At 36.6% G+C, this 72,089-nt stretch overlaps 1 protein-coding gene across 1 annotated transcript; it reads right to left on the reverse strand.

Moving 5' to 3' along the window:
• Positions 1 to 19,345: 19,345 nt before the first annotated feature.
• On the reverse strand, positions 19,346 to 21,289 carry LOC129249978 (uncharacterized). Its single transcript, XM_054889629.1, has 2 exons — positions 21,213 to 21,289; positions 19,346 to 21,152 (listed from the first exon to the last, which is right to left on the reverse strand). Exon 2 carries the CDS (start codon positions 20,726 to 20,728, stop codon positions 19,745 to 19,747), a length of 984 nt encoding a protein of 327 aa, XP_054745604.1. The 5' UTR covers positions 20,729 to 21,152; positions 21,213 to 21,289; the 3' UTR covers positions 19,346 to 19,744.
• Between the last annotated feature and the right edge of the window lie 50,800 nt (positions 21,290 to 72,089).

Genomic DNA, 72,089 nt, shown 5'->3' on the forward strand with positions numbered 1-72,089 from the left:
TAGCTAGTGATACATATATTTTTTAACATTTTGCGAAAAGTTATGATACTTGAAAACGACAGTGAAAAAAAAAAAAATTTTTTTTTTTGTTTGTGAAAAATTGTTAATGTAAAGAGAAAATATGAAACATAGAAGAAATACGAAGTAAAAGGAAAAGAAAAAAAAAATATATATATAGAAAATGTGTCGAATTTAAAGAGGTTTATAATTAATTAAAAAAAAAAAAAAAAAAAAATGACGTACAGTAATTTACGCCAAGATAAGAATATGATTGAATATCCAACCCTCACGGAGGTAGATCCTAGTGCCACAAGATTCAGGAGGATGGTTAATCGATTTGCGGGCAATAATCTTCGTACAAATAGAAACAGGTTTAATATGTTTAATATTGTGGAAAGAGCCCCAGTGCAGAAAAAAAAACAGAGCAAGTGTACTTAATGCTTGGGCACACTAAATATGTTTAAGAAATTTTCTCGAAGCAAGTAAGCAAAAACTAATAATCAGGCATGTGACGTATGCCAGTTCGGTAAAAGCAAATCGCTAATAATAAAAAATTGAATTATAAAATATATATTTTTTCTACTCCTTTGTTGATTCGAAAAGAAAATGGCCCAAAATATGGAGGCTTGTTTAGTAGCGATAACGCAACTATTGCAGCAAAATGCTATATATCAAAGAACCACCTTAAGACAAAAGGTGGAGAAAGACTTAAAATATCTACATCCTTTTGAAGGCAACACAAAGAAGTTGCCCTATTCAAAGAATAAAATAATTCAGGCAGGTACGTTTGCTTGCACCATAAGAAACATAACTGGCTCAGACGTTACTGACCCAAACATAACTGGCTCAGACGTTACTGGCCCGAACATAACTGGCTCAGACGTAACTGACCCAAACATAACTGGCTCAGACGTAACTGACCCAAACATAACTGGCTCAGACGTAACTGTCCCACACATAACTGGCAAATTAAAGAATTGGAAAAACAAGGTATAATAAAAAAAAAAAAAAAAGCAGGAGTAGGTATAGCTCTGCTATTATAACAGTGTAAAAAAAGAAGATAAATATAGAAAAGGAGGAAATTGAACTCCTTAATGGTGTAAAAATACCATTCCTCTCAAAGACGATCCAAGAGCAGGTTTATGCATTGGAGTCTGGGAAATTGCAAAATATTCAACTCGATCATCTAAAAATCAGATGATCGTAAAGGAGTTGAAAAATTGCTAAAAAAAAATATGAAAAATTAATTTTATAGAAAAGGAGGAAATTGAACTCCTTAATGGTGTAAAAATACCCTTCCTCTCAAAGACGATCCAAGAGCAGGTTTATGCATTGGAGTCTGGGAAATTGCAAAATATTCAACTCGATCATCTAAAAATCAGATAATCGTAAAGGAGTTGAAAAATTGCTAAAAAAAAAACAATATGAAAAAATAATTTTTTTAAAGATGGGGACACACTGAGTAATACAAAATCAGTGGTCCATGAAATAATTCAAAAAAAGTAGGAGTAGGTATAGCTCTCCTATTATAACAGTGTTAAAAAAAAGAAGATAAATCAAGAAATAAAAAGTTTCGTTTAGTGGTTGATTATCGTAGGCTTAATCAAATAACCATTGACGATAAGTATCCCTTGCCAAATATTCATGGAATCTTAGACAAGTTGGGCAAAGCACAGTACTTTAGCCCTATTGATCTTGCAAAAGGTTACCAAATTCTAATGGCATCTAAGGATATAAACGAAAATAATGATAAAAAAATCGAATTTTGAAATTTCCGATACGATACATTCCGCAGAGGAAGAGTTATTGGAACATTTGGCTATAAAAGAAGAGATTGTCAATAAATATAAGACACAAATTATTAGAAGTACAAAAAGAAAATGACCATAATACTATTGAAACTGTTAATAAGCATATAGCAATAAATAATCATTTTAATAATATTATAGAAATGATTGAAGAGAAAAATATGGAAAACATTAAAGAAATTACAGAATTAAAATACCATAAAAATGTTTCATATGGTATGAATGTAACAGTAGCAATATGTTTATTGCTCTTATTGATTATAATAATTGTATATTGGAAAAGGAAGAATATAAAAGTAAAAGTTGTTAATAAAAAGAATTATAATGAAGGGGGAATTATGTTAATGGAAACTAACCCCAAACAAAATGTACTTATTAATGAAAGAACTCAGGAGAGTTCTAACTCTAACGGTGGGGGAGTTATGTGGAATGGCCCCGCTCCCACACATAAAATTATAAAAAAGAAAACAACCATACTTTAATAGAATTTATGATTGCAAAATGAGTATTACTAAAAAAGAAAACAATCATATTCCAATAGAAATTTATGATTGTAAAATGAGTATTAATGAAAAAGAAAACAATCATATTCCAATAGAAATTTATGATTGTAAAATGAACCTTAGGAATGCCACTCAGCACTTTAGAGTTAGAAATATAAATATACATATGTATGTATATGCTTAAGTATAATCCGTTCATTGCATATACGAATGACGTGAAGTCATACGTATGCAGATAACAAACATACTGGTGTCAACACTCAAGTATGCAAAACATACTTGAGTGAAATAAGAGGACACAGTAAAACAATTGCAACTATGCTGCAAGTCTAAACAAAAAGTAGACTATTGGATGGTGCTGAGTAGCATCACAAACACACATATTTACAATCTAAATATGTATATTCTGAGGCTATATTTAAGACCTAAAGATTTAAGAAAAGCCAGTTGTGGCTGAACCGCGAGGGCGACTGGCAAAAGTCGCAGGAACTCCCGTACTCTAAAATTATAATAAAAGTTTCTTTAAACATCATCAAGAGAATTATTCATTAGAGGAAGGATTTAAAAGGGGTTATGGGCGCAACTCAAGGTTTCTCAAATAGCTAGAAACCATAACTGGCGCAGTCGGTAACTGGCGCAGAAACCATAACTCGCGTTTGGCTTTCTGGATGCATCCATGGATATTAGAATATTTTCTCATCAATATGTGTATGTAGGTAAGTATTTCAGATTTGACTGAAGAGATTAAATACAGGAATGCATATTCATATGATTGCCTTTGTGGCTGTTTTACATATAAATCAATTCAAAAGAAGTATGAATAATGTTATATAGAAAATAAATTTCTAAATAACAGGTATTAGAAAAACCTGAATACACTATTTTAAATCAATTCTAATTAAACCAAATACAAAAAAAAATTAAATAAAAATATCGAACAAAGAAAAGTGTGTACAGGACTTGAACCTGAGTCAAATATGGGACGATGTACTCCATACAAGACACGCCTTTCACGATTGCGCCAAACTATAATTACTAATGAAATTTTCTAAATCACTCATTTATTCGATTCGCAGTTTTATATGCACATATTCTGCGTTAGTTGAAAGTTTGTATGCGTAATTATATGCATATGTATGTATGTGTGTATGCGCGTTTGGCTTTCTGGACGGATATTAGAATGATATTTTCTCATCAATATAATTTGGATTTGATAAAAGAGATTAAAGACATACATATGTACATATTTTCTGTTTTGATTGATTTATATAAAAATCAGGTCATATCCAGTATGAACTATTTTATACCGAAAAGAAATTTCCATTTATGAAATACAAAAAAAAAAGTATTTTAAAGAAATTTTTGATTAAAATAAACTCAAAAATTTTACCAAACTTTCCTGGTTTGAATTGTAAAAAAAAATGTGCACGAAAAAAAAATATGACTTCAGGACTTAAACCTGAATTAAATACGTGCCAAAAAACAAAACGAATAATTCCGCCGACTTTAGTTTCTGCACCACAAATTAACTGCCGCGTGGCCTTCTTAATCGCAAATTTATTCGCTTCGCTGTGGGCATGAAATAAGTCGATTTCCTTAGTAGTGTGCCGAAAAATCTTATGAACTACCTCAGTAGTTTGGTAAACGCAGAAAAAATATGAATTCCTGTCCTAGCGTGGTAAGTAAATATAGAAACCCTTCACTCGCGTGGTAAATATCTGCAATTCCCCACTATTGTGAAAAGTTGAATTTGAAATTACCTTAGTATGAATCTACAAATTAGTACTCGAAAAAAGCTCATTTAACAAATGTTACTGTGAGCTTTGTTTAGTACAATTGAGATTTGAAAGATTTGTAATAAGGAAATTTAGCACACCGAGTTTATAGACACCACACTGAATTTTGCCCACACAAAAATTGAAAACACCACACATCTTTACGTAAAATTTATTACACAAAATTTTTTTTCAATTACATTAAAAAAAAACTAATAAAAAAAAGAATATTATAAAAAAAAAGTTGGCGCCGGGAATTGATATCGAGTCTAACATGTGGCGAGGAAAAATAGGCGGTGCGTTTATTTCTTCGACTGCTTATTTTTTACCATTTTGTTACTTTTGAAATGAGAAGCGGATACATAAAATTTATTACAAATTTTTTTACGATTACATTAAAAAAAAAAAATTTAAAAAAGAAAAAAAAAAAAAAAATTGGCGCCGAGAATTGATGCCGAGTCACATGGGGGAGATAAATACGCAGTGCGTTTATTTCTGCGCCTGCGTTGTGAACCAAGGTTTTGTGCATGTGCGCGACGCGAATTAATTTTAATAAAGTTCTGAAAGTAATTCATGAAGTTTTTCATTACATACATACATACATAAATGAACGTATACTCTATATGTACATAAATGATGGTATATGACAATATACATAATATGTATGTACATGTCAATAGGAGGTATTTGCATTCAGAAAAAAAGAACGGTTTAAGATAAATCAACACTTATTTTATATTGTATGTCAATTTATAGTTTATGTATTCGACAGCATTTACATATGTACATATGTATGTATGTACATTTGTATATGAAAAACAATAATGCACAAGCGCAAGAACCTCATCTTCCTTTCATACATATATACATATGCATGTATGCCCAATAACCTTCACTTATGTATATATGTAAGGGAGAATGGGGAGTTGTGAGACGGGTTTTGTTTTTGGACCCGTATTACTCAAAATCTTAATATTCTGCATATGTCAACGATGGAGTCTTTAGTCAATGAATACTGGAAGCTATTGGTATGGCCTATTTAACAAAACTACAATTTTCCTTAAAATTAAAATTGTATATCTTACTAGCAAACCCGGTCCCCTTCGCTGGGCACACTAAAATAGAATAGATATGGTTTAGAACAGAAAATATATGATTTTCATATTATTTATTTCTTTATTCTTTATTCAAGCGCTTTGGCATAAACAATATTTTTTGTTTTTCTATTTGTTTTTGAGTAAATATAAAATATAAATTGAAAATCAGGAAAAAAGAAGATTGTTTTTAAATTTCAAATCAACGCATATGAATAACTAAGAAACAATCGTCTTTTTTCCTGATCATCCATGAATTTTTCGTTTCAATTTATATGTTTTATTAAGCATTGGAGCTTTTTTAACCATTATCCATTTATATTTTTCAAAAAAAAAAACGAAAAAAATTGTTTTTTCCACGAACACATAATTTCATTCGGATTTCACATTAAATTCTCAAATTTCGTAAGAAATTATTCACTGTTTCAAAATCCACTCCAAAAAAATTCACAAACAATTTTTACATGTTGCACTTACGTTTTTTCCTTATGGCATCCAAATCAGAAAGAAATATTGACACATTGTATTGTAACTCACACTGTCAATTTGACAGTTCAGTTCCGCCCCAAGCGTTAAAAAAGTAAGCGACATTATGGCTGGCTCAAAAGAACGCTGTACCCGTTGCCACTGCTCCGAATTACAACCAAACTTTACGAAACCCATTTTCAATACTTACTTAACAATGTGCATAAGTTTGGTTTAATTCGGTGCAAAGACACGGTGGGTCCACGTTTTGGCATATATTTCGAGACCCTAGTCATCAATAGGTATGAAAGTTACCCCGTATTAAAGCACTTATCAACAGCTTTCATTTGATACCCATATTGTACATACACAACCAAAGGTTACCCGGGTCCACGTTTTGACCTATATCTCGAGACCCCAGTCACGGAGCGGCATGAAAAATACTCTGATCTAAAGCATTCACCAACAGCTTCCATTTGATACCCATATTGTACATACACATCCGAAGGTTACCCGGGTCCACGTTTTGACCTATATCTCGAGACCCTATCTACCAATAGGTATTCAAACTATACGGAAATCATCTTCAATACCTACTTAACAATGTGTGTAATTCGGTGCAAAGACACGGCGGGTCCACGTTTTGGCATATATTTCCAGTCCCTAGTCTGTAGTCAATAGGTATGAAAATTACCCCGTATTAAATCACTTATCAACAGCTTTCATTTGATACCCATATTGTACATACACAGCCAAAGGTTACCCGGGTCCACGTTTTGACCTATATCTTGAGACCCTATCTACCAATAGGTATCCAAACTATACGGAAACCATCTTCAATACCTCCTTAACAATGTGTGTAAGTTTGGTTTAATTCGGTGCAAAGACACGGCGGGTCCACGTTTTGGCATATATTTCGAGACCCTAGTCATCAATAGGTATGAAAATTACCCCGTATTAAAGCACTTATCAACAGCTTTCATTTGATACCCATATTGTACATACACAACCAAAGGTTATCCGGGTCCACGTTTTGACCTATATCTCGAGCCCTATCGACCAATAGGTATCCAAACTATACGGAAACCATCTTCAATACCTCCTTAACAATGTGTGTAAGTTTGGTTTAATTCGGTGCAAAGACACGGCGGGTCCACGTTTTGGCATATATTTCCAGACCCTAGTCTGTAGTCAATAGGTATGAAAATTACCCCGTATTAAAGCACTTATCAACAGCTTTCATTTGATACCCATATTGTACATACACAGCCAAAGGTTACCCGGGTCCACGTTTTGACCTATATCTTGAGACCCTATCTACCAATAGGTATCCAAACTATACGGAAACCATCTTCAATACCTCCTTAACAATGTGTGTAAGTTTGGTTTAATTCGGTGCAAAGACACGGCGGGTCCACGTTTTGGCATATATTAGGAGACCCTAGTCATCAATAGGTATGAAAATTACCCCGTATTAAAGCACTTATCAACAGCTTTCATTTGATATCCATATTGTACAAACACATTCTAGGGTCCACGTTTTGGTCTCTATCTCGAGACCCTAGCCACGGAGCGGATGGAAATACTCTGAACCAAAGCATTCACCAACAGCTTCCATTTGATACCCATATTGTACATACACATCCGAAGGTTACACGGGTCCACGTTTTGACCTATATCTCGAGACCCTGTCTACCAATAGGTATCCAAACTATACGGAAACCATCTTCAATACCTCCTTAACAATGTGTGTAAGTTTGGTTTAATTCGGTGCAAAGACACGGCGGGTCCACGTTTTGGCATATATTTCCAGACCCTAGTCTGTAGTCAATAGGTATGAAAATTACCCCGTATTAAAGCACTTATCAACAGCTTTCATTTGATACCCATATTGTACATACACAGCCAAAGGTTACCCGGGTCCACGTTTTGACCTATATCTTGAGACCCTATCTACCAATAGGTATCCAAACTATACGGAAACCATCTTCAATACCTCCTTAACAATGTGTGTAAGTTTGGTTTAATTCGGTGCAAAGACACGGCGGGTCCACGTTTTGGCATATATTTCGAGACCCTAGTCATCAATAGGTATGAAAATTACCCCGTATTAAAGCACTTATCAACAGCTTTCATTGGATACCCATATTGTACATACACAACCAAAGGTTATCCGGGTCCACGTTTTGACCTATATCTCGAGCCCTATCCACCAATAGGTATCCAAACTATACGGAAACCATCTTCAATACCTTCTTAACAATGTGTGTAAGTTTGGTTTAATTCGGTGCAGACACGGCCGGTTAGCGAACACACACAAAAAGTTGACTTTATTTTATATATATGATTTTTTTCAGTTTGTGTCCGAAAAATCCAAATACCTTACGGAACCCTTTTTTTTTCCAAAATAAAATGTAATCCATGTTACTCGTGGATAATGTAGTTTTCGAATGGTGAAAGAATTTTTAAAATCGGTCCAGTAGTTTTTGAGCCTATTCGTTACAAACAAACAAACAAACAAACAAACAAACAAAGTTTTCCTTTTTATAATATTAGTATAGATATATAAAAATGGAGACGTTTTTTTGTGTTCGTTAGTCGCCGATTCACGCCTAAACGCATTCACCGATTTCAATCAAATTTTCACAGATCATTGGTATTGGTCCATAGATGGTTTATGTGAAGTTTTAAAGAAATCGGTAAAAGTATGCGTGCGTTGTGTAAGTGTGAAAAATACAATATTTGCGTGTTTCCCTTATGCGGACATTACGTATACGGAATGAGAATACACGCAAATGAATAGAATATACACAGTCATGAATAACATTGTTTCGATGTCGGGTGCCGTATGCGACTGTATTATTCGTAACGCAATAGTTGTCCTCTCTTTCCTTTCCTTTTTATGCATGCATGACACGGCATCAAAGCACATTGCTTTTTTTTTAACTGGAAAAATATTTTGAGCTTCATTTGAACGTTTTATGATTTAGATAAAATAAAAATTCGTTAAATATATTTGATTCCATTAATAACCATAAGCCTGTATTTTTCGAAGCTCAAAGTTTTTGGACAAATATTGAAACGTTTACTTAAATTAAATGTTAAATACATATATGTATATAAATGCTCAAATGTAAAAGTTTAGATGGATTTAAAATATACGAAATTATTCAGCGGTTGAATCCATACACTTTTTGAAATCCATCATATGGATCGACAGTCGCCATAAATGTTTTGTTTCAAAAATAAAATGTGTTAATTTGATGGTAGCTCGAGTATTAAGATCAGGTTTCTATTAGTATAACTTTGTTCATGGGTTTGCGAAATTTTTCTGTGATGAAAGTCTAAAGCCAAGAAAAGAAAACGCGAAAGCCGACGAGCAAAATGTAAAAAATAAATCCTCGTGCATGTATACACATATACTCGAAAAAGTTATGCTAACACTTTTTTCATGCATTTACGTAGACAATTTTATATGGGCAAACGTACGTTTACGAGATAAATGCCTAAAAGCAGGTATAACTAAAATAGCGCTCTCAGGCATTTCTGTTACAATTCTTCTGTAAATTTCATGCTCCAAGTGTTCGAGCATTGGTATAGCGCTGAAGACAAATGCTCAGGATATAATACAAAAATGCATATTTACTTGATTTCACATAGTAATATTATCATTGTTAAAAGAGAACAAGTTTGTATTAGGTAATAATTAAATAATGCAACCTTATGTGCTGCTTTGACGAGTGGGAAACCCAAAATAAATAATTATATTTGTATGTGTGTTTAAAAGAGTTGGATTATTTTGTGAGTGTAAGCAGTTTCAAAGTCAAAGAGTAGTTGCAACAGTAAAAAGTACCTGAAACACATTTTCATTTAACAACTAAAATAGCAAATATGAGTGTGTTTTTCATTGTTGTTTTTTTTTTTCGGGAAAAAATTTATAAAAATAAAATATATTGTGCGTAAAATTTTAATAATCAGTGAAAATAAAAAAACGGTGGTTTCGTTGTTGTTGTTAGCGATTGTAATGCACATTGTAAGTTTTTCATGTTTTTTTGATTAAATTCATTACTTTTCAATTATTTTGTTTTAACTTATTGGAAATCAACTTATGCGGCCAAAAGAATTAGAAATTTAATTTCAACAATAGAAAAAAGAAAATTATATTACTTACTGGAATGGGAAGAGTTTTGCAACAATGCAAATTAAATGTGTGGGATAAATGTGCAATGGCACATAAAAAATCAGTGGAAGCATTGGATAGAACTTTGAAAGATTTACGTAATAATCAAGAAATATTTGGTGGTGCTTTAATATTATTGTCTGGTGATTTTCGTCAAACTTTGCCAGTAATTCCCCGTTCAACACCAGCAGGTGAATTAAAAGCATGTTTAAAGACATCCCATTTATGGAGGCACGTAAAAACTTTGACTTTGAAAACAAATCTGCGAGTTTATTTGCAAAATTATGCATCGGCTGACGAATTTTCAAGACAACTTCTGAAGATAGGAAATGGACAAATTCCTATTGATGCTGCTATTGGCTTAATGACTTTGCCAGATAATTTTTGTAATTTTGCACACACGAAACAAGAATTAGTTTCAAGTGTTTTTCCAAATATTGCGCAAAATTATCAGAATCACAATTGGTTAGCTGAAAGAGCAATACTGGCTGCGAAAAATAAGGATGTTCGTCAATTGAATGCGAATATTTTAAATGATATGCCTGGTGAGATTCTAACATTTAAATCAATTGATACAGTTATAAATCAAGATGACGCTGTAAATTATTCAACAGAATTTGTAAATTCCTTGGATTTACCTGGACTGCCGACTCATCGCTTACAATTTAAAGTTGGTGCACCAATTATTTTACTTAGCAGATTAGCAGAAGCAAAAAGGTCATTAATAATCTTATTGAAGCAACAATTTTAAAAGGAAAATTCAAAGGTGAAGACGTATTGATTCCGCGTATTCCGCCGATTCCACCAGATTTAGCTTTTGACTTCAAAAGATTGCAATTTCCAATACGTCTTGCATTTGCAATGACAATAAACAAAGCACAAGGACAATCGCTGGAATTATGCGGAATTGACTTAGAACATCCATGTTTCTCCCACGGACAATTATATGTATCATGTTCACGTGTAGGAAAGCCATCAGTTCTGTTTATTTATACCACAACTCAGGGCAAAACAAAAAATGTAGTTTACGAAAAGGGCTTGCGTTAGTTTAAGTTTAAAATTAACATTAATTTTATATTGTAAAAAAAGAATAAATACACATAGAGTGAATCTAAATCGAGTGTTCATTATTTATTTATAATTTTGATATGCCTAGCGAAGCAGGCAGAGGGTCCGCTAGTAATAATATAAAATATAATACAAAATACAAAAATGTGGGGAGTTGTGAGACACCATGGTTTAAATTAATAAAAATGACTTATTTTAGTTGTTAGTTCTTTATTAAGATGAAAAATAAAAAAGAAAAGACAATTTTTATAAAAAAGTGTATAAAAAATGCAATGCCATCAATCTGATGATTCGCAGTGAGAACATGTATAATAACCAGTTCGTAAATTGGCACACTTTAGGTGCACAGCTCGATCGCATACATTGCAATGAATGGAGTTGTTTCTGCTTAACTTAAAACAATAAAAACTCAAATTTAACCAAAACTTTCATGATATATATATAAACAATGCATGAATATTGCGAGGTACTTATGAAAGATGCGTTAAAACGTCGAAAAAACGGTGTCTCACAACTCCCCACATTTGTTGTCTTACAACTCCCCAAATCGCTTTTTTTATAAATGGCCGCGTAGTCATAAACACATCGAACGTTCATGCCCAAGTGAATGTGTAAATTCAAAGCTAATAGGACAATTAATAATTTGTATATATTAACATTTGCAATTTGCTTCAACAACTGATCGAATGTATCGCAAAACAAATGATGAAAAAAACTTACCGAGAAATTCCAAAACACAGTAACTGGAGAGACGCGTCGAATGCGTGTAAATATGACCAATGCTAGCTGAAAAGTGAGATCGCATCGAGAACACTTGTTGACACTTAAAATCGAATGTAAACAAATGAATAATGCCGAAAGGTAACAATGTCTCACAACTCCCAATTTTCCCCTACACATGTCACAGCACATCACATTCTTTTCACTGAGTGAACGAGTTTCTTCCTAACAAGTGCAAAAACAATTCTGCTCTATGTATGTATATATACCCACTTTATGTCCTAGCATATATACATACATATACGAGTATACCTACTTTCCTTCTAAACTTCCTACAAAATAATTGTATTCATATGTTACAACATCCATGCACGTTCATACATTCATGCATACATATATGCGCGAGCACAGCGCTCCCATCTTGCTTCCGTGTACTTTTGTCTTTCACCAGTCGATATTCCTAATATTATACTTACAAAAACACAATACTTTGATAGACGCAAAAGCAACAGCAAGCGCAACGCGATGACCGCTTTGCCACCACACATTCCAAAATGTTCTAGAATACAACAAAAACACATACCTCACATGCGCAGCCTAGCGACTACAAAAACAAAATACATTCGTAGGCGCAGTCGCAGCGGCCATGATTCTATCAGCGACGGCGCTGAACAATTTAGAACAAAAACAAAAAGTTCATTCATAAGTTCGAGCTCATATTTCAATTTCATTCATAAACCGAGCCGCCCATATGCCAATTTTCGCGACCATTCGAAAATAGTCAATATTGGAATATTTCGCGTGGAATTATTTGCCAATATTTGATAAATCTTAAATTTTTGTCATATCGAGTGGCCGCGGCTCCGTATGTATGTATGTATGCACCCTTATATGTATGTAAATATGTCTTCTAACTGTTCGACAGTCGCGAGTAAATGCGACTGAGATTCCTTGAACAATTCCAGCGAATCACATATTTCTGTCCGCAAAGCCGCATATATGTACCCTATGGTCAAAAAGTACCGGGAATGTTTAAATAAAATATAACAGCGTTAAATTTCAGGCAAATTTATATTATCTCCTTCAAAATATGACCCGTCTGAAGCAACACACATGTGCCAACGTTTAACCCAGTCCTCCAAACAGCCCCGGTCGGCCGACGTGGCCTTCAGCTCCTTCGTCGTATTCTCTTTGATCAGTGCGATGGCGCGTTACCATCATGCCAAATCCAAGAATTGTTTGCTCACACTTCCGGCCGTTTGCAACATACAGCATTTCTCAAAGGCTTCAAAACGGATAAATAATATCCTTTATTGACTGTCTGGCCCGATGGAAGGTACTCATGGTGGACTATGCCTTGGCAATCGAAGGAAACAGTCAACATCACCTTCCCGGTTCTTTTTGCTCATAGGGTATACATATCCCATCTTTTCACTGACGGACAAGAAGGCGGTGCAGTTGTTGTTTTTTATATGCATACATTTTGCGTTCGTTGAAGGCTTGTATATATGTTTATTGACTATCTGGCCCGATGGAAGGTACTCATGGTGGACTATGCCTTGGCAATCGAAGGAAACAGTCAACATCACCTTCCCGGTTCTTTTTGCTCATAGGGTATACATATCCCATCTTTTCACTGACGGACAAGAAGGCGGTGCAGTTGTTGTTTTTTATATGCATACATTTTGCGTTCGTTGAAGGCTTTTATATATGTATTTATATATATTTATATCCATATGCGTGTATGCGCGTTTGGCTTTCTGGATGCATCCATGGATATTAGAACATTTTCTCATCAATATGTGTATGTAAGTAGTTCAGATTTCACTAAGAGATTAAATACAGGAATGCATATTCATATGATTGCCTTTGTGGCTGTTTTACATATAAATCAATTCAAAAGAAGTATGAATAATGTTATATAGAAAATAGATTTTTAAATAACAAGTATTAGAAAAACCTGAATACACTATTTTAAATCAATTCTAATTAGACCAAATACAAAAAAAAATTAAATAAAAATATCGAACAAAGAAAAGTGTGTACAGGACTTGAACCTGAGTCAAATATGGGACGATGTACTCCATACAAGACACGTCTTTCACGATTGCGCTAAACTATAATTACTAATGAAATTTTCTAAATCACTCATTTATTCGATTCGCAGTTTTATATGCACATATTCTGCGTTAGTTGAAAGTTTGTATGCGTAATTATATGCATATGTATCTGTGTATGCGCGCTTGGCTTTCTGGACGGATATTAGAGTGATATTTTCTCATCAATATAATTTGGATTTGATGAAGGAGATTAAAGACATACATATGTACATATTTTCTGTTTTGATTGATTTATATAAAAATCAGGTCATATCCAGTATGAACTATTTTATACCGAAAAGAAATTTCCATTTATGAAATACAAAAAAAACAGTAATTTAAAGAAATTTTATTTAAAATAAACTCAAAAATTTTTCCAAGCTTTCCTGGTTTGAATTGCAAAAAAAACATGTGCAAGAAAAAAAGTATGACTTCAGGACTTGAACCTGAATTAAAGACGTGCCAAAAAACAAAACGAATAATTCCGCCGACTTTAGTTTCTGCACCACAAATTAACTGCCGCGTGGCTGTGGGCATGAAATAAGTCGATTTCCTTAGTAGTGTGCCGAAAAATCTTATGAACTTCCTCAGTAGTTTGGTAAACGCAGAAAATATCTGAATTTCTGTCCTAGCGTGGTAAGTAAATATAGAAACCCTCCACTCGCGTCACTCGCGTGGTAAATATCTGCAATTCCCCACTATTGAGAAAAGTTGAATTTGAAATTACCTTAGTATGAATCTACAAATTAGTACTCGAAAAAAGCTCATTTAACAAATGTTACTGTAAGCTTTGTTTAGTACAATTGAGATTTGAAAGATTTGTAATAAGGAAATTTAGCACACCGAGTTTATAGACACCACACTGAGTTTTGCCCACACAAAAATTGAAAACACCACACATCTTTACGTAAAATTTATTACACAAAATTCTTTTTCAATTACATTAAAAAAAAAAAACTAATAAAAAAAAGAATATTATAAAAAAAAAGTTGGCGCCGGGAATTGATATCGAGTCTAACATGTGGCGAGGAAAAATAGGCGGTGCGTTTATTTCTTCGACTGCTTATTTTTTTACCATTTTGTTACTTTTGAAATGAGAAGCGGATACATAAAATTTATTACAAATTTTTTTACGATTACATTAAAAAAAAAAAAATTTAAAAAAGAAAAAAAAAAACAATTGGCGCCGAGAATTGATGCCGAGTCACATGGGGAAGATAAATACGCAGTGCGTTTATTTCTGCGCCTGCGTTGTGAACCAATGCGAATAAATTTTATTAAAGTTATGAAAGTAATTCATGAAGTTTTTCATTACACACATACATACATAAATGAACGTATACTCTATATGTACATAAATGATGGTATATGACAATATACATAATATGTATGTACATGTCAATAGGAGGTATTTGCATTCAGAAAAAAAGAACGGTTTAAGATAAATCAACACTTATTTTATATTGTATGTCAATTTATAGTTTATGTATTCGAACGCATTTACATATGCACATATGTATGTATGTACATTTGTATATGAAAAACAATAATGCACAAGCGCAAGAACCTCATCTTCCTTTCATACATATATACATATGCATGTATGCCCAATAACCTTCACTTATTTATACATATATGTAAGGGAGAATGGGGTGATGTGAGACGGGTTTTGTTTTTGGGCCCGTATTACTCAAAATCTTAATATTCTGCATATGTCAACGATGGAATCTTTAGTCAATGAATACTGGAAGCTATTGGTATGGCCTATTTAACAAAACTACAATTTTCCTTAAAATTAAAATTGTATATAATAATATAAAATATAATACAAAATACAAAAATGTGGGGAGTTGTGAGACACCATGGTTTAAATCAATAAAAATGACTTATTTTAGTTGTTAGTTCTTTATTAAGATGAAAAATAAAAAAGAAAAGACAATTGTTATAAAAAAGTGTATAAAAAATGCAATGCCATCAATCTGATGATTCGCAGTGAGAACATGTACATATAATAACCAGTTCGTAAATTGGCACACTTTAGGTGCACAGCTCGATCGCATACATTGCAATGAATGGAGTTGTTTCTGCTTAACTTAAAACAATAAAAACTCAAATTTAACCAAAACTTTCATGATATATATATAAACAATGCATGAATATTGCGAGGTACTTATGAAAGATGCGTTAAAACGTCGAAAAAACGGTGTCTCACAACTCCCCACATTTGTTGTCTTACAACTCCCCAAATCGCTTTTTTTATAAATGGCCGCGTAGTCATAAACACATCGAACGTTCATGCCCAAGTGAATGTGTAAATTCAAAGCTAATAGGACAATTAATAATTTGTATATATTAACATTTGCAATTTGCTTCAACAACTGATCGAATGTATCGCAAAACAAATGATGAAAAAAACTTACCGAGAAATTCCAAAACACAGTAACTGGAGAGACGCGTCGAATGCGTGTAAATATGACCAATGCTAGCTGAAAAGTGAGATCGCATCGAGAACACTTGTTGACACTTAAAATCGAATGTAAACAAATGAATAATGCCGAAAGGTAACAATGTTTCACAACTCCCCATTTTCCCCTACACATGTCACAGCACATCACATTCTTTTCACTGAGTGAACGAGTTTCTTCCTAACAAGTGCAAAAACAATTCTGCTCTATGTATGTATATATACCCACTTTATGTCCTAGCATATATACATACATATATACCTACTTTCCTTCTATATTAAACTTCCTACAAAATAATTGTATTCATATGTTACTACATCCATGCACGTTCATACATTCATGCATACATATATGCGCGAGCACAGCGCTCCCTTCTTGCTTCCGTGTACTTTTGTCTTTCACCAGTCGATATTCCTAATATTATACTTACAAAAACACAATACTTTGATAGACGCAAAAGCAACAGCAAGCGTAACGCGATGACCGCTTTGCCACCACACAATCCAAAATGTTCTAGAACACAACAAAAACACATACCTCACATGCGCAGCCTAGCGACTACAAAAAGAAAATACATTCGTAGGCGCAGTCGCAGCGGCCATGATTCTATCAGCGACGGCGCTGAACAATTTAGAACAAAAACAAAAAGTTCATTCATAAGTTCGAGCTCATATTTCAATTTCATTCATAAACCGAGCCGCCCATATGCCAATTTTCGCGACCATTCGAAAATAGTCAATATTGGAATATTTCGCGTGGAATTATTTGCCAATATTTGATAAATCTTGAATTTTTGTCATATCGCGTGGCCGCGGCTCCGTATGTATGGATGTATGCCCCCTTATATGTATGTAAATATGTCTTCTAACTGTTCGACAGTCGCGAGTTAATGCGACTGAGATTCCTTGAACAATTCCAGCGAATCACATATTTCTGTCCGCAAAGCCGCATATATGTACCCTATGATCAAAAAGTACCGGGAATGTTTAAATAAAACATAACAGAGTTAAATTTCAGGCAAATTTATATTATCTCCTTCAAAATATGACCCGTCTGAAGCAACACACATGTGCCAACGTTTAACCCAGTCCTCCAAACAGCCCCGGTAGGCCGACATGGCCTTCAGCTCCTTCGTAGTATTCTCTTTGATCTCTTTGATCGGTGCGATGGCGCGTTATCATCACGCAAAATCCAAGAATTGTTTGCTCACATTTCCGGCGGTTTGCAACACACAGCATCTCTATAAGGTTTCAAAACGGATAAATAATATTCTTTATTGACTGCCTGGCCCGATGGAAGGTACTCATGGTGGACTATGCCTTGGCAATCGAAGGAAACAGTCAACATCACCTTCCCGGTTCTTTTTGCTCATAGGGTATACATATCCCATCTTTTCACTGACGGACAAGAAGACGGTCGCAGTTGTTGTTTTTTATATGCATACATTTTATGTTAGTTGAAGGTTTGTATATATTTATATATATTTACTTATATACATATGCATGTATGCGCGTTTGGCTTTCTGGATGCATCCATGTATATTAGAATATTTTCTCATCAATATGTGTATATAGGTAAGTATTTCAGATTTGACTGAAGAGATTAAATACAGGAATGCATATTCATATGATTGCCTTTGTGGCTGTTTTACATATAAATCAATTCAAAAGAAGTATGAATAATGTTATATAGAAAATAAATTTCTAAATAACAGGTATTAGAAAAACCTGAATACACTATTTTAAATCAATTCTAATTAAACCAAATACAAAAAAAATTAAATAAAAATATCGAACAAAGAAAAGTGTGTACAGGATTTGAACCTGAGTCAAATATGGGACGATGTACTCCATACACGACACGTCTTTCCCGATTGCGCCAAACTATAATTACTAATGAAATTTTCTAAATCACTCATTTATTCGATTCGCAGTTTTATATGCACATATTCTGCGTTAGTTGAAAGTTTGTATGCGTAATTATATGCATATGTATCTGTGTATGCGCGTTTGGCTTTCTGGACGGATATTAGAATGATATTTTCTCATCAATATAATTTGGATTTGATAAAAGAGATTAAAGACATATGTACATATTTTCTGTTTGGATTGATTTATATAAAAATCAGGTCATATCCAGTATGAACTATTTTATACCGAAAAGAAATTTCCATTTATGAAATACAAAAAAAACAGTATTTTAAAGAAATTTTAATTAAAATAAACTCAACAATTTTACCAAACTTTCCTGGTTTGAATTGTAAAAAAAAATGTGCAAGAAAAAAAAATGACTTCAGGACTTGAACCTGAATTAAATAAGTGCCAAAAAAACAAAACGAATAATTCCGCCGACTTTAGTTTCTGCACCACAAATTAACTGCCGCGTGGCCTTCTTAATCGCAAATTTATTCGCTTCGCTGTGGGCATGAAATAAGTCGATTTCCTTAGTAGTGTGCCGAATAATCTTATGAAATTCCTTAGTAGTTTGGTAAACGCAGAAAAAATCTGAATTCCTGTCCTAGCGTGGTAAGTAAATATAGAAACCCTCCACTTGCGTGGTAAATATCTGCAATCCCCCACTACTGAGGAAAGTTGAATTTGAAAATTCCTTAATATGAATCTACAAATTAGTATTCGAAAAAAGCTCATTAACATTTGCTCCTTTTCATTGCATTAACATTCTCTGGTATAACTGTGCCTTTTTTCTTAATTTTTTTGCTTGTTTTAGCAGCCACAATGCAAGTATTGCGCTGACTTTTCGTACGGTAGTAAGGATTGGAGTAAGGTTGTTGGGGTTAAGGAATTATTTTTTTTTTTTATAGAAACTAGGAAAGTAGGTAAGTTTGGAAAAGTGCGAGGACCGTGTTTTACGTGGGATTCGAACCCTCAATCTCTGGGATCGCAGGCTAGTGCACTTACGCTAGACTACCGAGGCCGCCGTGCAAGGCGATACTGTACGTAAATTTCTTAAAAAAGATGGGTATAGCTACGGTGACCATAAATTAAAATTGAAAAAACAGAACAAATATTTTTTTTTTGGAACTCCTTTTTATTAATAGTAACATTTCATAGATTTTGACTTCAGTTTAAAACTATGTAACAAAAAAAAAATTGTAAATCACTGATATTTTTCAGAACTATAAATTTGCTTAAGTATATTTTCCTCATTTTGTAAATATTCCTTAAACTCTAAGTAATTAAGTTCATAATGGCATCTTGTTGTTAAAATTGATTTAACAGTCTCAATTTTCATTTGTGATTTTTCATCAGTCCATATATTGTTTAATATGGAAAATACCCCTTCGGTGGGGGCATTGGAACTCGGTAAACACAAACTAAATTCTACAATTTTTAAAGTATTTTCATACGGTATAGTATTTTCTATAAAATGCTGGAATATTTCAGTCCATTTACTGTCGACTAGCTTTCCAGCGTCCGCCCATTACTTCAATTTGTTAGGAGTAATATTGGTTTTAACACATGGGAACTCATCAAATAATTCGCTGTCATTAATTTTAATATGGCTTCTCTTGTCTCAAATATAAATCAAGTTTCTTTCAACATTATGCTAAGATGGCATCGTACGCAGAAGAACCCATTCCATCACTTCCACCTCTTTAAATGCATGATCCCATTGATTTAAATATTCTACGCAATTAATATAAAAATGTTGGACATTATCTCTAATTTCACTTATATTTTCAGATCCTGTTTTCTGAAACTCTGAAATTATTTTCTTCATCGTGAGTGGTAAAAAAATTTCATCTCTGCGTTCTGCGAGTTTTAGCTTGAGTTCTTTTATTAGTAATGCAACCTCCACCATACAAATATTATTTGATTCAATTTGCGTAATGTAATTATGGAAAAGAGATGCTTGGCAATGTGTACAAAAAAGCCACATTTCGGAGGTGGAATTTTCAAAGAATGCTTCTAAAATGTTTGGGCAATGAGGTTGTTCTAAAAAGTATTTCTTTAATGGTTTGAAAAGTTTTAAAATTCGTTCAATTGCTGGCTTTAAAGTAAGCCATCTTGTTTTACTAAATCCCAGCAATCTTTTATATTCAACATCAACAGTATCACAAATTTTCTTTAATTGCTCTACTCTAACCGTATAAATGTAAAAGCATGAAAATATTTTTACGACAATGACTTCAATGTCCATTGGAAGACAATCTATCGATGCTTGTACACAATTATTCACAATGTGAGCAGCACAATTTACGCCAATAAGTGTACTTCCGGTAGACGCAGCCAATTTATTTTTTCCGCGTCTCGCGGATCCCCCGAAGTTACAATTAGTATTGACCGCACAAAAAGCGAGTAATTTCTGACTTAACTCAAACTTTGTCATGAGATCAAAAATATATTTTTTGAGTATATCTGATGATTCACCGCGCAGGTTACTTACTTCTAATATTTTTAATTGCACACCTTTTTTCGGTAAAAAATATCTAACTAGTACTGGGCATACTTTGATACTACCATGATTCGAGCAATCAGAAAAAACAGTAACAAAACTAACAGCATTCAAATCTGCTACGACTAGTTGCATTGCATTTGGTGCTAATACATTACAGATAATAGCTTCATACTTTGTGCGACCTGATGAATAATTTTCATCGAAGCACCTTTTTATTAGTTTCGATGTGCAGTCATTTGATCGAAAAGAAAAATTATGTTTCACAGTATGGAATGCCCAGGTCCCTTCATTTATACTTGTTTTTTTCCTTGAGCATCCATTGTACGAGTCCGCACAAAGTTCAGTACACTTTTGCTGGTTGAAGCTGCAATATCAGCATTACGATGTTTTCGTGTTTGTAAATGGCGTAGCACATCATGTTTGCCTCCATTAGCAGTGGAAAATTCAGCCATACATTTTAAACATTGCACTTCACTGGTTTGGAATCTTTTTAAGAACTTGTATTGGCATTTCCTCATTAAATATGCACTTTCTATTGGGGGGGCATTATGTAAAGCTGAAATACAAATAGCACTTGTGAAGCCAAAGTTTTATATCTACTTGCAGTAAAACTTACCTATTTTTATAATTTTAAGCGGTGAAATGCAAAAAGCAACTTAGATTAAATTTATGTACATATATTGCACAATCAGCTGTTTAATAGGGAATGCTAAGTGATATCGATAGCAACATACATTTTGATTATTAAAGAGTTGCCACCGCGAAAAAACCAGAACAAAAAAAAAGAACATTTTCGCAAAACAGAACATTACTGATTATATTTCTTAAAAAAATACGCAGAACAAGCGTTTTAAAAACAGAACGGTTCTGCTAAAAACAAAACGGATGGTCACCGTAGGTATAGCGGACATGTAGCACGTCCGAAATCAACAGGAAAAAACGCATGTATTTTGCAAACGAATATGTTATCAAGCCTCCAGAATTTGGAGAACGGGCTCTATTTTCAGATGAAAGCAAATATTGCATATTTGGCATTAAGGGAAGAAAAGTAGTGTGGCGTAAGAGCGGTATTGCGAAGCATGGCGGGGATGGTGTGATTGTCAGGAGGTGTATGGCGGTGCAAGGAGTTGCCGTGAGCACAGCATAACCTCAAAGGAAATGCTTAACAACGTAATAATTAATAAATGTAGGAAGATTTGCATTAAAAATTGATCCAATTGGTAGAAAAGTTATCCCACAAGTTACTAACACCTTATTTTTTTGTTAAATATGTATACATATTTTAACCGTATATTGCAATGTACGAATACTTTTTCAGCTTTGTTGAAGTGAAGATTTTTGTTTTTGTTTTGCGAAATTTATTTTTTTGAAATGTACTTAGGAAAAAATGTATGGAAATTGTAGAAAAATTACTGACTAAACATTTCTCATGTTTTAGTTTTTTTACAATGAATTTCTAAATATGTTGCTTTCATTTCTTTGTGCACTTGTGCCAACGTTTTTTCCAATCTTCGTAGCATTTTTTTATACCTAGCTCAGCTCCTCCTTCGATGCCGTCTTTATCTCGACAATCGGAGCGTAGCGTCGTCCTTTTATGGGCCTCTTCAGTTTCGGGAGCAAGAAAAGGTTACAGGGGGCCAGATCTGGGGAATACAGTGGCTGTGGCATCATTAGTGTATTGTTTTTTGGTCAAAAAGTCGCGCACAAGCAACGATGTATGAACAGGGGCGTTATTGTGATGCAAGAGCCAATTTTTGTACTTCCACAATTCCGGGCGTTTCTGGCAGATTGCTTAGCGCAAATTGCGCATAATTTGCAGGTTATATTCCTTTTTGACCGTTTTACTCTGTGGCAAGAACTCATGATGCACAACGCCCCTGCAATCGAAAAAAAGGGTAAGCAAAACTTTTACATCCGACCGAACTTGGCGCGTTTTTTCGGTCTTGGTTCGTGGCGCAGCTTCCATTGAGATGATTGAGCTTTGGTTTCCACGTGATAATCATAAACCCACGATTCGTCACCAGTTATGACCCTCTGGAGCAAATTTGGGTCGTCGCGGACAGAGTCAAACATCACATAAGCAATGTGCATTGTGATGCTGCTTTTGGTCGAAATTGAGCAGTTTTGGTACGAATTTTGCGGCGACCCGTCTCATGCCCAAGTCATTAAAAAAAATTGAATGGCACGAGCCAATCGATATGTCTAGGTCCTCAGCAACTTCTCTAACGGTTATTCGACGATTGGCCAATACCATTTTCTTCACTTCATCAACTTTTTCATCTGTTGTTGAAGTGCTCGGGCGCCCGGCACGCTTTTCGTCGTTCACATCTTCTCGGCCTTCTGAGAACATTTTGTACCACCGATAAACGTTGCTTTGGTCCCAAGTAGCTTCTCCGTATGACGTAATTTCGTTTTGCACACAAAATTTGATACAGGTTCTTTGATCCATCTTTTTGAATAGGTAAAAATCGAAAACACGTACAAGTAAAGCAGCTGTCAACAATTAACTGAATATTCAAAATGGCAAAAAGCATTGTTTTGCTGGGAGTGTAGAATACAAATATGTACGTACATAGGAACAAATTAATTGAACTATAAAGTAAAACAAAATATGCTTGCTTCGGGCGACATATATTTCTTCAAGAAAAGCTCATGGTTGGCTCATTCACCGGCAAGATCTCCCACGAATCGGACTTGCCTAGTCAGAGAGTCACAGAGCATTATAGGTGTTGGCTTATCCGTTAGCAGGCCAGCGCAGAAACAAGATCTGGGGGAAAAGCGAAAACGAGGTACCATCGTACCATACACCAACCTATGAGGGACGCTATATATAACATAAAATCCCTCCACCACCGGGCTGCCGCAGAAATGTGGTGTTGTAGCTCAAGCGGGGTACCCTGCCGTGAAAGTAGCACCCAAACGTCTCACAGGCCAAGAATTACAACAGAGATTAGAGGCAAAAAGACAGGCACTGAGGATTCACCAAGAAATAAAACAGAAACAATGGGGAAAAATGCAACCGGTTGGAAAGGTTCACGCACCAGCTTCTTCTCACCCAGTCCAGCCGAACCAACAAATGAGTGGAGACTGATGAAAAAAGGAGTAGGGGAAGAGTTTGACACGACGCTATAATAATTGAAAAAAGGGGTAATAGTGACGTTTTAAAGAAAGTGAAAACAGAATCAGTACCGAAAATAAGGCGAACTCAAAAAGGCGATCTCTTAATCGAACTGACGAAATCGTGCCAAATATCTACTGATTTTAAAACTATCGGGGGTTTCCTATACATAGGTGCTTCCCATTCAGAAGAGCTCTAACCAATAAATGCAAATGAGAATTCGACAGATAAATCTTAACCACTGTGAGGCCTCTCAAGACCTATAATTTCAAAGAGTTAAATAAATTGGAACAGATATTGCCTTTATAACTGAGCCTTACAGGTATGAAAATGAAAACACATGGCAGCAAAAATTGCGCGGCCATGTGTGGAGGGCTCGCTTTCCAAGAGGATCATAGTACTTGTGAAGGGTTCGTCGGATACAAAATAAATGGAATTAATTTCGTCAGTTGCTACGCAAGACCCAGCATGAGCACATTGCAGTACGGACAACTTTTTCAAAACATTGTACTGAAAGCTAATGGGAAATCGCCGTTAATCATAGCGGGTGATTTTAACGCCTGGGCAACCGGATGGCACAGCCGGCGCACAAATATAAGAGGAGTAGTGCTTTTTCACATTACTGTTTTAAAAAGCGGGACAACTAAGATGGGAATGGGGTGAGTGATAGATATTACACTGGCAAATTATAACCTTGCTCAAAAGATCAAATGGAGGATGACTGAGGGGTACACCCACAGTGACCTTCAAGCTATCATAATGAACATTACTGAAAGGAGGCTTAAAGTTGCAACCAAGCTGAAAGGTCCAAAGCGAAGTCCTTAAATATATATAACTTCAACCCCCTGCTGGTTCTGCCGAGAAACTCCTCGTAGAAGGACTAAAAGAAGCCATGACAGTTCCCCAAACTGCCCAATCTGCACGGAGGGGGAAGAAGCCGCTGATCATGTCTTGTTCCAAAGACCACACTCCCGAAACCTGGAACATATTAAACCGAGAAAATGTTATAGATTTTATGGTAAAATCGGTGAGGAGATTTGCAGACTTAATAACTAGCAGCCTATGCGCTAACCAGCCCCGTGAGGTAATACCTTTTTGGCCGTTCCACGGGGAGAGTGGTAGATTGTGGAGAGGTGTTTAGTACGTAGGTGTAGTTGAGAGACTACAAGTTGTGGATATTGCTATTTCGGTATAACAGTACTCATGAGAGGTTTATCTTCACGGGCGTCATCCCGGAAAAAAATTTGCTAGAGTATCAAATGTGCATGCACACATACATATATGTATATGTATGTATATGTTAGACAGGGATTTAATCATTCGGGTATGTACTCCCTAATTACTGCTTGTAAATTGATTCTGATTTTTTAAAAGCTGTAGGAAAGTTTTTCAAAAAAACACACGTAAAATTCAGAAAAATGCATGAAATTTTTATTTAAGCCGATAGTACAGTCCATATAATTTTATGTTTAAAGATTATTTCAAGGAAATGTTAACCGCGACTGCGCTTTAAATGGTCCATCCGCTTAGTCCACTTGTGGCATACTCTTTCCAATGTTTCGGCCGGTATCTCACATATAAATACTTTAATGTTGTCTTCTAATGCGTTAATTGAAGGACGCTCGTCTGAATAGACATGAGCTTTATCATAGCCCCACAAAAAATAATTTAAAGGCGTTATATCGCACGATCTGGGTGGCCAATTGACAGGTCCCGAACGTGAAATAAAATGTTCACCGAACACGCCTCTCAACAAGTCCATTGTTATGCGTGCTGTGTGGCATGTGGCACCGTCTTGCTGAAACCACATGTTATGCAAGTCAACCTCTTGCATTTTCGGCAAAAAAAGTTGGATATCATTTCACGGTAGCGCTCACCATTCACAGTTACGTTACGATTCGCAGCATCTTTGAAGAAGCACGGTCCAATGATACCTCCAGCCCATAAACCGCACCAAACTGTGACCTTTTCTGGATACATTGGTAGCTCTTGCAATTATTCTGGCTGATCTTCATTCCAAAATCGACAATTCTACTTATTTGCGTACCCATTGATCCAAAAATGAGCTTAGTCGCTGAACACAATTTTTCGATAAAAAAGTGGATCTTCGGCCAACTTTCCAAGAGCCCATTCACCAAAAATTCTGCGTTGCGGTAGGTCGTTCGGCTTCAATTCTTGCACCAGCTGTATTTTGAAAGGCTTCACACCTAAATCCTTTCGCAAAATGTTCCACGTTGTTGAGTAACAGAGGCCCAATTGCTGCGAACGGCGACGAATCGTTAATTGATGGTCATCATTAACTTTGGCCGATACAGCTGCGATATTTTCTTCAGTTCGCACTCTACGTAAGCGTGTTGGTGGTTTGATGTCCAATAATGTAAATTTGGTTCTAAATTTAGTCACAATAGCTCGAATAGATGCTTCAGTGGGTCGATTAAACTGACCATAAAATGGAAGAAGCGTGCGATAAACTTTCTTAACAGAACACGCATTTTTAAAATAAAATTCAATGATTTGCAAGCGTTGAGCGTTTTTAAGACGATTCATGGTTAAATTATAGACCAAACTGAAGATGTTTGACAGTGAAACAAAACACGAAACGTGCGCCAGCGGTTTAAAAAGATAATAGCTAAAAAATCACCCGTAGATGTGATTGCTTCAGTCCATATGTACATATTACTAAAATGCACGCACCAAGTTGTGAGGTCGTTTCACGTTGCATTTTGTCTCTATGGTAATATTATTTTTAAATTGAAGCAGAGAAAATTAAAGTTACTTTGATTTTAAATATTGGTGCTTATAATTCAAATATACCTTGAGTGTACATACAAGTTTTTTTTTAACATAAATTGTATAAAATTTCGTTTGTTACGGGAACATAGAAATAAACTCGTTCAAATACCTTGCAAAATGCCATCAGCCAATCGTCAATTTGATTTCCTACCGAAGCCAAAAGCTATGCAGAGCCAATATAAGAGAGAATTCACTGTAATCAGCTCTAAATCAGCGACGATTAGACTTCACTTTTGAAAATTCACACTATTCGTAGCCCTTGAGCCACTTCTATAGCTAATAAACTAAAGAGAGAATTCATTGTGATCAGCTCTGTTAAAAATTTCACCACACCACAGCGACGGTCACACCAGAGATTGTTAATGGAATGAGAAGGAGCAAATGTTACTGTTAACTATTTTTAGTACAATTGAGATTTGAAAGATTTTTTAGTAAGGGATTTTAGAACATCGACTTTATAGACACCACACTGAGTTTTGCCCACACAAAAGTTGAAAACACCATACATCTTTCACCTCAACACACAACACATTTCTCACCTCGACATTAGACCAATTAAATTTTTACTATTTTCGTATTTTTGAAATAATAAGCGAATACGTAAAATATATTGCACAAAACTTTTTTCGATTACGTTAAAAAAAGAATAAATAAAAAAATACCTTAATAGACGCAAAAGCAGCAGCAAGCGCACCGCGAAGGCCGCATTGGCACCACGCATTCCACATGTGTATGTCGTCCAGAGCCAAAATCTAGGCCGTATACGCAGTCGCAGCGGCCATGATTCTTTTAGTCGCGACGGCGCTGAACAATTCGGAATATTATATGGTACAAAAAAAAGATTCATTCATAAGTTCGAGCTCATATTTCTAGGAGCAAAGTACTTTCATTCATAAAACGAGCCGCCCATATGCCAGTTTTCGCGACCATTCGAAAATAGTCAATATTGGAATATTTCTCGTAGAATTATTTGCCAATATTTGATAAATCTCGAATTTTTGTCATGTCGAGTGGCCGCGGCTTTCTATGTATGTATGCAGCCTTATGTGTATGTATCTTCTAACTGTTCGACAGTCGCGAATTGAATGCGAGTTAGATACCTTGAACAATTTCAGCGAATCACACATTTCTGTCCGCAAAGCCGCATATGTGTATCCTATGATCAAAAAGTACCGGGAATGTTTAAAGAAAACAAAACAAAGTTAAATTTCAGGCAAATTAATTTTATCTCCTTCAAAATATGACCCGTGCCAACGTTTAACCCAGTCCCCCATGCACCCCTGGTAGGCCGACGAAGGGATGGCCTTCAGCTCCTTCGTCGCATTCTCTTTGATCCGCGCGATGGCGCGTTATCATCATGCAAAATCCAAGAATTGTTTGCTCACATTTCCGGCCGTTTACAACACACAGCACCTCTATAAGGTTTCAAAAGGGATAAATAATATTCTCTATTGACTGCCTGGCCCGATGGAAGGTACTCATGGTGGACTATGCCTTAGCAATCGAAGGAAACAGTCAACATCACCTCCCCGGTTCTTTTTGCTCATAGGGTATACATATCCCATCTTTTCACTGACGGACAAGAAGACGGTCGCAGTTGTTGTCTATACTAATATTATAAAGAGGAAAACTTTGTTTGTTTGTTTGTTTGTTTGTTTGTAACGAATAGGCTCAAAAACTACTGGACCGATTTTAAAAATTCTTTCACCATTCGAAAACTACATTATCCACGAGTAACATGGATTACATTTTATTTTGGAAAAAAATAGGGTTCCGTAAGGTATTTGGATTTTTCGGACACAAACTGAAAAAAATCTTATATATAAAATAAAGTCAACTTTTTGTGTGTGTTCGCTAACCGGCCGTGTCTGCACCGAATTAAACCAAACTTACACACATTGTTAAGAAGGTATTGAAGATGGTTTCCGTATAGTTTGGATACCTATTGGTGGATAGGGCTCGAGATATAGGTCAAAACGTGGACCCGGATAACCTTTGGTTGTGTATGTACAATATGGGTATCAAATGAAAGCTGTTGATAAGTGCTTTAATACGGGGTAATTTTCATACCTATTGATGACTAGGGTCTCGAAATATATGCCAAAACGTGGACCCGCCGTGTCTTTGCACCGAATTACACCAAACTTACACACATTGTTAAGGAGGTATTGAAGATGGTTTCCGTATAGTTTGGATACCTATTGGTAGATAGGGTCTCAAGATATAGGTCAAAACGTGGACCCGGGTAACCTTTGGCTGTGTATGTACAATATGGGTATCAAATGAAAGCTGTTGATAAGTGCTTTAATACGGGGTAACTTTCATACCTATTGACTACAGACTAGGGTCTCGAAATATATGCCAAAACGTGGACCCGCCGTGTCTTTGCACCGAATTAAACCAAACTTACACACATTGTTAAGGAGGTATTGAAGATGGTTTCCGTATAGTTTGGATACCTATTGGTAGATAGGGTCTCAAGATATAGGTCAAAACGTGGACCCGGGTAACCTTTGGCTGTGTATGTACAATATGGGTATCAAATGAAAGCTGTTGATAAGTGCTTTAATACGGGGTAATTTTCATACCTATTGACTACAGACTAGGGTCTGGAAATATATGCCAAAACGTGGACCCGCCGTGTCTTTGCACCGAATTAAACCAAACTTACACACATTGTTAAGGAGGTATTGAAGATGGTTTCCGTATAGTTTGGATACCTATTGGTAGACAGGGTCTCGAGATATAGGTCAAAACGTGGACCCGGGTAACCTTCGGATGTGTATGTACAATATGGGTATCAAATGGAAGCTGTTGGTGAATGCTTTAGATCAGAGTATTTTTCATGCCGCTCCGTGACTGGGGTCTCGAGATATAGGTCAAAACGTGGACCCGGGTAACCTTTGGTTGTGTATGTACAATATGGGTATCAAATGAAAGCTGTTGATAAGTGCTTTAATACGGGGTAATTTTCATACCTATTGATGACTAGGATCTCGAAACATATGCCAAAACGTGGACCCGCCGTGTCTTTGCACCGAATTACACACATTGTTAAGTAGGTATTGAAGATGATTTCCGTATAGTTTGAATACCTATTGGTAGATAGGGTCTCGAGATATAGGTCAAAACGTGGACCCGGGTAACCTTCGGATGTGTATGTACAATATGGGTATCAAATGGAAGCTGTTGGTGAATGCTTTAGATCAGAGTATTTTTCATGCCGCTCCGTGACTGGGGTCTCGAGATATAGGTCAAAACGTGGACCCGGGTAACCTTTGGTTGTGTATGTACAATATGGATATCAAATGAAAGCTGTTGATAAGTGCTTTAATACGGGGTAACTTTCATACCTATTGATGACTAGGGTCTCGAAATATATGCCAAAACGTGGACCCACCGTGTCTTTGCACCGAATTAAACCAAACTTATGCACATTGTTAAGTAAGTATTGAAAATGGGTTTCGTAAAGTTTGGTTGTAATTCGGAGCAGTGGCAACGGGTACAGCGTTCTTTTGAGCCAGCCATAATGTCGCTTACTTTTTTAACGCTTGGGGCGGAACTGAACTGTCAAATTGACAGTGTGAGTTACAATACAATGTGTCAATATTTCTTTCTGATTTGGATGCCATAAGGAAAAAACGTAAGTGCAACATGTAAAAATTGTTTGTGAATTTTTTTGGAGTGGATTTTGAAACAGTGAATAATTTCTTACGAAATTTGAGAATTTAATGTGAAATCCGAATGAAATTATGTGTTCGTGGAAAAAACAATTTTTTTCGTTTTTTTTTTTTGAAAAATATAAATGGATAATGGTTAAAAAAGCTCCAATGCTTAATAAAACATATAAATTGAAACGAAAAATTCATGGATGATCAGGAAAAAAGACGATTGTTTCTTAGTTATTCATATGCGTTGATTTGAAATTTAAAAACAATCTTCTTTTTTCCTGATTTTCAATTTATATTTTATATTTACTCAAAAACAAATAGAAAAACAAAAAATATTGTTTATGCCAAAGCGCTTGAATAAAGAATAAAGAAATAAATAATATGAAAATCATATATTTTCTGTTCTAAACCATATCTATTCTATTTTAGTGTGCCCAGCGAAGGGGGCCGGGTTTGCTAGTTTTTTATATGCATACATTTTGCGTTCGTTGAAGGTTTGTATATATTTGTATACATATGCGTGTATGCGCGTTTGGCTTTCTGGATGCATCCATGGATATTAGAATATTTTCTCATCAATATGTGTATGTCAGTAGTTCAGGTTTGACTGAAGACATTCAATATATGGATGCATATTCATATGCATTGCCTATATGCATGTTTTACATATAAATCAGTTCAAAAGCAGTATGAATAAATTTATATAGAAAATAAATTTCTAAATAACAGGTATTAGAAAAACCTGAATTCACTATTTTAAATCAATTCTAATTAAACCAAATACAAAAAATTAAATAAAAATATCGAACAAAGAAAAGTGTTTACAGGACTTGAACCTGAGTCAAATACGGAACAATACAACACGCCTACGACATGTCTTTCACGCTAATCTATATGCAATTATTAATTTACTTTCCTAAATCGGTCATTTATTCGATTCGGTGTTTTATATGCATACATTTTGCGTTCGTTGAAAGTTTGTATGCATATTTATATACATACATACATATGTATTCGTGTATGCGCGTGTGGCTTTCTGGACGGATATTATATTAGAATGATATTTTGTCATCAATATAGCTTAGATTTGATAAAAGAGATTAAATATATGCATATTTATATGTATATATTTCCTTTTTGATTTACATAAAATCAGTTCGTACCCAGTATGAACTAATTCATACAGAAAAGAAATTTTCTAAATATCAAATTCAAAAAAACCTAAAACAGTATTTTAAAGCAATTATAATTAAATTAAACTCAACAATTTTACCAAACTGAATTGTAGAAAAGAAATAGTGCAAGGAAAAACGTATGACTATTTAGGACTTGAACCTGGATTAAATACGCGCCTCAAACACCATTCAAACAATACCGCTGACTTTAGCAACTGCGCCATGAATTGACTGCTTTCGTATCTTTCCCAATCGCAAATTCATTCGCTTCGCTGTGGGCGTGAAATAAGTCGAATCCCTTACTAACTGTGGTGAAAAATCATATGAAATCCCTTACTAGTGGGTAAACACAGAAAAAATCTGAATTCCTCTACTAGCGTGGTAAATATCTGCAATACCCTACTAGTGTGGTAGGTTGAAATTGAAAATCCCTTACTATGAATCTACAAATTAGTACTCGAAAAAGCTCATTTAATATTTGCTCCTTCTCATTCCATTAACATTCTATGGTCACACTATGCGTAGCCCTTGAGACTTCTCTCATACATTAACGTTCTCTGAAATATGTATATACGAAGATGTGGGCACTTCCCAATACAAGAACTCACGGTTGACCAAATGTGGTGGACTCGTTTTTAGAATGAACGATTCTTGCTTTGAGAAATATACGCTTGCGTTTATGAATGAAATAGTTTTTGTAGTATTAACACTAGAAAAACTGAAACTTAGTACAGGGTCTGGCACTCGAAGTGAAACAAATTTCATACCGCTCGCGCAGCAGATGCGCGGGCATCATATGTCTGTTATTTGGCTAACTGACAGTCCAAAGTATTGTTTACAAGCGCGAGCTAACGACATGGCCTCACTTTCTTCTTTTCTAATCACTTCAGTCCATGGTCAATAGACATGTATTATCAAGTAAACAACATCATGACTTGTTTTCACATACATTTTCAAGTAAACAACAATAGAAATTCGGTATCACCAAAACAAACCATAAACATTCAAACAGTTATCTGCAAGTAAAAGTAAACAATACACAATCAGCACCGAATTATCCCAATGCGATAAGAACCGCCGCATTCAAATAGTATAAATAGCAGTAAGATTTCTGTAACAAGTTAGTCTTAAGAATACGAAAATAAACACGCACTTCGGCGTTAAAATATAAAAAAGATATTTATTTTTTCTCATATCCTGAAAGCGATATTAACTCGCGCGGAAGCATTTTGCCGAGAGTAAATGCGAAAAAAGAAATCAGTAATGAATTTCAAACGTAACAGTGTTTGCATTATATTTGGCTGGAAAATCACAACCAGCGTTGGTTCGTGAGCTCGAACACCTTAAAGTAAATAAAGTTTTTGTTTATCGCACCATAACTCGTTACAATGATACTATTGGCATTGCGAAACGTCATGGAGGTGGTCATCAAAAGACTGCAAATTCACATGAAATGGTTCAAAAAGTGAAGAAGTGACTTGAGCGAAAGCGGTCAATTTCCGAACATTGTGTTTTCTGATGAGAAAATATTTCAAATCGAGCAATTCGTAAACTCCCAAAATGATAGCGTTTATTTGACAGCACCCGCCACAGGTAAAGGTTTGGGCCACTGCAGCCGCAGATGGGCACTCCCTAATCGTTTTCATCGAGTCTGGCGTCCGAAGTAAAAGATTTACGAGTCTCGAGGCGCTGAAAGATGCCATTGCCGCGAGTGGACCAAAATACCTGGAAGTCACATTTGGGCTGCTTGCGATTCGTTTCTGGACTGGCTCAAGGCCAAAGTCAAAGCAAAAGGTGGTCATATAGAGCAAGAGTAAATTGATTCTTAATTATTTTCACACATTTTTTAATTTGAATTGAATAAAAGCAGCTTTCCAAACTAAATGTATAGCCTTTTTATTTGGTTACACTTGGAGTGCCGGACCCTGTATATACCTATTTGCCTCAAAGCCGTTAAAATGGCAGCATTGTGAGAAAATAACTAAAGTTTAAAGAAATTTGTTTAAAATTAATTTCTAATACTTTTTATATTGTTTACACTCGTACAACATGTTATAAGTAAGTATTAACAATAAAAATTATTTACTTCACTTGGATAAGATATAATTCATGCATTATTTGTACATTTTAAGCACATGAAAATGGAAATCTTTTTATGTATAGATCTTCTGCAAACATACTTTTGACATTTTTCACATTTATTTGTTTTATTGTTGTGGCAAAGTCATGGTTGGTTGGTTGGCTTAAATGGTGATTCGTCCGGAATCCCACCACTGCTTCCGTAGCATTTTGTTGCCACATCCTCGTTACCAACTTCTTTAATGATTATTTACAGTATGACTATATCCAGTCTGTGGGGTACAGGAACCTTATTAGGTTATTATCGTCTAAGCCAGACAGTTGTTCGAGACTCTCGAACAGTGTTTCGCCAAGGGTTGACATTCTCTCCTTCCATAGGGCGTGTCATTCACAGGCTATTCCTACTTTGCCCCACCACTTTAGAGGTTGTTGTAGCCGAATCCAGTGTCTGCATTGTAGCCTGGCTATCGGAAAGAATAGCGAGAATGCCCTAAAAAGAGAAATCTGCGATTAGTAACCTACAAGATTCCCCAATTGCCAGTACTTCCGCCTGAAAGACTCTGCAGGTATTAGGAAGACGTACATATTTTTCAATTTTAAGTCTATGAGAATATATACCTGCTCCAACTCCACAACCCATTTTGGAGACTGTAGTGACGAAGATGTTAAGAGAGAATCCCTTACCCCATTCCTCCTGAGGTGGAATGAGGGTGGAAAATTGTCTATTGAATGTTACCGTAGGGATGATATAATCAATCCTCTCCAATGCATATTGAGTTTGTCGCAGTAAAAGACCCCCTGGGCCATACGTTTTTTCTTTCCACCGACCCGCTTCATTTAACCTAAATGCACTCATGGTTGCCATCTTCTTGATATGTAGATGTACCGGAATAACGTGTGTCAGAGCGTTAAGAGTCTACCTAGCACATGATCTGATTGCACCAACCGTTATTACACAGGCTGATCTTTGTATTTTGCCAAGTAATTTGATGTTGTAGAGTCTCTCTAGAGCTTTCCACAAAACCACCGACCCATACGATAAAATTGGTCTTATAACCGTTTTATACAACTATAATGTATACTTGGGTTGAAAATACCATCTTCTTCCTCGCATACGTTTACAGGCATATACCTGTATATACCGACTTCTGCATTTTTTACCCGTTCTTCAATGTTTAAGTACAAAGTCATACTTGAGAAATTTTGCAGTTGTTAGAATATGATGATGCTGAATCGCTCGGCAATCGGTGGAAAGCTGTTCTGCTAATTGAAGCAAGAACTGTTTTTGTTCTTATCGCATCTTTGTAAAGGATACAACAATTATAGCAGCTAAATCTAAAATATTGAAAAATATTTGGAGGGGCCATCTACGAGAACTAGATTTTACTGTTTATTTTCTGGCCATTTGATCCACCATATCAACTCCAAATTTTGTTTTGCTATAAATTTGAATGGAGTCCGGTAACATTTCTTTATTACTTTTATCAATTTTCAAAAATTAAATCAGGAGCTTTGAGCAGCTTCTCTTTTACTCGGTTTGCAATCATATATTGTAAGGACACAATTTTCAGATTTATATAGGAGAGTGGAAAAACGAGACATGTTATCCTATGTTTGTTTGGCTGCTGTGGCTAGTTCTCTTTTCGTCGCGTGTGATATCCTAGTGAAAAATTTATCACTCATGATATTGATTCTACAACATGTATATGGTTTGACAAGTTTAAGAACAGCGTGTTCGCTGAAACCATTGACGATGGTCGTTGTGTATGTTTCCCCAAGTACAGGAAACCATTCAAAACTTACTTGATACTAACGCAAGCCAGAATTTGATGCCAAATTTTTTGGGTTTGTTGGGCATATACTGTATAAACTTGCACCTGGCTTTTGTTGCAAATAATTGCTTCTCAACTGTTATATTTTACCCTGGTTTATAGCAATCTACTTTCAATAAACTTGATCAATATTTGTGAAACCATGGCAAGTTTGGCAACGATTTGCTTAAACTTATCTCTGGGAATAGTTATTCTAAAAAACTCGAGACGTATGGGCAGGCCTGGCACAAAGATTCGAATAACAAATAACACTTTAGTTATTGAACAACTTAACCAACTTATATCCAAATCGACAATTTATCATGAACTTGTAAGTTATCCTTATGAAAATAATCAAAAAAATAAATTATATAAACTATTATTCCAATCTTGAACCGAACAGTTGATACACGAAATTTATTCACTCCAATAATAGAAGTAATTTATTGATTTAAAATTTTCCAAGTAGTCAAAATGACTGCTTTTAGGCAATACAGGTATAACACATACATATGTAAAAACCGGAAATGAAGCAGAGGGAGGCTGATTAATAAACGCATTCATATGTGGTACAAAAAGTTACAAAATTATAGTGATGATTGCATTTTGGTTTCCGGGTCGAACCCGTATTCCCAGGACTCATCACCAGCGATAATGGTGTTCATGAAGTCAGGATCACCCGGAAACCAAAATGCTGTCGTCACAGTGGAAGCATTCCACGTCACCAAGACGTATTCAAAACTCGACGAGAGCACTAAATACCATGTTACGTTCACACTGCTTGATAGCAACTGACGCTAGCGACAGTCGGGAAAAAATTCACACATGTGCAGGATGGTTACACGTCTGCTTATGCAAGCGCGCGTAATTCACATTTGTCAGGTGTTAGAAATTAAAAACAAAGTCGGATACTATTCTAACAGACCTCGTATAAGATCCTCTAACTCCTATTGGAGCATAGGACGCACATATAATGATAATGTATGGTAGGTATAAAATTATCTACTTTTATGTGACATAAATATTTAAATAAAACAACTATAAAATAAAAATAGGCAAATCCAAGCTTTGCCTAAGCATCAAAGTTGCTACATTTGTGTGCACTAAAATGTATGAGAAGAAACACGTCTGTTCATTTTATAAAGAATAATGCAAGTGATGTTTATTTCCTATTAATTCATTTTGGCAGTTCTATCAGAGAATGTTAATGGAATGAGAAGGCGCAAATGTTAAATGAGCTTTTTCGAGTACTAATTTGTAGATTCATAGTAAGGGATTTTCAATTTAAACTTACCACACTAGTGGGGTATTGCAGATATTTACCACGCTAGTAGAGGAATTCAGATTTTTTCTGTGTTTACCCACTAGTAAGGGATTTCATATGATTTTTCACCACAGTTAGTAAGGGATTCGACTTATTTCACGCCCACAGCGAAGCGAATGAATTTGCGATTGGGAAAGATACGAAAGCAGTCAATTCATGGCGCAGTTGCTAAAGTCAGCGGTATTGTTTGAATGGTGTTAGAGGCGCGTATTTAATCCAGGTTCAAGTCCTAAATAGTCATACGTTTTTCCTTGCACTATTTCTTTTTTACAATTCAGTTTGGTAAAATTGTTGAGTTTAATTTAATTATAATTGCTTTAAAATACTGTTTTAGGTTTTTTTGAATTTGATATTTAGAAAATTTCTTTTCTGTATGAAATAGTTCATACTGGGTACGAACTGATTTTATGTAAATCAAAAAGGAAATATATACATATAAATATGCATATATTTAATCTCTTTTATCAAATCTAAGCTATATTGATGACAAAATATCATTCTAATATAATATCCGTCCAGAAAGCCACACGCGCATACACGAATACATATGTATGTATGTATATAAATATGCATACAAACTTTCAACGAACGCAAAATGTATGCATATAAAACACCGAATCGAATAAATGACCGATTTAGGAAAGTAAATTAATAATTGCATATAGATTAGCGTGAAAGACATGTCGTAGGCGTGTTGTATTGTTCCGTATTTGACTCAGGTTCAAGTCCTATAAACACTTTTCTTTGTTCGATATTTTTATTTAATTTTTTGTATTTGGTTTAATTAGAATTGATTTAAAATAGTGAATTCAGGTTTTTCTAATACCTGTTATTTAGAAATTTATTTTCTATATAAATTTATTCATACTGCTTTTGAACTGATTTATATGTAAAACATGCATAAAGGCAATGCATATGAATATGCATCCATATATTGAATGTCTTCAGTCAAATCTGAACTACTTACATACACATATTGATGAAAAAATATTCTAATATCCATCCAGAAGGCCAAAACGCGTATACACACATATTTGATATATGTATATAAATATGCATACAAACTTTCAACGAACGGAGAATGTATGCCTATTAAAAACAACAACTGCGACCGTCTTCTTGTCCGACAGTGAAAAGTTGGGATATGTATACCATATGATCAAAAAGTACCGGGAAGGTGATATTGACCGTTTTCTTCGATTGCTAAGGCATAGTGCACCATTCAATAAAGAATATTATTTATCCGTTTTGAAGCCTTTGAGAGATGCTGTATGTTGTAAACGGCCGGAAATGTGAGCAAACAATTCTTGGATTTTGCATGATGGTAACGCGCCATCGCACTGATCAAAGAGAATACGACGAAGGAGCTGAAGGCCATCCCTTCGTCGGCCTACCAGGGGTGCATGGGGGACTGGGTTAAACGTTGGTACGGGTCATATTTTGAAGGAGATAAAATAAATTTGCCTGAAATTTAACTTTGTTTTGTGTTATTTAAACATTCCCGGTACTTTTTGATCATAGGATACACATATGCGGCTTTGCGGACAGAAATGTGTGATTCGCTGGAATTGTTCAAGGAATCTAACTCGCATTCAACTCGCGACTGTCGAACAGTTAGAGTTACAGAAGATATATTTACATACATATAATGGTGCATACATAAATAGGGAGCCGCGACCACTCGACATGACAAAAATTCAAGATTTATCAAATATTGGCAAATAATTCTACGAGAAATATTCCAATATTGACTATTTTCGAATGGTCGCGAAAATTGGCATATGGGCGGCTCATTTTATGAATGAAAGTACTTTGGTCCTGGAAATATGAGCTCGAACTTATGAATGAATTTTTTTTTGTACCATATAATATTGCAAATTGTTCAGCGCCGTCGCGACTAAAAGAATCATGGCAGCTGCGTATACGAATGTATTTTGTTTTTGTAGTCGCTAGGCTCAGATTTTGGCTTTGGACGATATACACATGTTGAGGCATGTGGAATGCGTGGTGCCAATGCGGCCTTCGCGGTGCGCTTGCTGCTGCTTTTGCGTCTATCAAAGTATTTTGTTTTTGTAAGTACAATATTAGGAATATCGTCTGCTGGTAGACAAAAGTACAGGGAAGCAAGAAAGGAGGGCTGTGCTCGCGCATATATGGATGTATGCAGGAACGTGCATGGATGTGTAACATATGAATACATTTATTTTGTAGAAAGTTTAGAAGGCAAGTAGGTATATATGTATGTATGTATGGTAGGACTTAAACTGGGTATATATACTAACACACCTGCATAGGCCTTAGAGCAGAATTGTTTTTGCACTTATTAGGAAGAAACTTGTTCACTAGTGCGTATGTGTATTTGATTTCTTGTAGGAATGTGATGTGCTGTGACATGTGAATAAATAAGTCAAGGTTATTTCGGCATACATGAAAACATAGATGTACATATAAAAGAAATATGATGTCCTTGCGCTTGTGCATTATTGTTTTTCATAAACAAATGTACATACATACATACGTAATATACTGTCGAATACATAAACTATTGTATAAATTGACATACAATATAAAATAAGTGTTGATTTATCTTCAACCCTTTTTTTTTGTGAATGCAAATACCTCCTATTGACATGTACATACATACTAATATATTGTTATACACCATCATTTATGTACATACATATGTACGTTCATTCATGTGTGTATGTAATGAAAAACTTCATGAATTACTTTCAGAACTTTATTAAAATTTATTCGCGTCGCGCGCATGCACAAAACCTTGGTTCACAACTCAGACCCAGGAATAAACGCATCGCGTATTTATCCTCGCCACATGACTCGACATCAATTCCCGGCGCCATATTTATTTTTTTTTTTTGGTTTTTTCCTTTAATATTTTTTTTTATGTAATCGAAAAACAAATTGTGTAATAAATTTTATGTATGCGCTTATCATTTCAAAAGTAACAAAATAGTAAAAATATAAGCAGTCGCAGAAATAAACGCACCGCGTATTTTTCCTCGCCACATGTTAGACTCGATATCAATTCTCGGCGCCAATTGTTTTTTTTATTTATTCTTTTTTTAACGTAATCGAAAAAAGTTTTGTGTAATATATTTTACGTATTCGCTTATTATTTCAAAAATACGAAAATAGTAAAAGTTTAATTGGTCTAATGTTGAGGTGAGAGTGTGTTGTATGTTGATTTGAAAGATGTGTGGTGTTTTCAACTTTTGTGTGGGCAAAACCCAGTGTGGTGTCTGTAAAGTCGATGTTCTAAAATCCCTTACTACAAATCTTTCAAATCTCAATTGTACTAAAAATAGTTAATAGTAACATTTGCTCCTTCTCATTCCATTAACATTCTCTGGGTCTATGCTGTCATAAATCATTTACAGTGTGGGATATGTTAATATATAGGTATGCGCAAGCAAGTGATGAGTACTTCAACTCTGCTAATAATACATTACATCTTCCCCTTCTTATTTCTAAAATGTATTGAATGCGTCCGCCGTAGCCGAATGGGTTGGTGCGTGACTACCATTCGGAATTCACAGAGAGAACGTAGGTTCGAATCTCGGAGAAAAACCAAAATTAAGAAAAACATTTTTCTAATAGCGGTCGCCCCTCGGCAGGCAATGGCAAACCTCCGAGTGTATTTCTGCCATGAAAAAGTTCCTCATAAAAAAAATCAGCCGTTCGGAGTCGGCTTGAAACTTTAGGTCCCTCCATTTGTGGAACAACATCAAGACGCACACCACAAATAGGAGGAGGAGCTCGGCCAAACACCCAAAAAGTGTGTACGCGCCAATTATATATATATATGGGGCATTCTTCGCCAACCGGACACCCCCATCTGCCCAGAACAGTTTTTATAAAAAAAATTTTTCCCTATGCCGAAATAAAAGCTTATGTCATGTACTTTAATTTGTCATGTGGCACTTTTTAAATACTAAAAAGCCATTCCTTCCAAATCTCAAACAAAAAGGAAGTGATTATTAAAAGATTTTCCAATTCTCCAGAAGAAAAAAAATTTTACTGTGAATTCTCCTCAAACATGATGCTCGGGGGTTTCTGGGTTCGCTGCTGAATATAAATATTGAAGGAAATTGCTGAAATTGGAATTTTTTTTCATAATACAGGATTTTTTTCACAGTAAAACTTTTTTTTCTTCTGGAGAATTGGAAAATCTTTTAATAATCACTTCCTTTTTGTTTGAGATTTGGAAGGAATGGCTTTTTAGTATTTAAAAAGTGCCACATGACAAATTAAAGTACATGACATAAGCTTTTATTTCGGCATAGGGAAAAATTTTTTTTATAAAAACTGTTCTGGGCAGATGGGGGTGTCCGGTTGGCGAAGAATGCCCCATATATATATATATTGATTGGTAACAATCAATTAGTTTTACACGGCGTTCGCTCCTGCGTAAGGAATCAGAGGTCGCTAATTGATCGTCACCACTTATAATTACATCTTCATTTTTACGATTTCTTTGTTTTTATAAACATCATCCTGAATGCAACTCTCAGAATCATGCTGAGATCTCACATTTTCCTTTAAACTTACAATTTTTTTGAAGTTTTCTTTTTTCGTATTTGGCTTACATAAATATAACGAATATGATTATTTACTCTTATTAAGTACTTTAAGTTATATATCTTTTTTTCAATGACAGCAGGTACCCATTTAACAAATTCTTTGAAATGGTTTAAATAATATACTATTTCCTCTACTTTATAATCATGATTTGTTCTTTTTACATTGGATTGTGTAGTATTATTCTTATTTGATTTACAATGTCTTTTGTTAGTGTTCTTAAGCTTAAGTTTTTTTTTCACTTTTCAACAAATCTAATATAATACAATTCTAGGCTTGTATGAGAACAACATTGCTGAAGGTGACTGACCGGTTGCTGTAGTTAGTGTATTACGATGGTAAAGCAAGAACTTTTTTACTTTTTGTTTCACTTTCTTTACTCAAGCAATATTTTTTTAAAACTGTTTTTATCGTACGAAACAGCGTTCCGCTAATCCGTTTGACTCCGGATGATACGGTGGACTCTTACACACATTAATACCATTGCTTCTACAAGACTGAATGAATTCTCTACGTTGAAATGGTGGGATATTATCACTAACTGTATTTTCAGGATAACCAAAGTATTCAAATACACTGACTAATTGATCTATGACGCGTGATGCTATGGTAGTACTCATAATTTTTATTTCACAAAATTTCGTAAATGAGTCTAAACTGTTTTGGTTTTGAGTTTATTTGGTGTTCTAGTTTGTTGACATACTTCGCAATTGCTAACATATTTCTCGATGTCTTTATCGCAATTATTCCACCAAACATAAAATCTTGCTACCATTTTCATACGAATAATGCCCATGTGACTCTCATGAAGCATTTTCAACATACGATTTTGCAAACATTCCGAAATAATTATTCTTGAAAAGAAGAACAGACAATTGTTTTCAATTGACAATCTGGACCTATTAGCAAAATATTTTTTATATTTGTCTTCAACTTTAATTGGCCATTTGTTTTTAACGAAATAATAAATTTTTGACAAAATTGGATCAACCTTTGTTTCATTAACTATTTATTTCAAAATTAAAGGTAATTCATTGGAAACATTTAAAAAATTAATTGAAATATTTTTTATTCCCGTTTTCTCATTTTCGAATGGTAAACGAGACAATGCTTCTACATGAGACATTTGCTTAGCACTCTTATGTTTAATTTCATATTGATACATAGAAACCGACCATCGCTGCAAACGTGCCACTGCCACCGCACTATTCAACTTTGTCGGGCTGAAAATTTCTTTAATTACTGAGTTATCTGTAAAAATGGTGAATGGTTGCCCAAACAAATATTTACATATGAAACTTTCGAACACCAAAATTAATTGCTAATCCTTTACGGTGAACTTGTGAATAATTTTGCTCTGCCGGCGACAGTGTGAATGAAACAAACATGACCGGCTTCTCAATACCATTTACGATATGTGAGAGAACTGCGCCCACGCCGTAAGGACTTGTGTCAGTTGATACAACAATAGGTTTCTTAGGGTCATAAAGTTCTAATAAATTATTTTCAACAATGAACTGTTTACTTTTTTCAAAAACCCTTTGACATTCTTCACACCAGTGAAAAGGTGTTTCTTTTTGCAGCAGTCGATACAAGACATTTAGTTCAGCGGACATTCGAATATCCTATAATAATTTATAAAACCCAAGTACGGCTGTAGTTGTTGCAAATTTTTTGGTGCTGGGGCATTTACAATGGCCTTGACTCTATTTGGATTCGGTTTGACACCAGTTTTGACCCAGTTGACCGCGGGACATTTCTTCTCGTAGTGCTTTCTTCCACATCGTTTACATTTTTTGAACTTTTGTACTGAAATTTCATCAGATGGCTTTTTAGACTTCTGTTGTATTTTTTTATTTTTTATGCTTCCAATCAGACTTCTTTTGTGACGAATGTTTCTCTCTGTTGCCGTTACTTTCATTTTTTTAACTATTTACTGTATTCGAACGCATTTTGATTGGATCTTGTTTTGTTAACTCTAACTGCAGTGCAATTTCGCATGCTTTGTCAAAATTTTAGGTTATGTCATCCGTTAATTTCTGTTGAATTCGTTCACTTCTAAGACCTCTTGGTTAATGGTTAATGGTAGTAAAGGGTTAAGGTATGGGCCTTTAGCATTGCGACCATATTGATCTATTGTGCACCCTATGCTGTCTATTGACTGTTAAGTATGCTTATGAATTGTACCAGCTCCTTCTGAGGGAGTGATTGTAGGTCTTCATCTATAAGCAGGAACTTGTTTAAAAACTTTTTCCTTCTATGCGTCAACCCCGGACATTCGATGATGAGATGTTCTATAGACTCCTCATCTTCACAGCAAAATCTGCTGGTGCTGGTGTTAGTTTTGTCTAATTTATGTAAGTGTTTGTTGCAGGTGAAGTGACCCGTGAGGGCGCCTGTGAGAGTGCGAGTGCTCTTTTTGTTTAACGTGAGGGCCATGTAAGCTCTTTTAGCATTGGAACTTAAGAACTTTTTGGAGTGTCTAAGACCCTCTACGTTGTCCCAATGCTGATTTATTAGAGTTTTGGCCCAGTATTTTACTTTTTGTCTTAGGCTCTTTTTGTTAAATCCAAACATGGGACTAGGTCCGATGAAATTTACATCTGCCCCTTTTTTGGCTTGAAAGTCTACCTTTTCGTTGCCGTCATATCCCCCATGTCCTGGTACCCAAATTAATAAGACATTGTATTTGGGTGTCAGGTTATTGAGTGCCTTGTGGCATTATAAGAGAGTTTTTGAGTTGTAGGTATAGCTATCTAAAGCTTTTAGAACTGATTGGCTTTCCGAGAGCATTCTAATCTTTACTCTCTTGTGGTTTCTACGTTGCATGATGTTTGCTGCTCCATTATTGCGTATAATTCCGCTTGAAAGATGGTGGTGTCCCTGGTGAGAGTGAATGATTTTTGTGAAACATCATTCATCCATTTTGGGTTTGTTTTCCACTCGTTCCTCTCAGGAAAGGTAACTGTGTTCCTTTTGTGAAAGAGAGGGTTGGGTCAATGTGGTCAGAAACTTGAGCCATGCTTATGGTGTTTTTGACTTTATTTAGGATACTTGGGTGACCGGTTAGGTTGCCTAATTTGAAATTTTCTTTCTTGTGTAGCATGAGTGCTTGCGTAGCTGCTTCTTCTTGGATTGCTATATGAAGTGGTGGGAGATTAAGGAGTGCTTCCATGCCAGCTGTTGGGGTAGTTCTCGTAGTCCCTGTGATGCATAGGCAAGCCAGCCTTTGTACTTTTCCCAGTTTGGTTACAGCTGTTTTTTGAATAGATTTGCTCCATCATACTAGTGCCCCATACAGTATGATTGGCCTAACCCTTTGGGTGTATATCCAGAGGGCCATACTAGGGCTGAGGCCCCAGGATCTCCATAGTAATTGTTTGGTAGTCCACACAGATTTCGTGGTTTTTTTTGTTATATTATTTATATGTGACTCCCAAGTGCGTTTTTTATCTAAGGTTAAACCTAGATACTTGACCTCTTCCTTTAGTTCTATCACTGTTTAATTCATTTTCAATATAGGAAACTCCAACTTTCTTTTTCTTGTGAAGGGGATAATTATGGTTTTGTTAGGGTTGATCGACAGCCCCTCCTTTTTACACCATTCCCATGTTGCGTTCAAGGCATTTTGCATTAAGTCTGTTAGTGTCCTTTCATGATTGCCTTTTATTATAACAGATATGTCATCTTCATAATCAATGGTTATAAATCACTTATTGTTTAGACGCTGCACCAAGTCATAACTAGTAGGGGCCATAGCAGTGGAGAAAGAGCTCCTCCTTGTGGACATCCCTTAACTATTGTTACATTAAGCATTTGGCTTATCCAATGTGTTAGTTTAGGGTTTGCACCTCTTTTCTGGAGTGCTGTTTCCATGTATTTGTAATTTGCGTTGTCGAAGGCTCCCTCTATGTCCATAAAGGAACAGAGGGCTATTTCTTTTTGATTTAGAGCGTTTTCTATATTGACAACGAGTGTGTGCAGTGCTGTGACTGTGGATTTATCTTTTTGCTAAGCAAATTACAGCTTATGGAGGGGTTTTTTGAAGATTACTTCTTCTCTTAGATGGTGTTCAAGTAGTTTTTTCATTGTCTTTAACATTAACGACGATAGACTGATTGGTCTGTAAGATTTTGGACAATCAGGGGGTTTTTTACCTCCCTTAGGAATAAATATTACCTTCACTTTCCTCCTTATCTTTGGAAAGTATTCCAATATTAGACTAGCTCTGAAGATTTTCACCATGACTCGGATCAGTTCCACAGTGCCTTTGGATAGAAGTGCTGGGAATATTCCATCCGGGCCTGGTGATTTAAAGGGTTTAAAAGAGTTAATTGCCCACTCTACCCTTTCAAAATTTATGATTTTGTTGACAAATGAGACCATCGATCTCCGTTGATGGTGAGTTACCATGCCTAGACTATTGTCGATTGATAAGTCATGACTTTTACAATCTGGGAAGTGAGTCTTTAGAAGAAGCTCTAGTGTTTCTGAGAACGTGTTGGTAATAGTTCCGTTTGGACCTTTTAGTGTGCCAATGGGACTTGAGTCACCTTTGGATAGTGATTTTTGAATTCTGGCTGTTGCTGGAGTATCTTTTAGATCCTCGCAGAAGTTTTTCCAAGAGTTTCTTTTGGACTTCCTTAGTTCTATGTTATAGTTAATCAGGGATTTCCTATACTCGTCCCATTTATTTGATTTCTTTGCAGTGTTGAATAATTTCCTCGTTGCTTTCCGAGGTTGGTCAAGTTCGTTGTTTCACCAGGGGACCCTATTCGTGGAGGATTTCATTTTTAGTGGACAACCCTCTTATTAGGTGATCTGATAATTTGTCATTTAGGTGCTTTTGTTGTAAATAAGCAACATCTTTAGCATGTTCAGTTGTATAATAATAAAATCACCAAACTCACATTCTTGCGATAAGAATTTTAACCTCACAATATATATAGAGGTATATATATATAATTGGCGGGTACACTCTTTTTGGGTGTTTGGCCGAGCTCCTCCTCCTAATTGTGGTGTGCGTCTTGATGTTGTTCCACAAAGGGATCTACAGTTTCAAGCCGACTCCGAAAGGCGGATATTTCTATGAGCAGCTTTTTCATGGCAGAAATACCCTCGGAGGTTTGCCATTGCCTGTCGAGTGGCGACCGCTAATAGAAAAATGTTTTTCTTAATTTTGGTGTTTCATCAAGATTCGAACCAACGTTCTCTCTGTGAATTTCGAATGGTAATCACGCACCAACCCATTCGGCTACGGCGGCCGCCTAAACCTCACAAATATATTCAGAAATTGTCTCACCTTCTTCTTGCATGGAATTAAAAACTTGTATCTCTCCGAACGCTTATTTCTTTCCGGTTGATAATATTCGCTTAGGATTTTAATCAATTCCCCTTATGTTTTTTGACTCGGCAATTGAGGTGTTGTTAGCTTTTTGCACAGCTCATAAACTTCGGCTCCGCACATGGTGATGAATTGAGGTGCTTTAACTCTTTCCGTCACGCTCTTTACTGCGACATAAAAAATTTATTTTTTGTTGTTAATTGGTGAATATGGAATACAAGTAACACACGAATGCAAAAAAAAAAATATTTACCCTTAGGTTTTTGAGAAACAAGGTGGTCACCACCAGTAACCACCATGACTGAAGGGTACAAAAATTTATTTTTAGAAAAAAGACAATACAAAATTTGGTAATAAATTTACAAATAATTATTTCTTGTGAAAATCTGAAAAACATGTCTTTCCTTTTCGGAGCCAAAGTGGGACGTCGCATGTTCTGCATTGCCATACTGTGCGGACAGGGACGCTTTTGGTACTGCAAAAGGCGCATCTTCTAGGTGTGCCTCTAAGCGGTTGGTGTCGATTACTCTCATGGCGGATTTTAGCAGGCACGCTAGGCTTATACCGTTTTATAGCAAATGGTACAGGGGATCTTGGGCTTGAACCATTGCTGATCGCGGAACTTCCTCGAGCTCGCTTGTCTACTTAACTTGTTCCACATCTTTGAATTTTATCATGCTTTCATCGATCGCGACACATTCGGATGGTTTATAATTATTTCTGAAGTTGCGGCGAAGAATTTCAAGCATAGGACGGACTTTATATAACTTATCATAGTCTGAATGCGTTCTAGCAGGCATGAGATTATTGTCATTCATATGCAAGCATCCAAGAAGCCAGCTGAAGCGATTTAGGGGCATACAAGAGGAAATGTAGGAGTCACGTAAATCAGGATCAGAAGACCAGTAATCTTTGTAACTCGGTAGCTTTTTTATACCCATCACCATATTTATGGCCAAGAAAGTTTGTATTTCAGAAGGACTGGTAGGAGAAAAAGGTTTACCTTCTTGTGTTGCATATAGGTTAGTTTGAAAGCTTATGACCTTAACCAAGTCCTCTGTCCAAAACATGTGAAACAATCGGAGTGGTGTTAAATCTTCCAAGCCGATTATACAATATTATATGATCAGCTAAGCCCACACTCTCAACAAACTCGCCAGATATATCCATAGAGAAGGTCCTTTTCCATTTAGGAGGCTGCAAGGTCGTAGAGCTAACAATATTATTCTGACTTACAAAGTTTGATAATGGTATGATATGAATAGCTCTTCATGGATATTCTATACATCTGCCCCACACACATCCAATATCGATTTTGACACTGGCCACTCAGGCGTGTCTAGATTTTCATCCTCATCGGAACTGGCTTCACTTTCAGGTCCTCAAGGTAAATCTTCATACAAACATTCTTCAATTTCCCTTTGCGTCAATGATCGTTGCATTATTGAAATAATTGCCTAAAATATTGTAAATACCAAAAAAAGTCCCACTCATAGTGACCCTATAAAAAATCAAATTCTAGGAATACTTGCGTCACGGTGGTTATTGTTGCTAACCACCACTGATTATAAAAAATATTCGTAAAATAATAGAAATTTAAGCGAAAAAGCAACCACTGTGTATCAAACACACCACAAGAACTAAATTTGCACAAAAATCAAACCATAAATTGCGTTATTGAATTTATTATGAATTTTTACTTCTAGCTTTCACAAATACGCGCGGCCACGGATTTTTACTTTAAATTTTCTCAACACGTGGTGGGTGTATTTCTAGCTATTAGCGCCCTCTTCACTTAAAAGGAAGCAATAATCAATATTCGTGCAAAATTAAAAACATAAATGTCGCCAACCGTCGTAAAAAAAATAAAAAATAGGTGGTTAGCAACGCTAACCACCGAGACGGAAAGAGTTAAGTTCATCCGAAACTTTGTTACATATACAAAATAGATCCATTCTGTCCTTGTATCCAGAGAAATCGCCACCGGGAACAAATGGTTCTATAAGTTCAGTAAAACTATTTGACATTGTGATTTTATCACTTTTATTACTATTTATTATTGCGGGCGACACACTTGTATTGTTGTTTTTGCTAATCAAAAGCGGACTTGCTTCTTTTGCTTCACCTTCACTATTCCTCTTCTCAATTAATTCAATAAAGACAAACTTAACTTTTCTTTGCACATTGGTTCTTTTTACTCGTCATAAAATGTATGAGAAAAAACACGTCTGTTCATTTTATAATGAAGAATGCAAGTGACGTTTATTTCCTATTAATTTATTTTGGCAGTTCCATAATGTCATAAATCATTTACAGTGTTGAATATGTAGGTATGCGCAAGCAGGTGATGTGTACTTCAACTCTGCTAATAATACATTACATGTACATATCATACAAATGTATGCATGAATATATATGATTTTTTTCCGGGATGACGCCCGTGAAGAAGAAACTCACATGAGTACTGCTATTCCGGCATAGCAGTATGCACGACTCGTAGCCTCACAGCTACACCTACGTACTAAACACCTCTCCACTATCTACCACCCTCCCTGCGAAACTGTTCAAAAAGGAGTTACCTCACGGGGCTAGTTAGCTCTTAGGATTCTAGTTATTTCGTCTACGAACCTCTGCGCGTCTTAGTTGATTGTGGATATATTTTGCGTGCGCGCAGACTAGCTTCCAGGTATCACCCGATTTTAGCATAAAATCTATAAGATTTTCTCCGTTTAATATACCACAGGTTTCGGGAGCATAGCGTGGGCATAGGAACAAGACGTGCTCAGTGTCTTTTTCCCTCTCCGTGCAGATTGGACAGTTTGGGGAACTGTCATGGCCGAATCTATTGAGGTATTTTCGAAATACTCCGTGCCCTGAAAGAAATTTGGTTATGTGGAAGTTTGTGTCCCCATGCGTCTATATACCTTTCGGTGATCTGTCCCACCGGTCTTGCCAGTGAGCGATCTAACGACGCCTTTCTTCTTCTGCAATAGTTTTACGACTTGCACTACCGTCGTGTCCAAATAGCCTTACATACACTCTCTGCATTTCTTTCGCCAAAATGTCTATTGGGATTAGTCCTGCTATAACGAAGGAAGCATCGTCCGAAATTGTACGGAAGCCGCAGATATGGCTAGGTCCGCCGTTGTTTGGCATTATTCGCGACAGACAGGACTGCATACTCGATGCCTTCTTCACAGCGTATTCTAGGTGCGTTTTGAAGTTTAGACGACTATAAACCATCACTCCTAGGTATTTAATAGCGGGTTTTGAACTAATATTTACAGTCCCCACATTAACATTTGTAGTTTTTACTATCTTTTTGCTGCTTATTAGGACTACATCAGTCTTATGCTCAGCTGATTCTAACTTCATAGACCTTAGGCAAGTCTTAATCCTGCTTACTGATTCCGTTGGTGATCCTCACAATTTCGTGGATATGTTTTGCTACCATTCCCGCCGCGATGCCATCCGCGAATCCTATGACTTTAGTTCTAAGGGGCATATTAGTCTTAGAACCCCGTCATACATTAGGTTCCATAGCAGTGTGCCCAGAACTGATCCTTGAGGAACCCCTGCTGACACCACATACTCCTCAGCGCCTTTGTAACTTCCGCAGTTTACGGTCCGTGAAATAGCTCTCAATTATTCTAATAATATAACTAGGCGACCCTATTTTTGGGGGGTTTCTAGTATACGCTGCCAGTTAACTATATTGAAAGCATTTCGAACGTCCAAAGTTACCACAGTGCAGTATTCTTTTTTTTCGCCGCGCCATCTCCTGCCTTCAATGGCTTCTGTTGCTAAATCTTCTTCTTCTTCTTAATTGGCGCTATAACCGCTTACGCGATTTTGGCCGAGTTTAACAAAGCGCGCCAGTCGTTTCTTTCTCGTGCTAACCGGCGCCAGTTGGACAAACCAAGTGAAGCCAAGTCCTTCTCCACCTGATCTTTCCAACGCAGAGGAGGCCGCCCTCTTCCTCTGCTACCACCAGCTGGTACCGCATCGAATACTTTCAAAGCCGGAGCGTTTGTATCCATTCGGACGACATGACCCAGCCAACGTAGCCGCTGGATCTTTATTCGCTGCGCTATGTCTATGTCGTCGTAAAGCTCATACAGCTCATCGTTCCATCGTCTGCGATATTCACTGTTGCCAACGTGCAAAGGTCTACAAATCTTACGCAGAATCTTTCTCTCGAACACTCCAAGCGTCGCTTCATCGGATGTTGTCATCGTCCAAGCTTCTGCGCCATACGTTAGGACGGGCATGATGAGAGTATTGTAGAGTGTTAGTTTTGTTCGACGAGAGAGGACTTTACTACTCAGTTGCCTACTTAGTCCAAAGTAGCACTTGTTGGCAAGAGAGATTCTACGTTGGATTTCAAGGCTGACATTGTTATCGGTGTTAATGCTGGTTCCTAAATAGACGAAGTCTTTTACAACCTCAAAATTATAACTGTCTACAGTGACGTGGGTGCCGATACGCGAGTGCGCCGACTGTTTGTTTGAAGACAGGAGGTACTTCGTTTTGTCCTCGTTCACCACCAGACCCATTCGCTTTGCCTCTTTATCCAGTTTGGAGAAGGCAGAACTAACAGCGCGGTTGTTAAGGCCGACGATGTCAATATCATCGGCATACGCCAGCAATTGCACGCTCTTATAAAAAATTGTGCCTGAGCGATTAAGTTCTGCGGCTCGTACGATGCTCTCCAACATCAGATTAAAGAAGTCACACGACAGCGAGTCACCCTGTCTGAAACCTCGTTTGGTATCAAACGGCTCGGAGAGGTCCTTCCCAATTCTGACGGCGCTGCTGGTGTTGAGCAACGTCATCCTACATAGCCGTATTAGTTTTGCGGGGATACCAAATTCAGACATCGCGGCATACAGGTAACTCCTTTCCGTACTGTCGAATGCAGCTTTGAAGTCGACGAAAAGATGGTGTGTGTCGATTCTCCTTTCATGGGTCTTTTCCAAGATTTGGCGTATTGTGAATATTTGGTCGATGGTAGACTTTCCAGGTCTGAAGCCGCACTGATAAGGTCCAATCAGTTGGTTGACGGTGGGCTTCAGCCTTTCACACAATACGCTCGCTAAAACCTTATAGGCGATATTTAGAAGACTAATCCCGCGGTAATTGGCACAAATTGCAGGATAGCCCTTCTTATGGATTGGGCAGAGCACACTTAAATTCCAATCGGCAGGCATGCTTTCATCCGACCATATTTTGCATAGGAGCTGATGCATGCACCTTACCAGCTCCTCGCCGCCATGTTTAAATAGCTCAGCCGGCAGTCCGTCGGCGCCCGCGGCTTTGTTGTTCTTTAGCCGCGTTATCGCTATTCTCACCTCGTCATGATCGGGTAGCGGGACGACAATTCCGTCGTCAACGATTGGGGTATCGGGATCTTCACTTTCTCGGTGACATGCGCAGCTGTCACTGTTTAATAGGTTCGAGAAGTGTTCCCTCCATAATCTAAGATTGCTCTGTACGTCAGTCACCAGTTCGCCGTCTTTGTTCTTACAGGAAAACGCCCCGGTCTTGAAACCTTCTGTAAGCCGCCGAACTTTCTGGTAGAATTTTCGGGCGTTGTTCCTGTTGGCCACCATCTCAAGCTCTTCGCACTCACGTATTTCGGCCTCTCGTTTCTTCTTTCGGATAATAGGTCTCTCTTCCTTTTTCAGCTCTCTGTAACGATCCCACATGGCTCGCGTTGCGCCCGATCGCAGCGTGGCTCTATAGGCGGCATCCTTTCTTTCTGCGGCAGCATGACATTCCTCGTCGTACCAATTGTTTTTTCGGGCTCGCCGGAATCCGATTTCTTCTTCGGCGGCGGTACGTAGGGAACGAGAAATGTTGCTCCATTGCTCGCGCAAGCCGGGTTGTTGGGCAGTGCTCTCCGAGAGCAGGAGTGAGAGTCGAGTGGCGAATCTTCTGGCTGTCTGTTGTGATTGCAGCTTTTCGATGTCGAACATTCTTTGCGTAGGTAGATGTACGTTTTTTGCTGCACAGAGGCGTGTGCGCAGTTTGGCTGCAACAAGGTAATGATCCGAGTCGATGTTGGGTCCTCGGATCGTACGTACATCTAATACACTAGAAGCGTGTCTTCCATCTATCACAACATGATCGATCTAAATTGCTAAATCTACCAAGAATTTAATAGCATCCACTGTTGAGCGGGATTTTCTGAAGCCAAACTGGTATGTGGATAGAATGCCTTTATCCTCAGCGAACGACGACAACCTGTCGCAAATAATTCTCTCCAGAATTTTCCCCATTGTGCCTAGTAGCCATATTGGTCGGTATGACTCGGGTTTGCCAGGCTTTTTTTTGCCCTTGGGTAAAAGCAAGAGTGTTTGCTTCTTCCACCTCCTTGGGAAAGTACCTTCATTAAGGCAGGTTTGAAATACTGCTCGAAATATGTCTGGACGTTAGGAATTTTCAGGGCTCTATTTTGAATACTATCTGAACCTGGTGCTTTCTTAAACTTTATTTCATTACACGCCACTTGGAGTTTTTGTTCGGTGACAGGAGAGGTGTCTCTTGCTTCGTGTTGTATGCAGGATGACAAAATGTTTTCAGATGTGAGGCAAGAGAGTAGTAACAATTTTGCCATTACTGGGCAAGTATGATAATTTCGGGTGTGTGTACACTTTTTGCTTTGAATAATACCACCCGGTACGCAGTGCCCCAGGGGTTGATATCAGCTTCCTCACAAAGCTTCTTGAAACTTTCTTGCTTGCTAGTTTTAATGGCTTTTTTAGTGCCTGCCTGGCTGATTTAAGGTTGTAAACATTTTCAACAAACATATATATAGTATGTGCACCGCGTAATTGCAATGAAAAATATGTGACACTATTTTGACTTATAGTACTGTTAAAGAAAAATGAAAGCAGTTATAGGAGCATATACATCTGCACATATACGTTTTAACGTATTATATGTATGAACAAACGAATATATAACTTTTCTGTTTTCGACCGTTCTTTATTAATATCAAATCTCAACTAAAAATTATGTTCTTACAATCTACCCTAAATCCCTACTTGCGGTGTAGCTATTCAACGATGAGTTTGTATTGGTAGAGATGCGCCGGCAGCTTTGTTTGTATGTTGGCACGAATGTATTCTCAGCTGCATTCCTCAAGCTGCCCAAAGTCACGTACGTTAATTGACGATCAGCTTGACCGCTGTGAGGTTTGTTTACAAAATCCAAAAGCCAAGCAGGCGTGGGAGTAAGCTGTGCGATATAATAACAAACAGCCAGTAACGTGGGAGTGATTCAAGGGAATCATCAAACCTCTGTTTTAGCTTTGCAAGTGTGCAATGCGCTAACTTCTCCCCCTCTTAAGACGAGCCGTCCTCGACTCGTGCCAAAATTTCCTCTACTGCCCTCTGAGTTTTTACTTTATTACTTGCTAATTTGTTTCTGCGGTGGATGAAAAAAATTGCTATTGCGATCAATAATAATGGAGGAAAAGAAAAAATCGTCCACAACAAATTACGATGGACAGATATACCCTCCTTCAATTCGTGAATGCGAGAGATGTTGTCGATATAAATTTGGTGCAAATATGGTAGGGACAAACTCGTATGGTGTTCCAAGTAATTAATGGATACGGTTTTTGGAGGATGTCGTTGGATATAAGTCGGTTCCCTTTTTGTCACGTAAGTTGTATCATTTATGGTGATAGAGTCACGAAAAAGAAGCAGATACGTTCCCCTTATTTCCAATTTTCGTTGATCAAATATTGTCGTTAGTTGCACGTTGTTAAGAATAATGATGCCCTCTTCTATTTTTTGAACTGATGGTATGTGATATGCCGGTTCTGATGAGCAATTAGCTGTGTTATTATTTAGCATCTGACCCAAGCCATCTGAGTGAGCCGGTTTGCACACTTTAGCTACCAAAATGTCATTGCAGTTCTCGAGTGGTTGAAACGTATCGCTACATTTTGCCGCAAGCGTGGTCTCTAGCTTTACGATACTGTTAATATGGACTACAGGATAGATTTTTAGGAATTGACAGAAACTTGTAACCTTAGGAACCTTAAGAATATAGTAAATAACATCAGAACTTTGCAAAATTTTTACCTTAGATACTAAAAGTAAATTACTTAAACTAAAGGGTAACTGTTCGGAATTAAACGCTTGATCCATCTCTTCGTCATCCAAAACAAGTGGATTTTCCTAACACAATGGAGAGTGCTAGTCTGTTTAGTTGGCTGATTATATGGTTATTTCTTCTTACCAAATTTTCACAGAGCAATGTTTCCTCGTCTTGCAATATCCAATCCGTTTGATTTCCGCGAAGTGTATTGATTTGGTTGGTAATTTCGTTCATTCTATTTTGTAAATCGGAGTTAATTCTAATCTGCCTATTGTTGTTTTCTATTAACATGCTTTCCTTTGACAAGAGCAGTTCAAAATCCTCGTGGTCCGGGGTACCGGCTATAAATTTCAGGGCGGACCCCAGAAAATCTATTCACCTTGCAATTCTCCTAGGTATTTCCAAAGTACGAATTATGTGTAGTATTTCCTCACCTTGTTGTTTTAAAATATTTTCGTTCACTACCTGATTTTTTGATTTTGATGTGAACCATCGGCTTTCGTAAGCTATCTGGCGATAATCTGTTAAGTTGGTGGTGTGCACGAGGTAAATGAATTCATTATAAATAGCCACATTCCCCCGAGGAATGGTGATAACTTGTGAGGAGGTGTAGTCAATTAAATAGGCTCTAGTGACGGAGACTAGGGTAAGCGGCAATCTGATATTGATTTTATCGTAAATTACTTTTATGAATTTTCCTGCCTTCTATCTGTACTGTTGTACCTTAATCTCTTTCTACTATTTTTTCCACGAACACCTTCTCAAATTTACTTCCCAATCGCTTATTTCGACGAAGAAACACCCTTTCACCAGGCTGATATGTTTTGGTTATTCTTTTCTCATTCAATCTATTCAATACCAAATTCTGGGCTCTTATTAATTTATCTCTAATTTCTCCAAATTTCTCCGCTGGGTAGTTCTGCAAAATTTCGATTGGTTTCGAATCTACAACCGAGTGAATTGTTCTGTTGTACTTGTAAGCAGCAAGCAAAATCAAATCTTTAACCTCGCTTATCTCCTGCTGTGTCTTCACGCATCTGGCTATTTCCAAAAGGGTTGAATGAAACTTTTCGACCTGTCCGTTGCTTTCGCTATGTAAGGTGGGTACGAAAAACTGTTCTGTAGAGAAATGATCGCGTAGCATGTTTCTAATTAAATTTGAAGTAAACGCTCTTTCGTTATCTGTGACAATTGTTTTAGTGTTTTGGAACATACCTAATACCTCTAATAAAGCTTCTTTTATATCAATGGTACATCTTGAAATAACAGGTTTAACAATTGCATGCTTTGAAAACCTATCAACAGCAGTTAAGAATAGCTGCTTTCCAGTAATTAAAATGTCTAAGTGGAGAATTTCTTCTGGGCGCTCTGGGATTGGAGTTCTCCCAATTTCCGTATTTGGTGGTTTTCTTTGGTATTTATTTTCCAGACAGATCTTACAATTTGATACAGCTGACCTGAGCATTTTCCTCATGTCGGGAAAGTAATATTCTGATAGAATTTGCTTAAAATTCTCGGACAGAGATCGATGGGCACGGGCATGCTCCGTTGCTATTGCTTCCTGTTGATCGTTCGGATTAGTTAGATCGATTACAAATTTTTCCATATGAATAATTTTAACCCCCGGGAATGCTTCGACAAGAGGTCCCTGGATCTCTGATAGTGTCGGAAGATCGCAACAAAGAGCGTTTGTAACGCTAGGGTTTATGAGTTTCTTGAGATTATGCAACAAATTTACTATTGTGTCGTAATTTATGGTATAACGAATTTTTTTCTGAAAAATTATTTTTGTACTTTGGTGATAGTGATCCCCTTCGTCAAAATGAATTGTCTTTTGAATTGGTTTACTGGATACTGGATAGTTTTAATTGTGTTTGAGAGCGATAACTCGCTATGTGCTGTAGCATCTGTATCACTCATATTATTCAAAAACTGACGGGACAGAGCGTCTGCTACGACGTTGTCTCTGCCAGGTTTATAAACAAATTTTGCCGAAAATTCTTCTAGTAGTAGTAGTAGTAATTCTTTATTTATTTATAAATATTTCATCTTACATTTCAATAATTTTTACAATAATTCGTTTAAATATATAAATACATAAAGAAAGAAATAATAAATTTGTGGCAATAACAATGTTGTCTGTCACAACTCAAAAATTAATCAAAAATTGAACTCTGCAATAAGAAAATTTCTATAGCGTAAGGCTGAGTATATAAAGCAAGTTAGTCTTTTCCAATTATGGCCATTAAGTATATCTATTACTTCTGCTTCATTTAGCTTCGCTGCGTTTAGGTATTTTATTCTGATCTCCTTCAGTACCGGACATCTTCCTAAGAAGTGCTGCATATTTTCTTCCTCGTTTAAATTGCAGAGGGTGCATATTTTCTGAGCATTTCCATACGTAGTTGCATTTAGCTTCAGTAAACCACATCTTGCTTTGAAAATTGTCGTAATATCAGCTAGCCGCATATCTTCTTTAATATATGATTTCCCTTTTGAGTAGTCTAAATGTTTATAAATTCGCTTCGCGCTTGACTGTGCTTTTTGCCTTGCCATGTTGATATCTTTTATTTTCATTTCGGTAAGAAGTTGCACACAGCGATCTTGCCAGTCTATAGAGGTGATGTTTTCTTCAAACTTCAGACCGAACTCCATTCCCATGTCGTTTAGATGTTTAAGCCAAAACACATTTTTAACACACTTTTATTAGGTCGGGTTGTATGTATGTATGCATGTATGTATGTATGTATGTATGTATGTATGTAACGGAATCTTTGAGCTTAATTTTCACTGGCTTCTAAAAATCTGATCGACTTGAAATTTTGCACACCTATCAAGGACCGATGACAATGCAATAATTTGATAAAAGTTTTCCATTATCCTTATTAGGATTGCCAGGATTAATATTTTCTTTTTTTACCTGTGGGCAAAAAGTAAAGTGAATTTGAATCTTTGAATCTTTTTTAACACACTTTTATTAGGTCGGGTTGTACGTATGTATGTATGTATGTATGTATGTATGTATGTATGTATGTATGCATGTATGTATGTATGTATGTATGTATGTATGTAACGGAATCTTTGAGCTTAATTTTCACTGGCTTCTAAACATCTGATCGACTTGAAATTTTGCACACCTATGAATCTTTTTTTAACACACTTTTATTAGGTCGGGTTGTATGTATGCATGTATGTATGTATGTATGTATGTATGTATGTATGTATGTAACGGAATCTTTGAGCTTAATTTTCACTGGCTTCTAAAAATCTGATCGACTTGAAATTTTGCACACCTATCAAGGACCGATGACAATGCAATAATTTGATAAAAGTTTTCCATTATCCTTATTAGGATTGCCAGGATTAATATTTTCTTTTTTTTACCTGTGGGCAAAAAGTAAGGTGAATTTGGTTGTAAAATGAAAAATCTTTTTTTATTCTTGCAAATCAGTTTCTCAGGCTCCCTCCACGAAATAAGTTCTTCATCCTGATTACTTCTTTATCACGGCCGATAACTGCATAGCTTTAGACTCACAGTCAATAAGAAAGGAATTAAATATAACACGAATATATCGAATCATTTATTCACTGACTGCAATGATAACAATAATTTTCATTCATAATAAACAAAAAATAGTTTAAAGAAACTAAAAAACACGCTTTTTTGCTAATCGAACTAAAAAGTAGAAAATAAAAAATAGTTTAAAAAAACTAAAAAAACACGCTTTTATTGCTAATCGAACTAAAAAGTAGAAAATAAATTTTAATGACAAAGAGACCTATAATGAAGTAATAGCAAATCGAACGATCAGTCATAGTCAACTACCTCAGAACAGAATTATAACAAAAATTAAGATACAAATAGAGTAATTCAAATTAGAGTTAAAAGCGTGGGATGCTTGATATAGTAAATATTACAATCATTCTATTGGCAACTACCTATGTACAGAGGGTTATGAAAGTGAAGCAAAATGCATCCCACGCTTTTAACTCTAATTTGAATTACTCTATTTGTATCTTAATTTTTGTTATAATTCTGTTCTGAGGTAGTTGACTATGACTGATCGTTCGATTTGCTGTTACTTCATTATAGGTCTCTTTGTCATTAAAATTTATTACTTAAGATGCCTTGTGTTAGTTTGTGTGGGAGTCTGTTGCACTTATATTTATAAATAGTTTTCCAGATATACTGCATGTGTAATTCTAAAGAATACATGTGGCTATCTTCTATATTAGTTTCTAATGTTATTGCATAATTTGGAGTGAACTCGGGTAGTTTGAGGATTCTTTTAATAAGGTAACGTTGAAGTTTATTTACCTCATCGAATAAGGCATATCCCCAAACTTGCGCTGTGTAGGTTTGGATCGCTCTGCATACCGCTTGGAACAGCTTCCATTTTGATTTTAATGAAATGAATGGCTTCGCTAAAAAATCGTTCCATGTGCAATTAATACTAGCTTTTGCTGAAGTATTTCTGGCTTCTAAGTGCTTGCCGAATGCCATTTTGGGTGTGAGAATGACACCAAGATATTTATATTCGGCTACCAATTTAATTTCTTTACCTTGGTACCACCAATTTTCAGCCTGGGAAAGTCGTCCACCTCTTCTAAAGACCATCATCTCTGATTTATTTGGGTTTACTTCCATATTCCATTCAGCGCAGTATTTCTCCAGGTTATTAATCATGGATTGCATGACTTTAGGGTTATCCGCTAGGAGAACAATATCATCGGCATAAAGGAGAAGACGTATATTCATGTCCTCAACCAATAGTCCACCTTCTAAATAGTCGTGCAAATCGTTTAGATATAAAATGAACAATAATGGCGACAACAGACATCCTTGTTTCACACCAGTGCAGGTTTCAAAATAGTCGGATACTTCTTTTCCCGTCTAAACCGCAGATCTAGTATTATCGTAAATATTTTCTATGAGGTTCGTTATTTTGCTAGATATTCCCATCTGTCGTAGTTTATAAATCATCGGTCTCCTCGGCACCCTGTCGAACGCCGCTTTGAAATCAACAAAATATGCGTAAACTTTTTGATTTTCATGAAACTTTAGATGTACAATAGACGCAAGATTATAAATGTTATCTACAGTTGAATAGTTTTTTCTAAAGCCGGCTTGGAATTCTGTGAGCACGTTGTTTTTTTCTACCCAATTTGCAAGTCTTGCGTTTATCAATCCCATTAACACCTTTGCGATAGAATTCATAAACGATATTCCCCGATAGTTACTGGCTGCATTTACATCTCCCTTCTTAAAAATTGGGAAAATTATCGTTTTTTCAAAAGTTTCATCGATTCTTCCGATCTCAAAAATTATGTTGTATAGCTTTGTTAACTCCAACTTAAATTCTGGCGAAGCAAACTTTAGCAGCTCATAAGGTATTCTATCTTCTCCTGGCGCTTTATTGATTTTAGCATTTTCAATGGTTTTTTCAACTTCCATAAATGTTATATCTTTATCGAGATATTCATCTTTACATAACGCAGCTGCGTAATAAATGTCTTTTGTTAATTGCGGTGGGTTTAGTAGGCTTTGAAAATAGTATTTAAAATCGTTCGCAGTGATATTTGTACCAACTTGAAATGACTTTCCTCTTATATCCTTCGCTAAACTCCACCATTCTTTTGCATTTGCAGTTTTGTTGATTCGTTTTTCAATTTTTTCGTAATATTCTTTCTTTGCTTTTTCACATGCGTTTCTATAAAATTGATTTGCTTTTAGATATTTTTGCTTATCGTCTTCAATGTTAGATTTTCTAAAGTCATTCAGATATTTGAAGGATAGCTCCCTAGCCTTAAAACATTTGAAATTGAACCATGCATTTTTAAAAGTGATTTTAATATTTCTGGCAGGTGACTGTGGCACTGACATTTTTATTACGTTGGCAAGCTTCTTCAGATCCATTATTGCTCCTCCATTTTTAAACTTATTTACGTATTGGTTTAGTTTTAATTGATAATTTATCTTATCTTTTCCTTTAAGCACTACTTTCGGCAATAAGTTGATGTTTTCCAGTTCGTTTAGTACCATAATTGTTTTTAATATTAATTTAATTGGCATGTGGTCAGACCATACCTTTGATTCAACTTCGAATCTTTCAATGTATTTCAAACCTTCTTGGGAAACTGCGTATATATCGTTTACGGAATTACCAACTGCACTTATGTAAGTCAAATTACCTTCCTCATCACCAGCTGTTCTGCCATTCAGTATAATTAGACCATAGTCTTCACAGAAATCCATAAAATTTTTGCCTCTATTATTTAATACCGCGTCTCTTGAGCTCCTTTTTCCAGTATCTGCTGAGAATGTAGCTGTGTACAAGTCTTCGATATTTTGTTGTATACAGGGTTGGCCATATTAAACTGACCCATGTGATTATTAAAAAAATATGGAAAAAGAAACATTTTGTTGTGTTTCATTGTGAAAAACATTTAATTTAGTTCAAGGAGATTCGTTTACATCACTTTTTGAATATGATATCGCGCAAGTGGTCGCCCTTAGCACGTATTTGGATATGTACAGGGTTGGCCATCTTAAACTGACCCATGTGATTATTAAAAAAATATGGAAAAAGAAACATTTTTTTGTGTTTCATTGTGAAAAACATTTAATTTAGTTCAAGGAGATTCGTTTACATCACTTTTTGAATATGATATCGCGCAAGTGGTCGCCCTTAGCTCGTATAGCGTAATGTGCCCGTTTTTTGGCGTTTTCCATAGTTTTGGCCAGCGTCTCGGCCGATATGGCGGCTATTTCCCGTCGGATATTGGCCTTAAGTGCGCTTAGTGTCTTCGGCTTGTTGACGTAAACCTTAGATTTCAAATTACAGTAAAAAGTTATAGGGTTACTCAATGGGTCAGTTTAATATGGCCAACCCTGTATTTCCAACTCTAACATTTAGATCTCCCATAACGACTGAAATCTTCTCTGTGTTTTCCTTGAAAAATTCCTTAACAACCTCAATTTCTTCGTGCCAAGCTGCTCCTCTTATATACAGTGGTATAAATGTGATTATGTCATCCTTTACGTGGAATCTGATCACATCTACTCCATTTTCGGCTTTGAAACTATGTCGTATGCCCTTTTTTTGCAACTCTTTTTTGACTCCATACACGCAACCTCCAGACGCTCTTCCAAATTTGCTGCTACGACTTGCTGGTTTCCAGTAAGTGTCAAAATCTGGGAAATATTTCTTTGCTTAATTTATTTTCTCTTCGGTTAGGTGGGTCTCTATAAGTTCAAAAACGTCATGCTTTTATATTTGCAAGATATATTTGTTTTCAAGGCCATTGACATTAAAGGAAATAATATTAATTTTAATTTGTGCACATTTTAAATTATTTTCAATTCTAATACTTTTAAGGTTATTTTTGTTAATCATTTTGCTATGACAGACGTTTTCTAATTTTTTTAAATAATTTTACTAAACAATATATTATAATCTGTTTTAACGTTCGGAAGTCTGTTTTCATATAGAAGTTGCAATGTAATATTTGCATCTTCCATGCCACATACCAGCTTTTTATCTTTATTCCATCTCAACCATTTGTTTGCTACTTTCATCCTATCATCTCGGACGCCAATTCGATGTTTAGAGGAAATCGCCATAATATCCTTCTTTAACTGCATCATAACTTTCTTGTCTTGTTGCCGCTCTAAATTAAGATCTCTTTCTACATAGATTGTTGTACCCGCAAGCTTGCTTGATTTTTTGAAAATATCTCCGATACCCTTTTCTGATCTGATTTCTGCCAGCACCGTCATTTTTCCATTTCGCTCGTAGATTTTCTTTGTCGATTTGACAATTGATGCGTCGTTTATCTGTAGTACTTCCTTGCACACTTTATCAACTGCCTCCTTGGTCGATGTACTTACAGTTAGGCCTTTGAAAATTAAATTTTGTTTTTTGATATGGTCTTCCAACTGGGCGAGTCTTATTTTATCCATATTCTTTTCAGCTTTAATTTTTTCGATCTCCTGCGATAAATATTCATTTTGTTTCTTTAGCTCCGCGACATCACTACTTAATTCATTTAATTTTTCAAGCATATCATTGTTACTCTCTTTGATTATAAGCTTAAGAATTTCTACATCCAAATCACCAACTTTTTGGGTACTCATTTTGTGCATTTTTGGGGTTTGGTTTTTAGTGTCCATTGGGGACAGCTGGTCAGCTTTTCTCCAGGATGCTAAGTTGCGCCTTCTACCTTTATAGGATGGTATTTCACCTCCTTTAGCTAATACACCAACCAAGAAATCGTTTTGGGATGATGTCCTTCCGCCAGATGTCGCTTCACCTTCCAATTGTCTGAACACTCATTTATCTAATGCACGAACCAAAAAATTGTTTCAGTATTTGATCCTTCCGCTAGACGTCGCTTCTCCTTCCAGTTACGAGGACACTGATCCGCGCGAAGAAGTGAACAAAAGGAACACCAAAAGAAACACCACCAGGCTAATCTGCTTATTTCCCAATTCCAACTCACTCGTACAAACGTTTCGCCTTACAACTGCAATCACCAACAGTACCACTTCCGCTAAAATTCTTCTATGAACGCACGCCATCGCTTCATTTTTGTATTGGGATTTTTGTTCGAAATGGCGAAAGTTAAAGGCTGGTGGTCTGTGAATATTACGATGTCCTTAATACCGTATAAGTAATGTCGAAGGTTTATAAGGGCCCACACTATAGCCAAGAGCTCACGCTCGTTGGTTGTATAATTCTCCTCTGTTTTTGATAATGTTCTTGAAATCATTGTAATGGGCCGACCATTCTGGGAGAGGACCGCGCCTAAAGCGCTAGAGGAAGGGTCTGTTGTTAGTTCGAATGTTTTGTCATAATCCGGATAAAACAGCAAAACATCTTCCGATGCCAAAATGCTTTTTACCCTTTTAAATGCTTGAATGGCCTCGTCATCAAGGACTAGTTTAGTGTGTTTGGACTTGTGGGATGACACATGGCCATTCTCCCCCCGAAGATACTATGTTAATGGTTTGACGATAGACGCATAGTCCCGTATAAACCTTCTATAGTATCCTGAAAGACCCAAGAAAGAGCGTAATGCTCGAAGTGTTTCCGGCTTCCTATAGTCGATTATGTCCTTGATCTTATTTGGACATGTTTTTATCCCCCTTCGAGAGTCAATAAAGCCAAGAAACTCAACCTCATCTTTAAAGAATTTAGTCTTTGCTGCTGAAAATCGCATTCCTTTCCAACCTCCCCAGTACCTTATCGAAATGTTGAATATGAGACTTTTCGTCCCTTGAAAAGATGATTATATCATCTATATAAACTTGGCAACTTTGGCCAATGTCGTCTCTCAAGACGTCATCAATAGCCCGTTGAAAGATACTGGGCGCATTCTTTAACCCGAATGGCAATCTATTAAATTCATATTTGCCATTGTTAATGCTGAAGGCTTTTTTTTTCGCGGTCCTTCTCCTCAAGGATTATCTGGTGGAATCCAGACTTTAGATCTGAAGTAGTAAAAAATCTGGAATGGCCCAGGTTTGCCAATATGGTAGAAATATCTGGTATAGGATATTTATCCGCAATCGTTTTTTCGTTTAATTTTCGAAAGTCGATTATCATGCGGAGCTTTTGTTTACCATATTCATCCAGGCATTTTTTATTCACTACATGGACCGGAGAGTTATACGCTGAATTAGATTTTCTGATAATTCCCTCCTTCAACAATATTTCTATTTCCTTATTAATGAATCCTGCCACCGAAACCGGGTATGGATAAGATCGGGGTGTAAGGAAGTGGTACAAATTTTAGCTTTGACCTTAGTATTAAATGGCAAAGCGCGGTTAGGTTCGGCAAAGGCCTTAAAATTCTTTTTAATCCTAGAGTCAAACTCGTTTTTCACAAGAGCTGGGACCGAGTCCTTGTCCAAATATAATATATGGAATTAGCTTGCTCACATTTGACGTTATTTAATTTTTCCTTACCACCCTCGTAATATAAGTATCCCGATGTCGTATCAATTTTAGATTCTATCTCGTTAAGGAAATCGTATCCCACTATAGCATCGAAGCCCTTTATGTTAGGAAGAATGAAGAAAGTTGAGACTTCCCCAAAACGAAAACCTTACATTTTTTCTCTATGAGATTACATCCGTTTATAGTTTTGACCGTAAACTGTCTCTCCACAGGGGTAATTCCCTTCAGGAAGCTCAAATTTTTGATATAGTTTTTTGAAGTTCCTGTATCAATCAGTAACCAAAGCTCCTGCCCCGGAGGATCCGCGGTCTACATCCGTTGGAGTAGGGGTGTCCTTAAGCATTTGGGGATTGCCAGGATAGTTATTGTGGTAATGGGCTAGTTGCTACGTTGTTACCCGCAAATGTTCTGGCGAAATCATAACGTATGCGGTTGTTCTTTAACTCCTGGGCAGTAGCCAGTGCAGAAGGCAAATCTTTAGGATTGGCAGAAAATAGAATGTCGCATAACGGCCGCTTTAGGCCAGAAATAAAAAATCTTAGTGCATTTTCCCTAGCTCTATCATTGAGCGCGGCGGCAAGCTGCCTATTGAATGAGTCATTATTATATATTTTTATTTGTTATGAGTGTTAATTGCTTGTCCACCGTATCATAATATTGGCAGATTGACAAACTCCCCTGCCTCAGAACGCTGAGCTCTGTTTCCAAAACATGTAGCGGTCTTTTGTCCTCGTATGCTTTATCCAATCTAGCTATTATAGCTTTAAAATTTAAAACAGTTGAGAAGGAAGCGAGCGTTGCATTTGCAGGGCCTACTATCTTGTTTCTAAATATCCCCATTGCAACATAATATTGCTCTGAACCCTCTTTTTAGTAGCCAATGGCGAATTCTGCTGCGGAACGCCAGGCCGGATAAGAAGCAGTATCCCCCTTAAATTCTTGTAAGGATTTTATTACATCCATATTTGTGTTGCCCCCGACCACAGTTGGGTTTATTTCCACGGGAAGATAACTCTCCACGGATGACGGCTCTAAGCGGCGAAGTATTTGCATCACTTCATCCAAATGGGCATTCAATTCTCTTTTATTTAGCTCATTTTGTTGTCTCAAAATCTCAATTACTTGTTCCCTAGTTACACTCATTTTGGTAAATTTTTTTGCTTTTATTTTTTGAAACTAAAGACTGCTTACTAGATTTGTAGACCGTAAGCCCGGAAGAAAAAATTCCAAAAAAAAGAAAATTATTATTTTCTCCCTTACTACCCTCGGAAAATATTTCTTTTCTTTAATTGCACTGGATCACACTTATTATTTTCTCCCTTAGTACTCTCGGAAAATATTTCTTTTCCTTAATTGCACTGGATCACACATTAAAAACCGAACAATTACTTACAGTATTATTATAGTGTAATATAGCATTGTAACAAGTTAAACGGTTCTTTGCCAGTTGTCCCTGTGTTGATGGATTTTAGGGTTTTCTGCCAGTTCTCTTTGTGTTAATGAATTGAAGGGTCCTTTTCTAGCTCTCCTTGCGTTGATGAATTAAAGGGTTCTTCGCCGGTTGGGCGCCACTTTTCTGTTTTCGACCGTTCTAAATCCCTACTTCTAAATCCCTACTTGCGGTGTAGCTATTCAACGATGAGTTTGTATTGGTAGAGATGCGCCGGCAGCTTTGTTTGTATGTTGGCACGAATGTATTCTCAGCTTCATTCCTCAAGCTGTCCAAAGTCACGTACGTTAATTGACGATCAGCTTGACCGCTGTGAGGTTTGTTTACAAAATCCAAAAGCCAAGCAGGCGTGGGAGTAAGCTGTGCGATCTAATTACAAACAGCCAGTAACGTGGGAGTGATTCAAGGGAATCATCAAACCTCTGTTTTAGCTTTGCAAGTGTGCAATGCGCTAACTTATATGTACTATACATATGTGCTTAGGCAAAGGCAAATTGACAATGCTTCGTGTGAGTGATTGTGACTATCTTATTACTTACTCTTATTACTTACTGAATGCCTTACCAATTGTTCTATGGATGTGACCCAACTACGCAGTTTTTACATTATTACAATTTAAAACCGCGCATTTCATTGAGATAAACATGTTAATAAATAAAAATATTGAGATAAAAATATACAATAACTCATTTGTATTCACCTTATTCGTAAACAAACCGTTGCCATGGCATAAGCATTGGTTGTGTTGATTTTTTTCGTATATCACTAACACAAGCTAAATTTTTTTAAACACATACCAAGTGACGTCAGCCCATCAATTGATTCTGGCAAATTCACTCAGAGCCGAATGACGGTCTGTTATCCAGCACACCTCTAAAAATCTTTTCACCATGAGGTTTGGCTAATTTGATATGGTGAGAAACAAAATTGTGCGAGCAACTTCGGCTGTCACGTCACCCGGCACTCGGCAGCAGAATTTTGCCTGCTCATTTCGCACATATTTACACCCAACAGTCGTTGTTCAGATCATAGGTGACTAGATGCGAAACTCCTTTTCTCGCGAGAACGCTGAAAAATGTGCATTTTTTATAACATTCGTCAGTAATGCCACACCAGAAGAAACATTGAATGGGTATTTTTTAAATAAAATTTGGGAATTTTTAGTTTCCACACCACAATTGAGGTCAGTATTTAGTGTGCGGTTGCCCAGTAGCCGTGTCCCCCCGTATACACCAAACTATACCTATATATATTATATAAATAAGCAAAAATTTATATGTAAAGGAAATTATTCAAAATTTAAATACAGAAGCAATATAATAATAATGAAGTAATGAACACACAAAATATAAGTAAAAAATAAATACATAAAGTATTGCGATTTTTTAATATACCATAAAAAGTGGGTAACAAAAAAAATGATGAAACAGAATAATATCTCAAACTCAAATTCATTTCCCCTGCCAACGCTTTTCAACCATAAAATATTTACGTAATATACATATATACAACAAAATATATACAGACATAAACCAACACACAGTGTTCAATAAAATTCCATGGATGCTCGAGTAAAACGTATTCACATGCATATGTACACAAGACTAATTAAAAGTAGAAGCCGAAAAGGATATTAAAAGCTTTGGATTCTACAACTCACTCTCACTTCACTTCAATTCAAATTATTAAGTTTCAATTGAATTAATTTTAAGACAAATAATTATAAACATTTCAACACGTCATTTCTCCATTAAGCAAAAACTGTTTTCGTCAGTTATTTTTGGCGAGTTTCTTCTGGCAGCTCGCCATTTCGCCTATCAGCTGTTCATTATCCCATAATGTGTGAATGCTGCCAAGTTTTCAAACGAGCTCATAGGCGCGCTCTCTCTCTCAAAATGAAAGAGTTTCGCTTCTTATTATCTATGGTTCAGATGGCAACGAAGTTGCTTGAATGGAGACAGTGTGGATTTTGTTCGCGTATCACTAGCACAATATCAGTTTTTTCGTAAACATATCACTTTGATAAGGTCGATGGCGTCAGTCAGCTGATTCTTTTAAATTCGCTTACAACTGTTTGATCTTGGCCACACTTTCTGAATTATTTGCACAATGGATTACCCATCAAACCGGTGGTTTGATGGTACCAGCAGATTTGCTGACGTAATATATGACAAAAAAATCCGATGGAAGTAAAATAAAATAAAATAAGTAATTGGCGCGTACACTTCTGTTAAGTATCTGGCCGAGTTCCTCCTCCCATTTGTGGCGGGCGTCTTGATCTTGTTCCACAAAAGGAGTGACCTTACAGTTTTACGCTGACTCTTAACGGCAAATGTTTTTTATAGGGAGCGGGTTAATGGCAAAAATACACTCGGAGGTTTGCCATTGCCTGCCGAGGGGCGTCACGCACAAACCCATTCGGCTACGGCGGCTTATTTAGACTCAGGCATGGACAATTGCATTAGTAACTGGGTCATCTCTATACTAGACACCAGGATATTCAAAGCTAATATGGGTGATATCAAGATAACCAGGAAGGTTCACAGAGGCACTCCATAGGGGGGAGTATTATCTCTTCTTCTTTGTTTATGTGTGATCAGCAAAATCTTATAAAAACTTAATAGAAGTGGGGTAAAAGCGGTGGCGTTCGCTGATGATGTGGTGCTAATGGTGTCAGGACTGTGTCCCAATACGATCAGTGGGACCATCCAAAGGCCGTTAGGCGAGCTTAACTCTTGGGTCACAGGATGTGGCCTAAGTTTAAACCCGCGTAAAACAGAACTTGTGCTTTTTACTCCAGATACAAGGTAAGAAATTTTACCCTACCAAATATCAACGGACACACTCTTTCTCTTTCACCCAGTGCAAAGGATCAGGTCAGTCCATAAGTTCGTGCGTATTTTACCCATAACTTCACTTTTGTACGATTTTTGCATACAAAAAATTATTCGCGGAATATAACGGAACTATTTATATTTTCTTTGATATATATAATAGTATTGTGAATTCAACAAGTGATTTTAATCGCGGATAGAAGCACGTGTTGTTAAAAAATAAAATGGAGTCTTCGATCGCGTATAAGAGGCATATTTTGTATTTTTTTTATAAAAGTGGTAAAAATGCAACAACTGCTGCTTCAGAAATAAACACTGTTCACGGAGAGGATACCGTGAGTGTAAGGACTGCGCAAAAGTGGTTTTCAAAATTCGAAGTGGTAACTGCTACGTGGAGGATGCCCCGCGCGCTGGTCGTCCTGAAGTCTTTAACTCCGACGCCTTGCTCGAACTCGTGGAAGCTGAGCCAAATTCAACAGTCGATACGAAAGCTTAGAGGTTAAATTCATCACATGAAACAGTTCACAGGCACCTGGTTAAATTGGGAAAGGTTTCAAAGCTGGGAAAATGGGTTCCGCATAGACTTTCCGTCGCCAACCTTCAGCAGAGAGAGAATGTGTGTTCTCAGCTGCTGCAACGGCTTGAAAATGAAAGTTTTTTTAACCGTATCGTTACTGGTGATGAAAAATGGGTCGTTTACAATAATCCTGTTCGCAAACGCCTAGTGATAGATAAATATGAAACACCAGAACCGACCCCTAGAGATGGTCTTCACCAATCCTGTCTATTTTGTGGGATATGACCGGTATTATTTATTATGAACTTCTGGAACCAAACCAGACGATAACTGCTGATTATTATTCCCATCAGCTATCAAACCTGAATGAAGCACTTAAAAAAAACAACCGTCTTTAGTGAATAGACGCAAAGTTTTGTTTCATCATGACAACGCAAGACCTCATACTGCAAGGCAAACATAAGGCAAGCTGAACGAGCTCGGAGCTAATGCCGCATCCACCATACTCTCCGGATATTGCACCTTGTGATTATCACCTTTTCCGTGGACTTCAATCCCATATGAGTAATAAGAACTACTCCTCAAAAGAAGCTATAAAAGGGGATATCGAAGCGTATTTTGGCTCCAAGGACAAACAATTTTTTAAATAGGGAATTAAAAATTTGCCTAAACGTGGAGAAGACATTGTAAATAATAAAGGAAAGTATATTATTGATTAATAAATACTTTAAACATCTTTTTTATTAATTTTAAAACCATCTTTAAAAAACGCACGAACTTCTGGACTCACCTGATACTTAGGGGCAATTCTGGACTCTAAACTTAGCTGGAAATTAAACTTCGAAGACGGGTAAGGAATGCAGAAATTACTGTATATGCCTGTAAGCGTATGCTTGGAAGAAGATGGGGTCTTCAACATACCTTATGGTTGTATAAGGCGGCATACCTTATTGTTGTACGACCAATTTTATTGAATGGTTCTGTAGTTTGGGGAAAAGCTCTTGTGAGAGATAACAATATCACATTATTCGGCAGAATACAGAGATCAGGGTATGTCCTAAGGAGGCTCTCAATGTACTAACACACGTTATTCCAATAGACTAACATATAAAAAAGACGGCAACCATAAGTGCATTTAGGTTAAATGAAGCGGGTTGCTGGAAGAAAAAACTTATGGTCACGCAAGTCTATTATTGCGACAAACTCAGCTTAGCTCGGGTAGGACTGATTACATCGACCCAACGGTAACTTTCAACAGGAATTTTGCCACTCTCTTTCCATAAAAGGATGAATGGAATAAAGGATTCTCACTAAACAACCTCGACACTACAACCTATACAGATAGCAGTAAAATGGATTGTGGTGTTGGAGCTGGTATATATTCTCGTTGACTTGGAATTGAAAAATCTGTGCGTCTCCCTAATACCAGCAGTGTCTTTCAGGCGGAAGTACGGGTAATTGGGAAATCTTGTAGCCTACTAATCACAGACTTCTCTTTTAAGGGCAATCACGCCATTCCTTCGGATAACCAAGCTGCAATCCAGACACTGGATTCGGCTACAACGACCTCTAAAGTGGTGGAACAAAGTAGGAATAGCCTTACCACCTTGAGTAAAAACCATAAAGTAACCTTAATCCTCCACTGAACCCTCCCCGAGGGTGCCGGTTCGGAGCTAAGCACGGGCGGACATCCTTTCTCTGACAATCGTGGGTCCAAAATGCAAAGTCCTAATTCAAAAACAAACAAAACAACGGAGATCAGTTCTCCTTCTAACAGACAGACAGGGACAAACAGTTCCGCAAAATGAGCAACGGTCGGACCGAGCTCAAAGAAAACTACCAGGATCGCAGAAACGCCGCAAGGCTCCTAAGGAGGGTGTACGAAACTCACCTAAAGGAAAGCGAAATGTCACAGGAGTTGAAAGAAGCGGTTGAAAGAGCGAAAGCGATCATTCCTGATTTCAACCCCGACTTTAAACATGTACAATCTGCTCCAAAACGACAACGATCCTTGGAAGAAAATAAGCCAAACGCAAAAAGGCATAAAACAATGGGCGTGACGCCCAGAAAATCATTTTCGAAGGTTGCAAAAGACCGCATTATTATAGGAGTTCTGGACGACAACCATCCTGAAGGTATGATCCCCAAGGCCCAATGGAAATGGATTGTGGCCGAGCTAACGAAAGTGGCACTGAAGGTTATTCTGGAGAAACCCGGCCCCCCGCCTGCGTGTGAAGATTCAGGCTGGCACCAAGGCCGGATAAAAATAATAGCGTGTGACGATGAGAGATCGGTTCAGCTGTACAAAGAGGCCATCTCCAAGTTCAGCGAAGTGTACCCGAATGCCAAGCTAGTGGTCGTGGACAGGAAGGATATTCCGTCCAGGCCGCGGGCAAGGGTCTGGTTACCTTCAACTGTCGAAGACCCCGTAGAGATAATGAAGCTCATTCGGGTCTGTAATCCGAACATCCCAACGCAGGAGTGGAGATACTTAAAAACAGAAGCGCGCCACCATGCAGGCTCTCCTGCTCTTGACTGAAAACTCAATTGAACCGTTAGCGAAACGCGATGGCCAATTGAGATACGGTTTTGTAAAATTAAATTTCACATCTACAAAACTGATACGGAAGCAATAGAGTTCCTCACCACGAAGGAAAATACAAAGCCCATGAGCGAATTAGAGCCCATGAGCGAAACAGAGCCA

Source organism: Anastrepha obliqua, chromosome 6 (genome assembly GCF_027943255.1).
Source record: "Anastrepha obliqua isolate idAnaObli1 chromosome 6, idAnaObli1_1.0, whole genome shotgun sequence".
NCBI lineage: Eukaryota > Metazoa > Arthropoda > Insecta > Diptera > Tephritidae > Anastrepha > Anastrepha obliqua.

Excerpts from the sequence above, each read along its gene's own strand:
- LOC129249978 (XM_054889629.1), bottom strand. The coding sequence starts at position 20,728 with ATGCAACTAGTCGTAGCAGATTTGAATGCTGTTAGTTTTGTTACTGTT.